The 70,104-nt window shown below is 57.9% G+C and overlaps 1 long non-coding RNA gene across 1 annotated transcript; it reads left to right on the forward strand.

Annotated features, from left to right (window-relative positions):
* The first annotated feature begins 40,144 nt into the window (after positions 1 to 40,144).
* Positions 40,145 to 52,276, forward strand: LOC142825934 (uncharacterized). The gene is made up of 3 exons (XR_012900247.1): positions 40,145 to 40,660; positions 44,578 to 47,596; positions 47,912 to 52,276. It is a non-coding gene; the product is annotated as an uncharacterized LOC142825934 (long non-coding RNA).
* Positions 52,277 to 70,104: the final 17,828 nt, after the last annotated feature.

The raw sequence follows: 70,104 nt of genomic DNA on the forward strand, positions 1-70,104 counted from the left end.
GCAATAAGATATTCTCTGTCTTATTCTCTATCCCTTTTTAATTATTCCTAACATTTGGTTTGCTTTTTTGACTGCTGCAGCACATTGAAAGGATGTGTTTAGAGAACTATCCACGGTGACTCAAAAGCTCTCTCTTGAGTGGTGATAACTAAATGAATCCCCATAATTTCATTTTATTTTTTTCCAATGTACATTACCACCTGCTTTGCTCTTACGGAACTCACAAAATTACTTGATTTGGCAACAAAATGGCATGGAGTAAAGAGCTTCTAAACTCTCTTGAGCAGTTTAGTGTAATCTACAAATTTTGCCACTTCACTGTTTACCACGTTCTCCAGATCACTTATAAATAGGTTGCGTAGTATTTGTAGTAAGATGAGGGTCTGAAACAAAAGTCCACGTAGCATAAGCCTGAGGCTTAGCTAACAATGGACATTGCTTTATATTAGCCAACTTAAGCTAAGCTGTGAGCAAGAGGCAGGCCTCTGCTCACAGAACTTGGCACAAACAGAATCTACACAACAATCTACACTTGTTTACTCATGCCCTGCCAGAAGCACTTCCGGGTGCCTTTTTTTCCCGAAAGAGTGTCTGGCAGTCTGGACACGCTTTCTTGAAAAAGCTGATCGATTTTTTTGATCCGCATCATGCTGTCTAGACGCTCTTTTTCTATAGAGGCTTTTTCAAAAAATACTTTAGAAAAAGCCTCTGTTGAAAAAGGCATGTAGTCTAGACGTGGCCATTTGCTGATAGACGGGCACAAATCTCCAAGGGTGTATCTACACTGGACTGTTTTTCTGGAATAAGGGACGTTATTCTGGCAGAACAACAGTAGCATCCACACAGCAATTGCGTTATTTCAAAAGAAAATTGAAACAACGGAGGGCTTAATCCTCGTGGAATGAGGTTTACCAATATCAGAAAAACGCCTCTTCTGAAAAAGCTTTTTTGGCAGAGGGTGAGCGTGTGGACGCTCCATTGCTGCTATGTCAAAATAGCGCCTCATTCTAAAGTTAGTCCTTTCCAGTGCATCCTGGGGCGCTAAATCGAGAGAGAGCGTCCACACTACCGGGAAGCCTCAAGATTAGTCTGAGATAGCACATCCACATTAGGGGAGCTTATTTCCAAAATCAGCTTTTCCAGAAGATATCTTCCAGAATAGCTTTTTCTGAATGAAATTTGCAGTGTAGACATACCCTTGGGGTAGGTTTACACTGCATGCTTATTTCGAAAAGCACTTAGCCTCAAGCAGCAGCTCCCAGCAGTAATTGCTGACTCGATGCCCTGCCTGAAGTGGTTCTGAGTGGCCTTAAATGCAATTCTGCATCCAATCAGTGTGGACTCTCTATTTTGAAATAGCTATCTGAGACCCTTTCACCTGGCCAGGGCAGGCTGGTGGGCCCAAGTCCCACCCACCCTGGGAGCGGCCAAACAGCCAACATAGACGCCCCAGGGATGGAGCCGGCTCCCACATTAGGAAGGCAGGAGAAGGGACCCACTGAAGGCAGGGAGACAGAGTGGGATCTCCAGTGAACTCAGGGGTAGGGCAGGGATTTGCCTGGGGAGCACAGGATGGTGGGCTTGATCCCACCCCCCTCTGCCCACACAGTCAGTGGCTGGGCAGACAACACCATCTGCCCCAGGGATGGACCTAGGTCCTGTGCTAGGAAAGCAGGATAAGGGACCCTCTGGAGCAGTGTTTCCCAGATGGTGTTCCGCAGAACCCCGGGGTTCCACAAAGTGAAAATAAGGGTTCCGTGAGAAAATTCCATTACAGCAACATTTTATGGTTAAAAAATAGTAAGTAATATTTATTAATGTTATTTTTGTTTTTAAATACGTGCCATTAAACTAAATGTTGATCTCATGATCTTGTTTAGCATGTGTTTATTATGATCCTTACTTATAGATGAAGTTGAAAACATAGACCACAAATAAGACTGTTATTAGGGGTTCTGCAAAATTCTTTCAAATTTAAAAGGGTTCTGTGGCCAAATAAAATTGGAAAACACTGCTGTGAAGGTAGCAAAGTGACCCCCCTCCCCCTCCGTACAGCCATTTCTCGGGCTCTTCTCCTTTCCCTACCTCCTGGAGGGACAGCAAAGCCTTTGCTCTGACTGCTCTGGTTGCCCTTGCAGACACCTTAGCTTGCCAGTCGTGGAGCTAGAGCTGCCTCTGGGCACTCGACGGCCCTTAGCAATCGTGCTGCAGTTTCTGCAGGCTGCCCTCCTGGCCATGCAGGAACCCAACCACCAGCTGATTGTCTGGGAGCGCAGCTCTTCCAGCTGCACCTCGCTGTGCGCCGCCGCTTCTTGCGCTGGAGACTAGTTCTGACTGGTGGGACCGGCTCGACATGGAGCGCCGGGATGACCAACAGCGGCTCCAGAATTTCTGCACGAGGAAGGAGACCTTCCTGGACCTGTGTTCCTGGCTCTCCCCTGCCCTCACACGACGGGACACGCATGCAACCCACATTCCCCTCTGGAGAAGCGGGTCGCCATTGCCCTGTGGAAGGTCACCACGCCGGACAGCTACCGATGTGTCGGGAACCAGTTTGGTGTGGAAAAGTCGACCGTCAGGGCCCACGTCGTCCAGGCGTGGTGCTCTCCAGCTAAGGGGTGTGTGAAGTGCTGGAATGGGGAACCCTAGGGAAAGGGCGGTTGGGGGTGGTGGAGAAACCCCCTTTCCCAGGCAATTTTTCAGTCCCACCCTCACACAGCCCTGCCAGGGATAGGCTACGTAGGGGGTGGGTCCTGGTATGTGTGGGCAGGGAAGGGGTGGGCTGGGGGACCTGCACGGGGCTCAGGCACCCCAGTGATTCTCTGTTTGTTGGTCTCCTGCTACAGGTGGTGCGGTGTGATGGTGAGTCGGGGAGCCCCCGACCCTGGGCCCCCATCCCCAGCCAGATGTGTCTCTTGGCCAGCCAGTAGAGTAAAAGGGTTTATTTCTTCTCAGCGACACAGCATAGCATAGGAGAGATGTTAACACAGGAGCGAGGGCAGACAGCCTTAGTCCTCTCGTGGGGAAGGGGCTTCACCCCCTTTCTTGGTCTAAAACATCCTCACTCCACCTAGCCCAGCCGAGACTAACTCAACTCCCAGACCCTACCCCCCCAGCCTGATGTCCGACCCCGCCTCTTCTTTTGTCTCTCCCTCTAGGAACAGCCTTGTTATCTGCTCAGGCTGAGACGTGGGTGTCTGGGGTACTTAGGTATCTGCCGCTCGGTGGTCATTGAGGGTAATGCAGGTATAATTCTGCAGCGCCTCCACAGTGCCGCTCGGTGGTCATTGTCGGTAATGCACGTGTAATTCCATAGCGCCTCCACAGTGCCGCTCGGTGGTCATTGCGGGTAATGCACGTGTAATTCCGAAGCGCCTCCACAGTGCCGCTCGGTGGTCATTGCGGGTAATGCACGTGTAATTCCGAAGCGCCTCCACAGCGCCGCTCGGTGGTCATTGTCGGTAATGCACGTGTAATTCCGAAGCGCCTCCACAGCGCCGCTCGGTGGTCATTGCGGGTAATGCACGTGTAATTCCGTAGCGCCTCCACAGTGCCGCTCGGTGGTCATTGCGGGTAATGCACGTGTAATTCCGTAGCGCCTCCACAGTGACACTCGGTGGTCATTGTCGGTAATGCACGTGTAATTCCGCAGCGCCTCCACAGTGCCACTCGGTGGTCATTGTCGGTAATGCACGTGTAATTCTGCAGCGCCTCCACAGTGCCGCTCGGTGGTCATTGCCGGTAATGCACGTGTAATTCCGTAGCGCCTCCACAGTGCCGCTCGGTGGTCATTGCCGGTAATGCACGTGTAATTCCGTAGCGCCTCCACAGTGACACTCGGTGGTCATTGTCGGTAATGCACGTGTAATTCCGTAGCGCCTCCACAGTGCCACTCGGTGGTCATTGTCGGTAATGCACGTGTAATTCCGTAGCGCCTCCACAGTGCCACTCGGTGGTCATTGTCGGTAATACACGTGTAATTCCATAGCGCCTCCACAGTGCCACTCGGTGGTCATTGCCGGTAATACACGTGTAATTCCGAAGCGCCTCCACAGTGCCACTCGGTGGTCATTGCCGGTAATGCACGTGTAATTCCGTAGCGCCTCCACAGTGCCGCTCGGTGCTCATTGCCGGTAATGCACGTGTAATTCCGTAGCGCCTCCACAGTGCCGCTCGGTGGTCATTGCCGGTAATGCACGTGTAATTCCGTAGCGCCTCCACAGTGCCACTCGGTGGTCATTGCGGGTAATGCACGTGTGATTCCATAGCGCCTCCACAGTGCCACTCGGTGGTCATTGCAGGTAATGCACGTGTAATTCCTATCGCCTCCACAGTGCTGCTCGGTGGTCATTGCCGGTAATGCACGTGTAATTCCGAAGCGCCTCCACAGCGCCGCTCGGTGGTCATTGCCGGTAATGCACGTGTAATTCCGTAGCGCCTCCACAGTGCCGCTCGGTGGTCATTGCGGGTAATGCACGTGTAATTCCGTAGCGCCTCCACAGCGCCGCTCGGTGGTCATTGCCGGTAATGCACGTGTAATTCCGTAGCGCCTCCACAGTGCCACTCGGTGGTCATTGCGGGTAATGCACGTGTAATTCCGTAGCGCCTCCACAGTGCCACTCGGTGGTCATTGCGGGTAATGCACGTGTAATTCCGTAGCGCCTCCACAGTGCCACTCGGTGGTCATTGCAGGTAATGCACGTGTAATTCCTATCGCCTCCACAGTGCTGCTCGGTGGTCATTGCCGGTAATGCACGTGTAATTCCGAAGCGCCTCCACAGCGCCGCTCGGTGGTCATTGCCGGTAATGCACGTGTAATTCCGTAGCGCCTCCACAGTGCCACTCGGTGGTCATTGCGGGTAATGCACGTGTAATTCCGTAGCGCCTCCACAGTGCCACTCGGTGGTCATTGCGGGTAATGCACGTGTAATTCCGTAGCGCCTCCACAGTGCCACTCGGTGGTCATTGCAGGTAATGCACGTGTAATTCCTATCGCCTCCACAGTGCTGCTCGGTGGTCATTGCCGGTAATGCACGTGTAATTCCGTAGCGCCTCCACAGTGCCGCTCGGTGGTCATTGCCGGTAATGCACGTGTAATTCCATCGCCCCCAGCTGCTGTCCCTGCTCCGCACCCCATGTGGCCCCAGTCTTGCCCTTTGACAGCAGGCAAAGTAAGAAGCTGGTTATTTCCAGGCTCCGCGCAGCCCTCTCCCCTCCTGCCCCCAGCCCCCTCATCCCGCACTCCAGGCTCCGCGCAGCCCTCTCCCCTCCTGCCCACGGCCCCCTCATCCCGCACACCAGGCTCCGCGCAGCCCTCTCCCCTCCTGCCCACGGCCCGCTCATCCCCATGGGGCACCCACACTCCAGGCTCCGCGCAGCCCTCTCCCCTCCTGCCCATGGCCCCCTCATCCCGCACTCCAGGCTCTGCGCAGCCCCCTCCCCTCTTGCCCACGGCCCCCTCATCCCGCACTCCAGGCTCCACGCAGCCCTCTCCCCTCCTGCCCCCGGCCCCCTCATCCCGCACTCCAGGCTCTGCGCAGCCCCCTCCCCTCCTGCCCACGGCCCCCTCATCCCGCACTCCAGGCTCCGCGCAGCCCTCTCCCCTCCTGCCTATGGCCCCCTCATCCCGCACTCCAGGCTCCGCGCAGCCCTCTCCCCTCCTGCTCACGGCCCCCTCATCCCGCACTCCAGGCTCCGTGCAGCCCTCTCCCCTCCTGCCCACGGTCCCCTCATCCCGCACACCAGGCCCTGCACAGCCCTCTCCCCTCCTGCCCCCGGCCCCCTCATCCTGCACTCCAGGCTCTGCGCAGCCCTCTCCCCTCCTGCCCCCGGCCCCCTCATCCCTCACACCAGGCTCCGCGCAGCCCTCTCCCCTCCTGCCCCCGGCCCCCTCATCCCGCACACCAGGCTCCGCGCAGCCCTCTCCCCTGCTGCCCACGGCCCCCTCATCCCGCACACCAGGCTCTGCGCAGCCCTCTCCCCTGCTGCCCACGGCCCCCTCATCCCGCACACCAGGCTCTGCGCAGCCCTCTCCCCTCCTGCCTACGGCCCCCTCATCCCGCACACCAGGCTCCGCGCAGCCCTCTCCCCTCCTGCCCACGGCCCCCTCATCCCGCACACCAGGCTCCGCGCAGCCCTCTCCCCTCCTGCCCACGCCCCCTCATCCCGCACACCAGGCTCTGCGCAGCCCTCTCCCCTCCTGCCTACGGCCCCCTCATCCCGCACACCAGGCTCTGCGCAGCCCTCTCCCCTCCTGCCAACGGCCCCCTCATCCCGCACTCCAGGCTCCGCGCAGCCCTCTCCCCTCCTGCTCATGGCCCCCTCATCCCGCACTCGAGGCTCCGCGCAGCCCCCTCCCCTCCTGCCCCCGGCCCCCTCATCCCGCACTCCAGGCTCCGCGCAGCCCTCTCCCCTCCTGCCCCCGGCCCCCTCAGCCCGCACTCCAGGCTCGGCGCAGCTCCCTCCCCTCCTGCCCCCGGCCCCCTCATCCCGCACTCCAGGCTCCGCGCAGCCCTCTCCCCTCCTGCCCCCGGCCCCCTCATCCCGCACTCCAGGCTCCGCGCAGCCCTCTCCCCTCCTGCCCACGGCCCGCTCATCCCCATGGGGCACCCACACTCCAGGCTCCGCGCAGCCCTCTCCCCTCCTGCCCATGGCCCCCTCATCCCGCACACCAGGCCCTGCGCAGCCCTCTCCCCTCCTGCCCATGGCCCCCTCATCCCGCACTCCAGGCTCTGCGCAGCCCCCTCCCCTCCTGCCCACGGCCCCCTCATCCCGCACACCAGGCTCTGCGCAGCCCTCTCCCCTCCTGCCCACGGCCCCCTCATCCCGCACACCAGACCCTGCGCAGCCCTCTCCCCTCCTGCCCCCGGCCCCCTCATCCCGCACACCAGGCTCCGCGCAGCCCTCTCCCCTAATGCCCACGGCCCCCTAATCCCGCACACCAGGCTCTGCGCAGCCCTCTCCCCTCCTGCCCACGGCCCCCTCATCCCGCACACCAGGCTCCGCGCAGCCCTCTCCCCTAATGCCCACGGCCCCCTAATCCCGCACACCAGGCTCTGCGCAGCCCTCTCCCCTCCTGCCCACGGCCCCCTCATCCCGCACTCCAGGCTCTGCGCAGCCCTCTCCCCTCCTGCCCACGGCCCCCTCATCCCGCACACCAGGCTCCGCGCAGCCCTCTCCCGTCCTGCCCCTGGCCCCGTCATCCCGCACACCAGGCTCCGCGCAGCCCTCTCCCCTCCTGCCCCCTCATCCTGCACTCCAGGCTCTGCGCAGCCTTCTCCCCTCCTGCCCACGGCCTCCTCATCCCGCACACCAGGCTCTGCGCAGCCCTCTCCCCTCCTGCCCCCGGCCCCCTCATCCCGCACTCCAGGCTCCCCTCCTGCCCACGGCGCCCTCATCCCGCACTCCAGGCTCCGCGCAGACCCTCTCCCCTCCTGCCCCCAGCCCCCTCATCCCGCACTCCAGGCTCCGCGCAGCCCTCTCCCCTCCTGCCCACGGCCCCCTCATCCCACACACCAGGCTCCGCGCAGCCCTCTCCCCTCCTGCCCACGGCCCGCTCATCCCCATGGGGCACCCACACTCCAGGCTCCGCGCAGCCCTCTCCCCTCCTGCCCATGGCCCCCTCATCCCGCACTCCAGGCTCTGCGCAGCCCCCTCCCCTCTTGCCCACGGCCCCCTCATCCCGCACTCCAGGCTCCACGCAGCCCTCTCCCCTCCTGCCCCCGGCCCCCTCATCCCGCACTCCAGGCTCCGCGCAGCCCCCTCCCCTCCTGCCCACGGCCCCCTCATCCCGCACACCAGGCTCCGCGCAGCCCTCTCCCCTCCTGCCCCCGGTCCCCTCATCCCGCACTCCAGGCTCCGCGCAGCCCCCTCCCCTCCTGCCCACGGCCCCCTCATCCCGCACTCCAGGCTCCGCGCAGCCCTCTCCCCTCCTGCCTATGGCCCCCTCATCCCGCACTCCAGGCTCTGCGCAGCCACCTCCCCTCCTGCCCACGGCCCCCTCATCCCGCACTCCAGGCTCCGCGCAGCCCTCTCCCCTCCTGCTCACGGCCCCCTCATCCCGCACTCCAGGCTCTGTGCAGCCCTCTCCCCTCCTGCCCATGGTCCCCTCATCCCGCACACCAGGCCCTGCACAGCCCTCTCCCCTCCTGCCCCCGGCCCCCTCATCCCGCACTCCAGGCTCTGCGCAGCCCTCTCCCCTCCTGCCCCCGGCCCCCTCATCCCGCACACCAGGCTCCGCGCAGCCCTCTCCCCTCCTGCCCCCGGCCCCCTCATCCCGCACACCAGGCTCCGCGCAGCCCTCTCCCCTGCTGCCCACGGCCCCCTCATCCCGCACACCAGGCTCTGCGCAGCCCTCTCCCCTCCTGCCTACGGCCCCCTCATCCCGCACACCAGGCTCCGCGCAGCCCTCTCCCCTCCTGCCCACGGCCCCCTCATCCCGCACACCAGGCTCCGCGCAGCCCTCTCCCCTCCTGCCCACGCCCCCTCATCCCGCACACCAGGCTCTGCGCAGCCCTCTCCCTTCCTGCCTACGGCCCCCTCATCCCGCACACCAGGCTCTGCGCAGCCCTCTCCCCTCCTGCCAACGGCCCCCTCATCCCGCACTCCAGGCTCCGCGCAGCCCTCTCCCCTCCTGCTCATGGCCCCCTCATCCCGCACTCGAGGCTCCGCGCAGCCCCCTCCCCTCCTGCCCCCGGCCCCCTCATCCCGCACTCCAGGCTCCGCGCAGCCCTCTCCCCTCCTGCCCCCGGCCCCCTCAGCCCGCACTCCAGGCTCGGCGCAGCTCCCTCCCCTCCTGCCCCCGGCCCCCTCATCCCGCACTCCAGGCTCCGCGCAGCCCTCTCCCCTCCTGCCCCCGGCCCCCTCATCCCGCACTCCAGGCTCCGCGCAGCCCTCTCCCCTCCTGCCCACGGCCCGCTCATCCCCATGGGGCACCCACACTCCAGGCTCCGCGCAGCCCTCTCCCCTCCTGCCCATGGCCCCCTCATCCCGCACACCAGGCCCTGCGCAGCCCTCTCCCCTCCTGCCCATGGCCCCCTCATCCCGCACTCCAGGCTCTGCGCAGCCCCCTCCCCTCCTGCCCACGGCCGCCTCATCCCGCACACCAGGCTCCGCGCAGCCCTCTCCCCTCCTGCCCACGGCCCGCTCATCCCCATGGGGCACCCACACTCCAGGCTCCGCGCAGCCCTCTCCCCTCCTGCCCATGGCCCCCTCATCCCGCACACCAGGCCCTGCGCAGCCCTCTCCCCTCTTGCCCATGGCCCCCTCATCCCGCACACCAGGCCCTGCGCAGCCCTCTCCCCTCCTGCCCCCGGCCCCCTCATCCCGCACACCAGGCTCTGCGCAGCCCTCTCCCCTCCTGCCCACGGCCCCCTCATCCCGCACACCAGGCTCTGCGCAGCCCTCTCCCCTCCTGCCCACGGCCCCCTCATCCCGCACTCCAGGCTCCGCGCAGCCCTCTCCCCTCCTGCCCCCGGCCCCCTCATCCCGCACTCCAGGCTCTGCGCAGCCCTCTCCCCTCCTGCCCACGGCCCCCTCATCCCGCACACCAGGCTCCGCGCAGCCCTCTCCCGTCCTGCCCCTGGCCCCGTCATCCCGCACACCAGGCTCCGCGCAGCCCTCTCCCCTCCTGCCCCCTCATCCTGCACTCCAGGCTCTGCGCAGCCTTCTCCCCTCCTGCCTCCAGCCCCCTCATCCCGCACACCAGGCTCTGCGCAGCCCTCTCCCCTCCTGCCCCCGGCCCCCTCATCCCGCACTCCAGGCTCCCCTCCTGCCCACGGCGCCCTCATCCCGCACTCCAGGCTCCGCGCAGACCCTCTCCCCTCCTGCCCCCAGCCCCCTCATCCCGCACTCCAGGCTCCGCGCAGCCCTCTCCCCTCCTGCCCACGGCCCCCTCATCCCGCACACCAGGCTCCGCGCAGCCCTCTCCCCTCCTGCCCACGGCCCGCTCATCCCCATGGGGCACCCACACTCCAGGCTCCGCGCAGCCCTCTCCCCTCCTGCCCATGGCCCCCTCATCCCGCACACCAGGCTCTGCGCAGCCACCTCCCCTCCTGCCCACGGCCCCCTCATCCCGCACTCCAGGCTCCGCGCAGCCCTCTCCCCTCCTGCCCATGGCCCCCTCATCCCGCACTCCAGGCTCTGCGCAGCCCCCTCCCCTCTTGCCCACGGCCCCCTCATCCCGCACTCCAGGCTCCACGCAGCCCTCTCCCCTCCTGCCCCCGGCCCCCTCATCCCGCACTCCAGGCTCTGCGCAGCCCCCTCCCCTCCTGCCCACGGCCCCCTCATCCCGCACTCCAGGCTCCGCGCAGCCCTCTCCCCTCCTGCCTATGGCCCCCTCATCCCGCACTCCAGGCTCTGCGCAGCCACCTCCCCTCCTGCCCACGGCCCCCTCATCCCGCACTCCAGGCTCCGCGCAGCCCTCTCCCCTCCTGCTCACGGCCCCCTCATCCCGCACTCCAGGCTCTGTGCAGCCCTCTCCCCTCCTGCCCATGGTCCCCTCATCCCGCACACCAGGCCCTGCACAGCCCTCTCCCCTCCTGCCCCCGGCCCCCTCATCCCGCACTCCAGGCTCTGCGCAGCCCTCTCCCCTCCTGCCCCCGGCCCCCTCATCCCTCACACCAGGCTCCGCGCAGCCCTCTCCCCTGCTGCCCCCGGCCCCCTCATCCCGCACACCAGGCTCCGCGCAGCCCTCTCCCCTGCTGCCCACGGCCCCCTCATCCCGCACACCAGGCTCCGCGCAGCCCTCTCCCCTCCTGTCCACGGCCCCCTCATCCCGCACACCAGGCTCCGCGCAGCCCTCTCCCCTCCTGCCCACGGCCCCCTCATCCCGCACACCAGGCTCCGCGCAGCCCTGTCCCCTCCTGCCCACGGCCCCCTCATCCCGCACTCTAGGCTCCGCGCAGCCCTCTCCCCTCCTGCCCCCGACCCCCTCATCCCGCACTCCAGGCTCCGCGCAGCCCTCTCCCCTCCTGCCCCCGGCCTCCTCATCCCGCACACCAGCCTCCGTGCAGCCCTCTCCCCTCCTGCCCCCGGCCTCCTCATCCCGCACTCTAGGGTCTACGCAGCCCCCTCCCCTCCTGCCCACGGCCCCCTCATCCCGCACACCAGCCTCCGCGCAGCCCTCTCCCCTGCTGCCCACGGCCCCCTCATCCCGCACTCCAGGCTCCGCTCAGCCCTCTCCCCTCCTGCTTCCTCCCCCCAGCCTGCACCCCCCATCCATACTCTTATCCCGGGGCCCTTCCTCACCCCAGCCTGCACCCCCCCGTCCATACTCTTATCCCAGGGCCCTTCCTCTCCCCAGCCTGCACCCCCATCCATATTCTTATCCCGGGGCTCTTCCTCACCCCAGTCTGCACCCCCATTCATGGGACACACTGACTGATAAGAATACAGTACTCTCAGATAGACATGGAAAGGGGTAACGGGTTAATGAGCGCTAGAGCAATTCCACCCACAGGATCCTGCTCAACCTTAACTTAGTGATTTCTATGCCTAGAGCTCAGGTGGATCAGACAGAACAGGCTCCAAACCTCTCTGCGGCTCTTACCTTCTGAACAGGTAACATCAACTCCGTGGGTAGGGAAGGAGAAAACTCTGACAGGATTAATTATGGGAGCACGAGGAGGAATCTCAATTCTTTCTCCGCCCTCAACGAGAGACCTTGAGAAGGAGCCTTGCTGCTGCAAAGCCATTAGAATCTCTGAGCTTGTCCCTGCCTTGCACCTCTCTTCTGATTGGCTGATGTCAGGTTAGGGTCTCTCTGTGAGGTCACCACCGACCTATCACTATCTCCCAGTAGGCTGAGATCCTGCAACAGGCCTTTGTGATGTCACTACCCCCCTTCCATCCCCTGCAACGCTGGTTTCCTGGCGCTGGTGAGCCTCTTTGGATGTGTGAGTGGGATGATGTAGGGCAGTGGTCTCCAACCTTTTTACACCCAAGATCACTTTTTAAATGACAGAACAAGCCAAGATCTACCGTCTTGCCCCTTCCTTGAAGCCTTGCCCTCTCTATTCTCCTCCTCTCCATCACTTGCTATCCCCCACCCTTATACTGCTGCTTTTTTTTTTTCAATTCTTCTGTAGGAAGAGGTTTTTCCAACATTTGGCCTGTCTAGACTGGACCAAATGTCAGAAAAAACCCTTCTTTTGGAAGCTCCCTTATTCCTCGTGGAAAGAGGAATATAGGGGTGACCAAAAGAGCATGTTTGCTCTTCCACTAAAAAAAGCAGAAGAACAAATGCATCCCTGGATGCAGAAGAGTTTTTCTGGGATATTTCCAGAATCCTGAAAAACTCCTGGGCTGTGTCTAGACTGGCAAGTTTTTCCGCAAAATCATCTGCTTTTGCGGAAAAACTTGCCAGCTGTCTCCACTGGCTGCTTGAATTTCCGCAAGAACACTGACGATCTCATGTAAGATCGTCGGTGTCCTTGCGGAAATACTGTGCTGCTCCCGTTCGGGCAAACGCCCTCTTGCACAAATCATTTGTGCAAGAGGGCCAGTGTAGACAGCACAGTACTGTTTTGCGCAAAAAAGCCCCGATGGCTAAGATGGCGATTGGGGCTTTTTTGCGCAAAACCACGTCTAGATTGGCCACGGACACTTTTCCGCAAAAAGTGCTTTTCCGGAAAAGCGTCCTGCCAATCTAGACGCGCTTTTCCGAAAATGCTTTTAACGGAAAACTCTTCCGTTAAAAGCATTTCTGGAAAATCATGCCAGTGTAGACATAGCCCTGCAGTCTAGCCGTACACTTGCTGGGTTGAGACAGGATGTGTAGGATTTGAGTGTGGGAAGGGGTGAGAGGTGCATGCTCTGGGAGGAAATCTGGACGCAGGAGGAGGTGGAGAAGGGGACGCTGGCTCGGGGAGGGGGCTCTAGGCCGGGCGGTGTTGGGGTCAGATGGAGGGTTGGGGTACTAAGCAAGCTACAGGCTTGTGGATGTGAGGGTTCAGGAATTTGGTTTGGGGTATATGAGGGGCTCAGGGCAGGGGGTTTCAGTGTATGATCGGCTCAGATCTGGGGTCTGGTGGAAGGGGGAGTGCAGGAGTGTTATGATGCTGTGGCCAAATGGGGGCTTGGCCCCAGTTGGGGGTTTGTTGGCCAGGCTTCATTTTTAAATAAAATACTGTCAAACACAAAAACTTTCTGCGTTGTCTTTATTTCTGAGAAGGGCAGGGAACCTGTTTTGAGTCAGGGGTCACTGACCCAAGAAAAGTCAGTTGGGGCCACACAAGTGAGATGCAAAGAAAACCTCCTCCAACACTCCCCCCCCCCCCCCAAGCTTCACTAATGTGGCCCCAACTGTGTTGGTGGGAGCAGGGGACATAGTACTGGGAAGGGTGGTAGTGGGTGCTTTGGCAGGGGACAGGGTGCCAGTGGGGACAGAGTTCTGTGGCTCGGGACCGGGGAGTGGGGACGGGAATGGGGACAGAGTTCTATAGCAGGAGAGTGGGGACAGAGTTCTGTGGCTGGGGAGAGGGAACTGGCAAGTAGGGGCTGGGGAGAGGGGAGTGGGGACAGGGTGCCAGCGGGGGCAGGGGAGTGGGGACAGGGTGCTGGGAGGACAGAGGACGGTTCTGCAGCAGGGGACAGAGTTCCAGTGGGACAGAGTTCTGTGGCTCGGGACAGAGGAGTGGGGACAGAGTTCTGTGGCTGGGGAGAGGGAACTGGCAAGTAGGGGCTGGGGAGAGGGGAGTGGGGACAGGGTGCCAGCGGGGGCAGGGGAGTGGGGACAGGGTGCTGGGAGGACAGAGGACGGTTCTGCAGCAGGGGACAGAGTTCCAGTGGGACAGAGTTCTGTGGCTCGGGACAGAGGAGTGGGGACAGAGTTCGGGGAGTGGGGATGGGAATGGGGACAGAGTTCTATGGCAGGAGAGTGGGGACAGAGTTCTGTGGCTGGGGAGAGGGGAGTGGGGACAGGGTGCCAGTGGAGACAGAGAGTCCCCTGCATCTGCCTCCTCCCAGGATTCCTCCCCCTGAGGGAAGCCAGCACGTGCCTCCTCCGGGCCCAACTCCCCTTCCCCCCCCTGCGGCGCAGGGAAACCCTCGCGTGCCTGCCCTGGGGCGCAGGGAACCCCCTTGCAGCACAGGGAAACCCCCGCACACGCCTGCCCCGGGGCCGAAACCCCCGCGCGCGCCTGCCCCAGGGCCGACCCCTCCCTCCTGCGCCGGTGCAGGGAAGTCGCTGTGCTCCTCCTCCGGGGCCGACGCCCCCTCCCACAGTGTGCCCGGCAGAGCAGCCAGTGAACTTCCGGAACCCCCGGAAGTGGCGCTAAGCTGCGGGACTTCCGTCCACTTGCGGGGAGCTGGCACTACCTCCATTTTCGCTGGCGGTAGGTAGTGGGGCTCCTCGGGGGTGGGAGGAAAATGGGGGGGCGGTCTGCGTGCTTCATGATCGACTGGTCGAGGCCTCGTGATCGACCTGTTGGTGACCACGGCCCTAACCCTTTGATTGCCAGAATCTGGGATTTGATTGTGGGATGCATCATTGACTGCCTGGATTGTTAATTCCCTCTGAAGTATCGAGCACTAGTCACTGCTGCAAGACAGGATACAAGACTGGAGCAATCATTAGTCTGATCCAGTAGAGCCGTTCTAAGTACCATATGTCTTAAAGCTGCCCCAATGCCAATCTATCCCTGCACACGTCTACCCATGCCTGGGCTTTTTTGTGTGTCGGCTCCTCTTGATGTTGGTGATACTCTGTATGACATCCCCTCCCCCATATAGCCCTTCATCTGGCTGGTGAAGGCCAAAATCTGCATTGACTAAGAGGCTTAAAGGGAACTCTCTCCCTAGAAGCAGCTGATAGGCAGGATGGGAACAATATGGCTGTATCCCCTCTAGCCCACCTGGATGCCATGGCTGGAGCTGAATTGGCTGTCACTTCCACACCCTCCCATGAAGTGGTCTGGTTTCAGACACCAGTGTGTTAGGGGGATACATTTTTAAAAGGATTGCACAACTGAGGGATGGTGCCAAGACTGTTTTAGGACTGAAAAGATGTTTGAACAGATGGCTGCACAGAGGTACGGTGGAGATAATGACCAGTAAGAACCTGATAGAAAATGCAGTGGAGAGAGCCTATTGGGACCAACTGGGGAGAAGTGACTGCCAGGGCGGATGAGCAATAAACTATCTCCAAGAGCCTCTGGACAGAAACTCTCAAGGAGCAGCCAAGCACCCTGGCATGGCCACACCCAACTGCAGAAATGTATAGACCAGGTCTGGCCAAAGTACAGCTAAGGTTCGGACAATCCAGTATTTTTGCCGCCTGTCTGGTAAAAAAATTCAGAAAATACCGGACACCTAAAATGTCCGGTATTTTCTGATTTTTTTCCTGGCCAGAAGGCGAAAATACCGGGTGCTTACCTGGTTCCGCAGGGGAGCTGTCTGGGCTGGAGCAGGAAGACGAGATGGTGGAGGGCGGCCAGTGGCCACCAGCAGCCTGTTAGGGCTAAAAAGCCTCAAAAGCATTTGTTAAAGGGGCCATGCTATTTTAAAAATATATATATTATATATATATTTTTGTTTTGTTTTGTTTTTTGCTTAGTAACTCTCGGGGTCCTTGGTTTTTTTTCCTCAACAACTTTGGTTCCCTCTCTCCCCCTTTTTTTTCCCCTCAACAATATTTTCCCTGGTGTTTTTTTTGGGGGGGTAGAGGGGCGTTCGGTATTTTTAGTTAAACCATCTGGTAACCCTAAATACGGCCCACGGGCTGGATGCAGCTCGCAGGCTGGATGCGGCTTACGAAACCACCAGATCTGGCCTACGGAGGCAGCAGGGAGCCCCAGGAAGGCTCCCCTACTTGCCCCGCAGCCCTGTGCGCTGTGCAGACACATGTCTGCAGGGCTCCATTTCTGTTTTAAAACTGGAGGGGAGGGGGAAGTTTCAGGAGCTGCTCTGCACCCAACACAATCCCACTGGTCAGTTTCTGGCCAGAAACCAGCCAATGGGAGCTGCTTGTTGGAATAACAGACAGCCAAAAAGAACCACGCCCTTTCTCTAGTTATTCAATGAAGCACATGGCCAGGTAAGCAAGCAGTCTGTCTGGGAAAGGTTTTAAACTCTGCAAGCCTTAGCTCTACAGGCTAAGTTTGGCAGCTGGCAGGTAAGTCTCTTGGCCACAGCCTACTTCTGGCACCCCAGCCCTTTCCCACCCCCTCAACATACCCAAACCCTCTGTCCCTCTCTGCCACCCATACCCCCTCTCAATCACAATACCCTCCTACCTTAGGTTACATCCCAAACCCCTGCACTCCAGTCCCTTGCCCTAGTCACAACTGCCTCCTTCACTCAAACTCCCTCCCAGACTCCAGTCTCCCTCCTGCACCCCAGTCTCTCTTTTGCACCCAACCTCCTTCACAGACTCTGCATTTCCTCCATTAATATCATGGAAGAGTGCAGCTCTCGACCACTTTCCAAAACCTTGGAGTTGCCCCCCCCCCCCTATCAAAAATTATTGCCCACCCCTTGTATAGACACTGAGATCAGCTCTAGGAAGACTCATCTTAAGGGACTTGCCCCAGCCCCAGGTGTTCACCTGCCTTGGGTGTGCAAACCTAACATTATATGAAATTTGCCTCTGTGTGTGGAGGAAAGTATGCCAACTTCCTGCCCCCTCTTTCCAGTTAGAAATTATATAAATGGGGTTATATCGCACACCAGAAATAAGTTTGTTAGCTCCAAAGGTGTATTTAAGTGGTTCAAGAAAAAGCAAACAGAACACAGCAGGTTACAACCAAAATAATACAAAGCATGCAAACTAAGCTGGATTCACTACACAAATTGGTTACAAGAAATAATTCCCCACCCTAGATGCTGTTTTAAATAGATTCCTTCACAGGCTCAGGGTATCTTTTCAGTTTGTGTCCAGCAGCCTTTCCCACTACTCCCTCAGTTTGTCTCTTTTGTCTCTCCAGGTGATTTCAAGTATCTCTTTGCGTGGGGAGGTGGGGGAGAAGCAAAGTGAAGACCCTGATTGTTTTGCTCCCCACCCTTCCCTAGGATTTCCAGAAGGCAGTAATCACTTGTTCAATTCCCCCCACCTTCCAGTGGAAGAGGTCAGCAGTCTAAGATGGAGGTTAGTGTCAGGTGACTAGATCACCTGATTGTAGCATTATCCATGAGTCAGTGGCAGTATGGAGTGTCTACAGAAATCCAAACCTTTTCACGATTCATTATCCTTGCTGATGGGCTATCAGCCCCGTCTGGCTTTTCCATTGTTGCACCTGAAAGGTTAGCAGTGGCCATCACCCAAAACAGCATAGCTGAAATAAGAGACATTAGTCAATATTCCTGACTTATGACCTAGTCATGCAACTAGGAAAATTGTACTCAGTAAACTTTGTGGAAGTTATTTTCCATAAAGAATATGGTGTAATGTCACTCCCATGAGATTACTGTCAGAGGATTAATCACTCACCAATACACAGGGGCTGTGTCTAGACTGCATCCCTTTTCCGTAAAAGGGATGCAAATTAGACACATCGCAATTGCAAATGAAGCAGGGATTTAAATCCCCCCTGCTTCATTTGCATAAATATGGCTGCCGCTTTTTTCCGGCTTGGAGCTTTGCCAGAAAAAAGCGCCAGTCTAGACGCGGATCTTTCGGAAAATAAAGCGTTTTCCTCTTAAAAGAAGGAATAAGGGATCTTTCGAAAAAGGCTTTATTTTCCGAAAGATCCCCATCTAGACTGGCGTTTTTTGCTGGCAAAGCTCCGAGCCGGGAAAAAGCGGCAGCCATGTTTATGCAAATGAAGCGGGGGGGCATTTAAATTTGTAATTGCGATGTGTCTAATTTGCATCCCTTTTACGGAAAAGGGATGCAGTCTAGACACAGCCAGGGGCCATTGCTGGGCTACGAGGGGGCTGTGGGTTGAATTTGTCAGGCATAGGAAGAGGTCAGAGGAGCCAGGGCATGGCTAGCAGGGGCTGAGTGTCAGTTTTGCAGGGCACTAGCAGGGCTGATGGTGGGAGGAAGGACCAGATAGTGCACTGCCTTCATGCAGAGTCCAAATGGCACCATGGGAGTTGTAGTGCCGCTGGGCCTGTATCCCGTCAGCCTCTGCAGCCGCACGGCACCATGGGAGTTGTAGTGCCGCTGGGCCTGTATCCCTTCAGCCCCTGCAGCCGCACGGCACCATGGGAGTTGTAGTGCCGCTGGGCCTGTATCCCATCAGCTCCTGCAGCCGCACGGCACCATGGGAGTTGTAGTGCCGCTGGGCCTGTATCCCATCAGCCCCCTGCAGCCGCACGGCACCGTGGGAGTTGTAGTGCCGCTGGGCCTGTATCCCGTCAGCCCCTGCAGCCGCACGGCACCGTGGGAGTTGTAGTGCCGCTGGGCCTGTATCCCGTCAGCCTCTGCAGCCGCACGGCACCGTGGGAGTTGTAGTGCCGCTGGGCCTGTATCCCGTCAGCCCCTGCAGCCGCACGGCACCGTGGGAGTTGTAGTGCCGCTGGGCCTGTATCCCGTCAGCCTCTGCAGCCGCACGGCACCGTGGGAGTTGTAGTGCCGCTGGGCCTGTATCCCGTCAGCCTCTGCAGCCGCACGGCACCATGGGAGTTGTAGTGCCGCTGGGCCTGTATCCCGTCAGCCCCTGCAGCCGCACGGCACCGTGGGAGTTGTAGTGCCGGTGGGCCTGTATCCCGTCAGCCTCTGCAGCCGCACGGCACCGTGGGAGTTGTAGTGCCGCTGGGCCTGTATCCCGTCGGCCTCTGCAGCCACATGGCACCGTGGGAGTTGTAGTGCCGCTGGGCCTGTATCCCGTCAGCCCCTGCAGCCGCATGGCACCGTGGGAGTTGTAGTGCCTCTGGGCCTGTATCCCATCAGCCCCTGCAGCCGCACGGCACCGTGGGAGTTGTAGTGCCGGTGGGCCTGTATCCCGTCAGCCCCTGTAGCCGCACGGCACCGTGGGAGTTGTAGTGCCGCTGGGCCTGTATCCCGTCAGCCCCTGCAGCCGCACGGCACCGTGGGAGTTGTAGTGCCGCTGGGCCTGTATCCCATCAGCCCCTGCAGCCGCACGGCACCGTGGGAGTTGTAGTGCCGCTGGGCCTGTATCCCGTCAGCCTCTGCAGCCGCACGGCACCGTGGGAGTTGTAGTGCCGGTGGGCCTGTATCCCGTCAGCCTCTGCAGCCGCACGGCACCGTGGGAGTTGTAGTGCCGCTGGGCCTGTATCCCGTCAGCCCCTGCAGCCGCACGGCACCGTGGGAGTTGTAGTGCCGCTGGGCCTGTATCCCGTCAGCCCCTGCTGCCGCACGGCACCGTGGGAGTTGTAGTGCCGCTGGGCCTGTATCCCGTCAGCCCCTGCAGCCGCATGGCACTATGGGCGTCGTGGGGCTCCACGCGGCAGGGTGTGGCTGCGCACGCGGCGCTGGGCGGGCGGTGCCGCCATGGGAGGAAGGTCGAAGAAGCGCAAGGCGCAGCCAGGATCAGAGCCTGATGCTGCCAGCGCCGAGCCTGCCCCCTAGCGTGAAGGCTCCGGTTCTGCGCGCCCTGCCCCGCCTGGGTCTCAGCCCTTAGGCGCCCGGGGAGCTCCGCACAGCACGGCCCCACGTCGCGGCAGTGAGGGGGCTGAACATCCTCGGGGGGGCAGTTTGGGGGCCCTCTCCAGTAACCGTCTGCGGGGGGAGGTTTTTGCCATTCCAGGCTATGACAAGGGGGTGGCGGAAGAGGACGTGACATCAGCAGTCTGGATGCCAAGCCTGGGTCGCTAGGGGCTTGGTCTCATTGTGCGTGAGTCACTCCCTGCATGAGCGATGCATGCCGGGAGTTGTAGTTTTGACAATGCTGGTTCCTCGGGTCCGAGCGTCACTAGTGTGTTGCAGCCCCCACCCCACCCAGCATGACAGCCCAGCCCTGCCCACAAACTGCATCACAGGCTGGCTCCATCCGACCCCTCCTTTCCTTAGCCAACCCCAGCCCAGCCTGCATCCCAATCCCCCCCTCTTCTCCAGTCCATTTCTAATAACCCCCAGTCCCGCCTGCACCCACATCAGTGTCCTTCCCTCCAGTTCATACTTTTATCCCAGGGGCCCCTCAGTTTCCCTTCCTCTCCACAACACCCAGCCCCACCTGCACCCCCAGTCCATGCCCCCATCAGCCGTTTTCCTCCCTACGACATCCCCCAGCTCACCTTAACCTGCACCCTAGCTCTGTCCCTACGTTTCCCCTGTTCGTAGGACCCGCTTGGTCTAATTTGCTTCTTTCCCAACCCACAGTCCCTCCTCCCACGCTCCTATCCTACCAGCCATGGGACCTGTCAGCCTCCCTTATTCATTCTGTTCCTAGCACCCTGAACTTCCTCCCTCAGTCCTCTTCTTCTTCCCTGACATCCTCCAGCCTGCCATATCCTTCCCTAATCTGCCTCTAGTGGATCCCTCCATTCATGGGATCCCTTAACCCCCAACACTCCCCAATTCTTGTTCCCCCTTGCCAAGTTCACCTTCCCTGCCAATGTGGGGTCCTCAAACACTCCTCCACCCTGCCCTTCATCATGGGGCCTCTAAATCACCCCAATCCCTCAGTGCCCTTGTGTACTTAGATCCCTCCACGCAACAATATAGCCGCCAATACCATAAATTCAAGATAGACATATTTATGTGGGGAACCTAAATTGCTTATTGAACGTCTCCATTGTTCAGCCCAGCTAAGACTCTCCCCTTTCCTGTCCTGCTGTCTCCCTCCACAGAACAGGGGGGAGTTTGCTTGGCATGCATTCCCTACAGAGGTGGTCTCAGGAACCACAAAAAAGTAGGGCACATCTGGCAGTAGATTTCTTCACAGGCCATGAGCTTCTTTTATGGCATGGGGCCCTGTGGCATTGAGGCTGGGAAAGGGACAGTAGTCTACTCTGTAGAGGCACTGTTTTGGGACAGCTCAATGTAGTCTACTCTAGCGTTACTAATTTGGATACCTTTCTACTCTAGCTGTATTCCTGCAGTGGCCATGAAAGGGCATGGCTGGTGGTAGGAGTCTGTGATATCTTATATGCGAGAAGAAGAGGTTATGCACCATTGCTGACTGAGCTGCTAACTTGTTTGTTCTTTCCCCCTTGTGCTGACTTCAATATCAAGGCATAAGAAGTCAGCCATTCGAGTCTCTTTCCATCACGCGAAGGAAAGACAGCATGAATGAGAGCAGTAAGGTTGGGAGAATGATGAATGGGAGGCAAGAACTGTCCAGTTGAGAGCAGAGCTACCACCGCTGTCACTGAGAGAAGTGTTTAATTTAGAGAAATCTGAGCTTATGGCCCACCTGGATGCAGGTAGTGACGTGCTGTTTGCTTAGGAAGCCAGCCCTAGCTGTGGTTCCCGACTAGCAACTTTGGTTATGAGAGAAACGGGGTTTCCATTTGTAGGTGCTGCTCATTTCTTTGGGGAACAGTGTGTCCACCTTAGCAGAGACCTGGATTGAGGATGATGATGCTCAGTGGTGAGTTGTTTGCCTTCCTCCCATGTGTTTCTCTCTCCTCATTCTGTTGTGTTGGCCAGCAAGTTCTGTCTGTCTGTCTCTGTCTGTGTCTTTGTCCTTCTCTGTTTCTGTCGTCTCCTTCTACAGAACCCTCGCAGGCATTCTAGGTGTGCATCCCCACAGGTTAAGTGTCGGGAGCCAACAGGAATTATGGTGGCACATAAAAGGCGCAAGATAGAGGATGTGGGAGTGGTGCTGTGCCTCAAACACTCCTCGACCCTGCCCTGAGTGTTCATGAAGTGGGACCCATATAGATAGTAGAGGGGGGCAGGGATCAAGGGATATTTGCCTAGCAATAGAGCTTAGTGTAGCGACAGCTCATGCTGGGCTTTTTCTGGTGCGCTTGCAGAGGAATCTATTCAGGGGCCACGGCCAGCGAGGAAATTGGCAGAGATGGACTTGAGCAGGTTGGGCATGGTTCTGAATGATCCTCACCTTTGGCCTTCACATCGCTGTGTGTGAGTAAGCAAGGAGTGCTTTGAATTCCTCTTCTGTACTGGCAGTAGGCTTTTTCACAGACTTCTAGCTTCCTGCTTGGGCATAGAGCCCTGTGGTATTGAGGCTGGAGAAGGGGCCGTATTCGGCTCTACATAGTGACTGTTTTGGATGTAGGTTCAACGGGCTCCTTTCTAGTTGTATTCCTGCAGTGGCAGAGAAAGGGAGTGCCTGATGGTGATAGCCTTAGGGATATATTAACAACCACCTGATCAGGACAGAGATAGTGACTATGAAATGCTAAGGGAGATTAGAGAGGCTATCAAAGTAAAAAACTCAATAATATTAGGGAATTCAACTATCCTCGTGTTGACTCAGTATGAGATGCAGAGATAAAATGTCTTGATACCTTAAATGACTGCTTCTTGGAGCAGTTGGTTCTGGAACCCACAAAGGGAGAGGCAGTTCTTCATTTAGTCCTAAGTGGAGTGCAGGATCTGGTCCAAGAGGTAAATCTAACTGGACTGCTTGGAAATAGTGACCATAATGTAATAAAATTTCACATCCCTGTGGTGGGAAAAACACCTCAGCAGCCCAACACTGTGGCATTTAAGTTCAGGAAGAGGAATTGCACAAATGAGGAGGTTAGTTAAACAGACTTTAAAAGGAACAGCGAGAAAAGTAAAATCTCTGCAAGCTGTATGGAAACTTTTCAAAGACACCATAATAGAGGCCCAGCTTCAATGTATACCCCAAATTAAAAAACACAGTAAGCAAACTAAAAATGTGCCACCCTGGCTTGGCTTAACTAAATAAAATAAGCAGTGGGAGATCAAAAGAAATATTTTAAAAAATGGAAGTCAAATCCTAGTGAGGAAAATAGAAAAGAGCATACACTAAGTGTAAAAATATAATAAGAAAAGCCAAAAAGAAGTTTGAAGAACAGTTAGCCAAAAACTCAAAAATAATTAGCAAAATGTTTAAGTACAACAGAAGCAAGAAGCTGGCTAAACAACCAGTGAGGCCCTTGAACAATTGAGTTGTTAAAGAAGCACTGAAAGATTTAAAAAAAAAATCATTCTGGAGAAGTTAAATGAATTCTTGGCATCAGTCTTTAAATCTGAGGATATTGGGGAGATTCCCAAACCTGAGCCATTCTCTTTAGGTGACAAATCTGAGGAATTGTCCCAGACTGAGGTGTCCTTTCATTAGAGGAGGTTTTGGAACACATTGATAAACTTAACAGTAGCAAGTCACAGGGACAAGGATGACATTAACCCAAGAGTTCTGAAAGAACTCAAATTTGAAATTGTAGAACTATTAACTTTGGATTGTAACCTACTCTTTAAATCAGCTTCCGTACCTAATGACTGGATGATAGCTAACGAGAAGCCATTATTTCTCTTGTTGCTCTCTCATATTGGCCAATACTTTCTGTCTCTGTCTTTGTCCTTGCTCAGCTTCTGCCGTGTCCCGGAGTCCTCCCGTGTGCGGATGGAACGGAAACGAGAACAGCGAGCTGAGGCGCTCGCTCGAAGCGAGGTGCGAGCTGCCAGGCTGGGAGCGGAGCAGCCGTCGCCGTCACGGAGATAAGTGTCGGATTTGGAAATCTCTCGGCTTACGGCCCGCTCGGTTCTAGGAAGGGAAGTCACGTTTGCTTAGACGGCGCGTCCGAGCGGAGGTTCCCGAGGTGCCGCCTTGGTTGTGGGAGAAACAGGGCTCCCGTTTGTCAGGGGCGCTCGTTTCTCTGGCACCCGGTGTCCGCATCGGCAGTCGCAGGGAGCGTGGAAGAAGACGCAAGACGGTAAGGTTTCCTGCTGCCTCTCCTGTGTTTCTCTCTTGTTGCTCTCTCGCATTGGCCAATACGTTCTGTCTGTCTGTGTCTTTGTCCTTGCTCTGCTTCTGCCGTGTCCTTCTACAGGACGCTTGCAGGCATTCCAGGTGAGCATTTCCACGGGCCAAGGGCTTGGCAGCCAACGGGAATTATGCAGGTACGCCAGTCGCGCAAGGTAGAGCGGTGCTGTGTCGTGGCTGACTGACTCAGTGTTCTTGTAGTGGGCCCGATACAGAGGGGAGAGGGGGAAAGGGCTAAAGGATAGAATTCCCACAGCCACAGACCTTAGCGAGTGAGAGCTGACGCTGGTCTTTTTCTGGCGCGATTGCAGAGAACTGAATGCGGGGCCACGGTCAGAGAAGAAACGGTCCGAGATGCACTAGAGCAGCCTGGACGTGATTCTCGGGACACGTGAAGAATCCTCAGCGTACGTCCTTCCCGTGGCTCTGTGTGAGTAAGAGGTGCGTGCTTTGAAATCTTCGACCGTCCTGGCAGTCGGTTTCTTCTGAGGCAGACAGCTTCCTGCTGGGGCACGGAGCCTGGTGGCCTAGGGGCTGGTGAAGGGACAGTAGTCGTTTCAAGGCAGTGTTGATAGAGATTCAAGGCCTCCTTTCTCTCCGTGTTCCTGCAGTGGCAGCGGGAGGGGGTGGCCGATGGTGGGAGGCTCCGGTGTGTTAAAGAGGAGGAGAAGCGGTGCCGCGTCCTTGCGGCCTGAAACGCTAAGTTGTTCGTTTGTTTTGTTTCCCCCTCCCCCCCACTTTGCTGGGTTCGGTAGCAAGCGAGAAGAAGTCAACCATCCCGGAGTCCTCCCGTGTGCGGATGGAACGGAAACGAGAACAGCGAGCTGAGGCGCTCGCTCGAAGCGAGGCGAGAGCCGCCAGGCTGGGAGCGGAGCAGCCGTCGCCGTCACGGAGATAAGTGTCGGGTTTGGAAATCTCTCGGCTTACGGCCCGCTCGGTTCTAGGAAGGGAAGTCACGTTTGCTTGGACGGCGAGTCCGAGCGGAGGTTCCCGAGGTGCCGCCTTGGTTGTGGGAGAAACAGGGCTCCCGTTTGTCAGGGGCGCTCGTTTCCCTGGCACCCGGTGTCCTCCTCGGCAGACGCAGGGAGCGTGGAGGAAGACGCAAGGCGGTAAGGTTTCCTGCTGCCTCTCCTGTGTTTCTCTCTTGTTGCTCTCTCGTATTGGCCAATACGTTCTGTCTGTCTGTGTCTTTGTCCTTGCTCTGCTTCTGCCGTGTCCTTCTACAGGACGCTTGCAGGCATTCCAGGTGAGCATTTCCACGGGCCAAGGGCTCGGCAGCCAACGGGAATTATGCAGGTACGCCAGTCGCGCAAAGTAGAGCGGTGCTGTGTCGTGGCTGACTGACTCAGTGTTCTTGTAGTGGGCCCGATACAGAGGGGAGAGGGGGAAAGGGCTAAAGGATAGAATTCCCGCAGCCACAGACCTTAGCGAGTGAGAGCTGACGCTGGTCTTTTTCTGGCGCGATTGCAGAGAACTGAATGCGGGGCCACGGACAGAGAAGAAACGGTCCGAGATGCACTAGAGCTGCCTGGACGTGATTCTCGGGACACCTGAAGAGTCCTCAGCGTACGTCCTTCCCGTGGCTCTGTGTGAGTAAGAGATGCGTGCTTTGAAATCTTCGACCGTCCTGGCAGTCGGTTTCTTCTGAGGCAGACAGCTTCCTGCTGGGGCACGGAGCCTGGTGGCCTAGGGGCTGGTGAAGGGACAGTAGTCGTTTCAACGGAGTGTTGATAGAGATTCAAGGCCTCCTTTCTCTCCGTGTTCCTGCAGTGGCAGCGGGAGGGGGTGGCCGATGGTGGGAGGCTGCGGTGTGTTAAAAAGGAGGAGAAGCGGTGCCGCGTCCTTGCGGCCTGAAACGCTAAGTTGTTCGTTTGTTTGTTTGTTTTCCCCCCCTTTGCTGGGTTCGGTAGCAAGCGAGAAGAAGAACTTCCTGTTGGGATACGGAGCCTGGTGGTTTGAGGACTGGTGAAAGGATCAAAGTCGGCTCTGCAGGGTGACTATTTTGGAAATTGCCTGGACATCCTTCTAATGTGATAGCTAAGAATTCTTCATATGTGCCTTGCTCTCAGCCACTTAAAAGGAAGATATTAGTTTTTGCAGTGTTCATGGCTGCATCATAACACTCCTGCACACAGACCCCACAGACCTCAACACCTGAGCCCCCTGACCTGAGCTCCTCACATCCCCAAACTCCTGCACCCCCACCTCCCGCGTCTTCTGCCAAAACACTCCTGCACCATCCACACACTGCAAACCTGTGCCCTGAGCCCATCATGTACCTGAGCCCCCTGACCTGAGCCCCTCACATCCCCAAACTCCTGCACCCCCACCTCCCGCGTCTTCTGCCAAAACACTCCTGCACCATCCACACACTGCAAACCTGTGCCCTGAGCCCATCATATTCCCAACACCTCCTGCCCTGAGCCCCTCATACAACCCAGCCCAAACTCCTGCATCCCCCTCCCAAGCCGGGAGCCCCCTCCCTGAGCCAGCAGCCCCTTCTCTGCCTCCTCCTGCACCCAAATTCCCTCCCAGAGCTTGCATCTCTCATTCCTTCCTGCACCCAAGTCCCTCATTCCGGCCCCAGAGCCCACACCTCCTTTCTCACCCAGTGAAAGTGATATAGGGCTGGGGACAGCAAATGATGGAGAAAAGGGGAATGGAGAGGGTGGGGCCTCCAGGAAAGGTGGGGTCTTGGGGAATGGATGGGGCAGATCTTGGCTTACCCTGACATTTAAAAAGTGATCTTGGGTATAAAAAGTTTGGAGACCACTGCTCTATAGGCTTCTGCTTAAAAGCTCCTCAAGGTCTTTTTTGAGACAAGGCAACCACATCTGTATGCAGTGTTCAAAATATGGGCATACCATGGATTTCTATAGAGGCAATAAGATATTCTCTGTCTTATTCTCTATCCCTTTTTAATTATTCCTAACATTTGGTTTGCTTTTTTGACTGCTGCAGCACATTGAAAGGATGTGTTTAGAGAACTATCCACGGTGACTCAAAAGCTCTCTCTTGAGTGGTGATAACTAAATGAATCCCCATAATTTCATTTTATTTTTTTCCAATGTACATTACCACCTGCTTTGCTCTTACGGAACTCACAAAATTACTTGATTTGGCAACAAAATGGCATGGAGTAAAGAGCTTCTAAACTCTCTTGAGCAGTTTAGTGTAATCTACAAATTTTGCCACTTCACTGTTTACCACGTTCTCCAGATCACTTATAAATAGGTTGCGTAGTATTTGTAGTAAGATGAGGGTCTGAAACAAAAGTCCACGTAGCATAAGCCTGAGGCTTAGCTAACAATGGACATTGCTTTATATTAGCCAACTTAAGCTAAGCTGTGAGCAAGAGGCAGGCCTCTGCTCACAGAACTTGGCACAAACAGAATCTACACAACAATCTACACTTGTTTACTCATGCCCTGCCAGAAGCACTTCCGGGTGCCTTTTTTTCCCGAAAGAGTGTCTGGCAGTCTGGACACGCTTTCTTGAAAAAGCTGATCGATTTTTTTGATCCGCATCATGCTGTCTAGACGCTCTTTTTCTATAGAGGCTTTTTCAAAAAATACTTTAGAAAAAGCCTCTGTTGAAAAAGGCATGTAGTCTAGACGTGGCCATTTGCTGATAGACGGGCACAAATCTCCAAGGGTGTATCTACACTGGACTGTTTTTCTGGAATAAGGGACGTTATTCTGGCAGAACAACAGTAGCATCCACACGGCAATTGCGTTATTTCAAAAGAAAATTGAAACAACGGAGGGCTTAATCCTCGTGGAATGAGGTTTACCAATATCAGAAAAACGCCTCTTCTGAAAAAGCTTTTTTGGCAGAGGGTGAGCGTGTGGACGCTCCATTGCTGCTATGTCAAAATAGCGCCTCATTCTAAAGTTAGTCCTTTCCAGTGCATCCTGGGGCGCTAAATCGAGAGAGAGCGTCCACACTACCGGGAAGCCTCAAGATTAGTCTGAGATAGCACATCCACATTAGGGGAGCTTATTTCCAAAATCAGCTTTTCCAGAAGATATCTTCCAGAATAGCTTTTTCTGAATGAAATTTGCAGTGTAGACATACCCTTGGGGTAGGTTTACACTGCATGCTTATTTCGAAAAGCACTTAGCCTCAAGCAGCAGCTCCCAGCAGTAATTGCTGACTCGATGCCCTGCCTGAAGTGGTTCTGAGTGGCCTTAAATGCAATTCTGCATCCAATCAGTGTGGACTCTCTATTTTGAAATAGCTATCTGAGACCCTTTCACCTGGCCAGGGCAGGCTGGTGGGCCCAAGTCCCACCCACCCTGGGAGCGGCCAAACAGCCAACATAGACGCCCCAGGGATGGAGCCGGCTCCCACATTAGGAAGGCAGGAGAAGGGACCCACTGAAGGCAGGGAGACAGAGTGGGATCTCCAGTGAACTCAGGGGTAGGGCAGGGATTTGCCTGGGGAGCACAGGATGGTGGGCTTGATCCCACCCCCCTCTGCCCACACAGTCAGTGGCTGGGCAGACAACACCATCTGCCCCAGGGATGGACCTAGGTCCTGTGCTAGGAAAGCAGGATAAGGGACCCTCTGGAGCAGTGTTTCCCAGATGGTGTTCCGCAGAACCCCGGGGTTCCACAAAGTGAAAATAAGGGTTCCGTGAGAAAATTCCATTACAGCAACATTTTATGGTTAAAAAATAGTAAGTAATATTTATTAATGTTATTTTTGTTTTTAAATACGTGCCATTAAACTAAATGTTGATCTCATGATCTTGTTTAGCATGTGTTTATTATGATCCTTACTTATAGATGAAGTTGAAAACATAGACCACAAATAAGACTGTTATTAGGGGTTCTGCAAAATTCTTTCAAATTTAAAAGGGTTCTGTGGCCAAATAAAATTGGAAAACACTGCTGTGAAGGTAGCAAAGTGACCCCCCTCCCCCTCCGTACAGCCATTTCTCGGGCTCTTCTCCTTTCCCTACCTCCTGGAGGGACAGCAAAGCCTTTGCTCTGACTGCTCTGGTTGCCCTTGCAGACACCTTAGCTTGCCAGTCGTGGAGCTAGAGCTGCCTCTGGGCACTCGACGGCCCTTAGCAATCGTGCTGCAGTTTCTGCAGGCTGCCCTCCTGGCCATGCAGGAACCCAACCACCAGCTGATTGTCTGGGAGCGCAGCTCTTCCAGCTGCACCTCGCTGTGCGCCGCCGCTTCTTGCGCTGGAGACTAGTTCTGACTGGTGGGACCGGCTCGACATGGAGCGCCGGGATGACCAACAGCGGCTCCAGAATTTCTGCAAGAGGAAGGAGACCTTCCTGGACCTGTGTTCCTGGCTCTCCCCTGCCCTCACACGACGGGACACGCATGCAACCCACATTCCCCTCTGGAGAAGCGGGTCGCCATTGCCCTGTGGAAGGTCACCACGCCGGACAGCTACCGATGTGTCGGGAACCAGTTTGGTATGGAAAAGTCGACCGTCAGGGCCCACGTCGTCCAGGCGTGGTGCTCTCCAGCTAAGGGGTGTGTGAAGTGCTGGAATGGGGAACCCTAGGGAAAGGGCGGTTGGGGGTGGTGGAGAAACCCCCTTTCCCAGGCAATTTTTCAGTCCCACCCTCACACAGCCCTGCCAGGGATAGGCTACGTAGGGGGTGGGTCCTGGTATGTGTGGGCAGGGAAGGGGTGGGCTGGGGGACCTGCACGGGGCTCAGGCACCCCAGTGATTCTCTGTTTGTTGGTCTCCTGCTACAGGTGGTGCGGTGTGATGGTGAGTCGGGGAGCCCCCGACCCTGGGCCCCCATCCCCAGCCAGATGTGTCTCTTGGCCAGCCAGTAGAGTAAAAGGGTTTATTTCTTCTCAGCGACACAGCATAGCATAGGAGAGATGTTAACACAGGAGCGAGGGCAGACAGCCTTAGTCCTCTCGTGGGGAAGGGGCTTCACCCCCTTTCTTGGTCTAAAACATCCTCACTCCACCTAGCCCAGCCGAGACTAACTCAACTCCCAGACCCTACCCCCCCAGCCTGATGTCCGACCCCGCCTCTTCTTTTGTCTCTCCCTCTAGGAACAGCCTTGTTATCTGCTCAGGCTGAGACGTGGGTGTCTGGGGTACTTAGGTATCTGCCGCTCGGTGGTCATTGAGGGTAATGCAGGTATAATTCTGCAGCGCCTCCACAGTGCCGCTCGGTGGTCATTGTCGGTAATGCACGTGTAATTCCATAGCGCCTCCACAGTGCCGCTCGGTGGTCATTGCGGGTAATGCACGTGTAATTCCGAAGCGCCTCCACAGCGCCGCTCGGTGGTCATTGCGGGTAATGCACGTGTAATTCCGTAGCGCCTCCACAGTGCCGCTCGGTGGTCATTGCGGGTAATGCACGTGTAATTCCGTAGCGCCTCCACAGTGCCGCTCGGTGGTCATTGCGGGTAATGCACGTGTAATTCCGCAGCGCCTCCACAGTGCCGCTCGGTGGTCATTGCGGGTAATGCACGTGTAATTCCGAAGCGCCTCCACAGCGCCGCTCGGTGGTCATTGCCGGTAATGCACGTGTAATTCCGTAGCGCCTCCACAGTGCCACTCGGTGGTCATTGCAGGTAATGCACGTGTAATTCCGTAGCGCCTCCACAGTGCCGCTCGGTGGTCATTGCGGGTAATGCACGTGTAATTCCTATCGCCTCCACAGTGCTGCTCGGTGGTCATTGCCGGTAATGCACGTGTAATTCCGTAGCGCCTCCACAGTGCCACTCGGTGGTCATTGCGGGTAATGCACGTGTAATTCCGTAGCGCCTCCACAGTGCCACTCGGTGGTCATTGCAGGTAATGCACGTGTAATTCCTATCGCCTCCACAGTGCTGCTCGGTGGTCATTGCCGGTAATGCACGTGTAATTCCTATCGCCTCCACAGTGCCGCTCGGTGGTCATTGCGGGTAATGCACGTGTAATTCCGTAGCGCCTCCACAGTGCCGCTCGGTGGTCATTGCCGGTAATGCACGTGTAATTCCATCGCCCCCAGCTGCTGTCCCTGCTCCGCACCCCATGTGGCCCCAGTCTTGCCCTTTGACAGCAGGCAAAGTAAGAAGCTCGTTATTTCCAGGCTCCGCGCAGCCCTCTCCCCTCCTGCCCACGGCCCCCTCATCCCGCACACCAGGCTCCGCGCAGCCCTCTCCCCTCCTGCCCACGGCCCCCTCATCCCGTACACCAGGCTCCGCGCAGCCCTCTCCCCTCCTGCCCCCGGCTCCCTCACCCCGCACTCCAGGCTCCGCGCAGCCCTCTCCCCTCCTGCCCATGGCCCCCTCATCCCGCACTCCAGGCTCTGCGCAGCCCCCTCCCCTCTTGCCCACGGCCCCCTCATCCCGCACTCCAGGCTCCACGCAGCCCTCTCCCCTCCTGCCCCCGGCCCCCTCATCCCGCACTCCAGGCTCTGCGCAGCCCCCTCCCCTCCTGCCCACGGCCCCCTCATCCCGCACTCCAGGCTCCGCGCAGCCCTCTCCCCTCCTGCCTATGGCCCCCTCATCCCGCACTCCAGGCTCTGCGCAGCCACCTCCCCTCCTGCCCACGGCCCCCTCATCCCGCACTCCAGGCTCCGCGCAGCCCTCTCCCCTCCTGCTCACGGCCCCCTCATCCCGCACTCCAGGCTCTGTGCAGCCCTCTCCCCTCCTGCCCATGGTCCCCTCATCCCGCACACCAGGCCCTGCACAGCCCTCTCCCCTCCTGCCCCCGGCCCCCTCATCCCGCACTCCAGGCTCTGCGCAGCCCTCTCCCCTCCTGCCCCCGGCCCCCTCATCCCTCACACCAGGCTCCGCGCAGCCCTCTCCCCTCCTGCCCCCGGCCCCCTCATCCCGCACACCAGGCTCCGCGCAGCCCTCTCCCCTGCTGCCCACGGCCCCCTCATCCCGCACACCAGGCTCTGCGCAGCCCTCTCCCCTCCTGCCTACGGCCCCCTCATCCCGCACACCAGGCTCCGCGCAGCCCTCTCCCCTCCTGCCCACGGCCCCCTCATCCCGCACACCAGGCTCCGCGCAGCCCTCTCCCCTCCTGCCCACGCCCCCTCATCCCGCACACCAGGCTCTGCGCAGCCCTCTCCCCTCCTGCCCACGCCCCCTCATCCCGCACACCAGGCTCTGCGCAGCCCTCTCCCCTCCTGCCTACGGCCCCCTCATCCCGCACACCAGGCTCTGCGCAGCCCTCTCCCCTCCTGCCAACGGCCCCCTCATCCCGCACTCCAGGCTCCGCGCAGCCCTCTCCCCTCCTGCTCATGGCCCCCTCATCCCGCACTCGAGGCTCCGCGCAGCCCCCTCCCCTCCTGCCCCCGGCCCCCTCATCCCGCACTCCAGGCTCCGCGCAGCCCTCTCCCCTCCTGCCCCCGGCCCCCTCAGCCCGCACTCCAGGCTCGGCGCAGCTCCCTCCCCTCCTGCCCCCGGCCCCCTCATCCCGCACTCCAGGCTCCGCGCAGCCCTCTCCCCTCCTGCCCCCGGCCCCCTCATCCCGCACTCCAGGCTCCGCGCAGCCCTCTCCCCTCCTGCCCACGGCCCGCTCATCCCCATGGGGCACCCACACTCCAGGCTCCGCGCAGCCCTCTCCCCTCCTGCCCATGGCCCCCTCATCCCGCACACCAGGCCCTGCGCAGCCCTCTCCCCTCCTGCCCATGGCCCCCTCATCCCGCACTCCAGGCTCTGCGCAGCCCCCTCCCCTCCTGCCCACGGCCGCCTCATCCCGCACTCCAGGCCCTGCGCAGCCCTCTCCCCTCTTGCCCATGGCCCCCTCATCCCGCACACCAGGCTCCGCGCAGCCCTCTCCCCTCCTGCCCCCGGCCCCCTCATCCCGCACACCAGGCTCTGCGCAGCCCTCTCCCCTCCTGCCCACGGCCCCCTCATCCCGCACTCCAGGCTCCGCGCAGCCCTCTCCCCTCCTGCCCCCGGCCCCCTCATCCCGCACTCCAGGCTCTGCGCAGCCCTCTCCCCTCCTGCCCACGGCCCCCTCATCCCGCACACCAGGCTCTGCGCAGCCCTCTCCCCTCCTGCCCACGGCCCCCTCATCCCGCACACCAGGCTCCGCGCAGCCCTCTCCCCTCCTGCCCCCTCATCCCGCACACCAGGCTCCGCGCAGCCCTCTCCCGTCCTGCCCCTGGCCCCGTCATCCCGCACACCAGGCTCCGCGCAGCCCTCTCCCCTCCTGCCCCCTCATCCTGCACTCCAGGCTCTGCGCAGCCTTCTCCCCTCCTGCCTCCAGCCCCCTCATCCCGCACACCAGGCTCTGCGCAGCCCTCTCCCCTCCTGCCCCCGGCCCCCTCATCCCGCACTCCAGGCTCCCCTCCTGCCCACGGCGCCCTCATCCCGCACTCCAGGCTCCGCGCAGACCCTCTCCCCTCCTGCCCCCAGCCCCCTCATCCCGCACTCCAGGCTCCGCGCAGCCCTCTCCCCTCCTGCCCACGGCCCCCTCATCCCGCACACCAGGCTCCGCGCAGCCCTCTCCCCTCCTGCCCATGGCCCCCTCATCCCGCACTCCAGGCTCTGCGCAGCCCCCTCCCCTCTTGCCCACGGCCCCCTCATCCCGCACTCCAGGCTCCACGCAGCCCTCTCCCCTCCTGCCCCCGGCCCCCTCATCCCGCACTCCAGGCTCTGCGCAGCCCCCTCCCCTCCTGCCCACGGCCCCCTCATCCCGCACTCCAGGCTCCGCGCAGCCCTCTCCCCTCCTGCCTATGGCCCCCTCATCCCGCACTCCAGGCTCTGCGCAGCCACCTCCCCTCCTGCCCACGGCCCCCTCATCCCGCACTCCAGGCTCCGCGCAGCCCTCTCCCCTCCTGCTCACGGCCCCCTCATCCCGCACTCCAGGCTCTGTGCAGCCCTCTCCCCTCCTGCCCATGGTCCCCTCATCCCGCACACCAGGCCCTGCACAGCCCTCTCCCCTCCTGCCCCCGGCCCCCTCATCCCGCACTCCAGGCTCTGCGCAGCCCTCTCCCCTCCTGCCCCCGGCCCCCTCATCCCTCACACCAGGCTCCGCGCAGCCCTCTCCCCTCCTGCCCCCGGCCCCCTCATCCCGCACACCAGGCTCCGCGCAGCCCTCTCCCCTGCTGCCCACGGCCCCCTCATCCCGCACACCAGGCTCTGCGCAGCCCTCTCCCCTCCTGCCTACGGCCCCCTCATCCCGCACACCAGGCTCCGCGCAGCCCTCTCCCCTTCTGCCCACGGCCCCCTCATCCCGCACACCAGGCTCCGCGCAGCCCTCTCCCCTCCTGCCCACGCCCCCTCATCCCGCACACCAGGCTCTGCGCAGCCCTCTCCCCTCCTGCCTACGGCCCCCTCATCCCGCACACCAGGCTCTGCGCAGCCCTCTCCCCTCCTGCCAACGGCCCCCTCATCCCGCACTCCAGGCTCCGCGCAGCCCTCTCCCCTCCTGCTCATGGCCCCCTCATCCCGCACTCGAGGCTCCGCGCAGCCCCCTCCCCTCCTGCCCCCGGCCCCCTCATCCCGCACTCCAGGCTCCGCGCAGCCCTCTCCCCTCCTGCCCCCGGCCCCCTCATCCCGCACTCCAGGCTCCGCGCAGCCCTCTCCCCTCCTGCCCCCGGCCCCCTCATCCCGCACTCCAGGCTCCGCGCAGCCCTCTCCCCTCCTACCCACGGCCCGCTCATCCCCATGGGGCACCCACACTCCAGGCTCCGCGCAGCCCTCTCCCCTCCTGCCCATGGCCCCCTCATCCCGCACTCCAGGCTCTGCGCAGCCCCCTCCCCTCCTGCCCACGGCCGCCTCATCCCGCACACCAGGCTCCGCGCAGCCCTCTCCCCTCCTGCCCACGGCCCGCTCATCCCCATGGGGCACCCACACTCCAGGCTCCGCGCAGCCCTCTCCCCTCCTGCCCATGGCCCCCTCATCCCGCACACCAGGCCCTGCGCAGCCCTCTCACCTCTTGCCCATGGCCCCCTCATCCCGCACACCAGGCCCTGCGCAGCCCTCTCCCCTCCTGCCCCCGGCCCCCTCATCCCGCACACCAGGCTCCGCTCAGCCCTCTCCCCTCCTGCTTCCTCCCCCCAGCCTGCACCCCCCATCCATACTCTTATCCCGGGGCCCTTCCTCACCCCAGCCTGCACCCCCCCGTCCATACTCTTATCCCGGGGCCCTTCCTCACCCCAGCCTGCACCCCCCCGTCCATACTCTTATCCCAGGGCCCTTCCTCTCCCCAGCCTGCACCCCCATCCATATTCTTATCCCGGGGCTCTTCCTCACCCCAGTCTGCACCCCCAATCATGGGACACACTGACTGATAAGAATACAGTACTCTCAGATAGACATGGAAAGGGGTAACGGGTTAATGAGCGCTAGAGCAATTCCACCCACAGGATCCTGCTCAACCTTAACTTAGTGATTTCTATGCCTAGAGCTCAGGTGGATCAGACAGAACAGGCTCCAAACCTCTCTGCGGCTCTTACCTTCTGAACAGGTAACATCAACTCCGTGGGTAGGGAAGGAGAAAACTCTGACAGGATTAATTATGGGAGCACGAGGAGGAATCTCAATTCTTTCTCCGCCCTCAACGAGAGACCTTGAGAAGGAGCCTTGCTGCTGCAAAGCCATTAGAATCTCTGAGCTTGTCCCTGCCTTGCACCTCTCTTCTGATTGGCTGATGTCAGGTTAGGGTCTCTCTGTGAGGTCACCACCGACCTATCACTATCTCCCAGTAGGCTGAGATCCTGCAACAGGCCTTTGTGATGTCACTACCCCCCTTCCATCCCCTGCAACGCTGGTTTCCTGGCGCTGGTGAGCCTCTTTGGATGTGTGAGTGGGATGATGTAGGGCAGTGGTCTCCAACCTTTTTACACCCAAGATCACTTTTTAAATGACAGAACAAGCCAAGATCTACCGTCTTGCCCCTTCCTTGAAGCCTTGCCCTCTCTATTCTCCTCCTCTCCATCACTTGCTATCCCCCACCCTTATACTGCTGCTTTTTTTTTTCAATTCTTCTGTAGGAAGAGGTTTTTCCAACATTTGGCCTGTCTAGACTGGACCAAATGTCAGAAAAAACCCTTCTTTTGGAAGCTCCCTTATTCCTCGTGGAAAGAGGAATATAGGGGTGACCAAAAGAGCATGTTTGCTCTTCCACTAAAAAAAGCAGAAGAACAAATGCATCCCTGGATGCAGAAGAGTTTTTCTGGGATATTTCCAGAATCCTGAAAAACTCCTGGGCTGTGTCTAGACTGGCAAGTTTTTCCGCAAAATCATCTGCTTTTGCGGAAAAACTTGCCAGCTGTCTCCACTGGCTGCTTGAATTTCCGCAAAAACACGGACGATCTCATGTAAGATCGTCGGTGTCCTTGCGGAAATACTGTGCTGCTCCCGTTCGGGCAAACGCCCTCTTGCACAAATCATTTGCGCAGGAGGGCCAGTGTAGACAGCACAGTACTGTTTTGCGCAAAAAAGCCCCGATGGCTAAGATGGCGATTGGGGCTTTTTTGCGCAAAACCACGTCTAGATTGGCCACGGACACTTTTCCGCAAAAAGTGCTTTTCCGGAAAAGCGTCCTGCCAATCTAGACGCGCTTTTCCGAAAATGCTTTTAACGGAAAACTCTTCCGTTAAAAGCATTTCTGGAAAATCATGCCAGTGTAGACGTAGCCCTGCAGTCTAGCCGTACACTTGCTGGGTTGAGACAGGGTGTGTAGGATTTGAGTGTGGGAAGGGGTGAGAGGTGCATGCTCTGGGAGGAAATCTGGACACAGGAGGAGGTGGAGAAGGGGACGCTGGCTCGGGGAGGGGGCTCTAGGCCGGGCGGTGTTGGGGTCAGATGGAGGGTTGGGGTACTAAGCAAGCTACAGGCTTGTGGATGTGAGGGTTCAGGAATTTGGTTTGGGGTATATGAGGGGCTCAGGGCAGGGGGTTTCAGTGTATGATCGGCTCAGATCTGGGGTCTGGTGGAAGGGGGAGTGCAGGAGTGTTATGATGCTGTGGCCAAATGGGGACTTGGCCCCAGTTGGGGGTTTGTTGGCCAGGCTTCATTTTTAAATAAAATACTGTCAAACACAAAAACTTTCTGCATTGTCTTTATTTCTGAGAAGGGCAGGGAACCTGTTTTGAGTCAGGGGTCACTGACCCAAGAAAAGTCAGTTGGGGCCACACAAGTGAGATGCAAAGAAAACCTCCTCCAACACTCCCCCCCCCCCCCCCAGCTTCACTAATGTGGCCCCAACTGTGTTGGTGGGAGCAGGGGACATAGTACTGGGGAAGGGTGGTAGTGGGTGCTTTGGCAGGGGACAGGGTGCCAGTGGGGACAGAGTTCTGTGGCTCGGGACCGGGGAGTGGGGACGGGAATGGGGACAGAGTTCTATAGCAGGAGAGTGGGGACAGAGTTCTGTGGCTGGGGAGAGGGAACTGGCAAGTAGGGGCTGGGGAGAGGGGAGTGGGGACAGGGTGCCAGCGGGGGCAGGGGAGTGGGGACAGGGTGCTGGGAGGACAGAGGACGGTTCTGCAGCAGGGGACAGAGTTCCAGTGGGACAGAGTTCTGTGGCTCGGGACAGAGGAGTGGGGACAGAGTTCTGTGGCTGGGGAGAGGGAACTGGCAAGTAGGGGCTGGGGAGAGGGGAGTGGGGACAGGGTGCCAGCGGGGGCAGGGGAGTGGGGACAGGGTGCTGGGAGGACAGAGGACGGTTCTGCAGCAGGGGACAGAGTTCCAGTGGGACAGAGTTCTGTGGCTCGGGACAGAGGAGTGGGGACAGAGTTCGGGGAGTGGGGATGGGAATGGGGACAGAGTTCTATGGCAGGAGAGTGGGGACAGAGTTCTGTGGCTGGGGAGAGGGGAGTGGGGACAGGGTGCCAGTGGAGACAGAGAGTCCCCTGCATCTGCCTCCTCCCAGGATTCCTCCCCCTGAGGGAAGCCAGCACGTGCCTCCTCCGGGCCCAACTCCCCTTCCCCCCCCTGCGGCGCAGGGAAACCCTCGCGTGCCTGCCCTGGGGCGCAGGGAACCCCCTTGCAGCACAGGGAAACCCCCGCACACGCCTGCCCCGGGGCCGACCCCTCCCTCCTGCGCCGGTGCAGGGAAGTCGCTGTGCTCCTCCTCCGGGGCCGACGCCCCCTCCCACAGTGTGCCCGGCAGAGCAGCCAGTGAACTTCCGGAACCCCCGGAAGTGGCGCTAAGCTGCGGGACTTCCGTCCACTTGCGGGGAGCTGGCACTACCTCCATTTTCGCTGGCGGTAGGTAGTGGGGCTCCTCGGGGGTGGGAGGAAAATGGGGGGGCGGTCTGCGTGCTTCATGATCGACTGGTCGAGGCCTCGTGATCGACCTGTTGGTGACCACAGCCCTAACCCTTTGATTGCCAGAATCTGGGATTTGATTGTGGGATGCATCATTGACTGCCTGGATTGTTAATTCCCTCTGAAGTATCGAGCACTAGTCACTGCTGCAAGACAGGATACAAGACTGGATCAATCATTAGTCTGATCCAGTAGAGCCGTTCTAAGTACCATATGTCTTAAAGCTGCCCCAATGCCAAGCTATCCCTGCACACTTCTACCCATGCCTGGGCTTTTTGGTGTGTCGGCTCCTCTTGATGTTGGTGATACTCTGTATGACATCCCCTCCCCCATATAGCCCTTCATCTGGCTGGTGAAGGCCAAAATCTGCATTGACTAAGAGGCTTAAAGGGAACTCTCTCCCTAGAAGCAGCTGATAGGCAGGATGGGAACAATATGGCTGTATCCCCTCTAGCCCACCTGGATGCCATGGCTGGAGCTGAATTGGCTGTCACTTCCACACCCTCCCATGAAGTGGTCTGGTTTCAGACACCAGTGTGTTAGGGGGATACATTTTTAAAAGGATTGCACAACTGAGGGATGGTGCCAAGACTGTTTTAGGACTGAAAAGATGTTTGAACAGATGGCTGCACCGAGGTACGGTGGAGATAATGACCAGTAAGAACCTGATAGAAAATGCAGTGGAGAGAGCCTATTGGGACCAACTGGGGAGAAGTGACTGCCAGGGCGGATGAGCAATAAACTATCTCCAAGAGCCTCTGGACAGAAACTCTCAAGGAGCAGCCAAGCACCCTGGCATGGCCACACCCAACTGCAGAAATGTATAGACCAGGTCTGGCCAAAGTACAGCTAAGGTTCGGACAATCCAGTATTTTTGCCGCCTGTCTGGTAAAAAAATTCAGAAAATACCGGACACCTAAAATGTCCGGTATTTTCTGATTTTTTTCCTGGCCAGAAGGCGAAAATACCGGGTGCTTACCTGGTTCCGCAGGGGAGCTGTCTGGGCTGGAGCAGGAAGACGAGATGGTGGAGGGCGGCCAGTGGCCACCAGCAGCCTGTTAGGGCTAAAAAGCCTCAAAAGCATTTGTTAAAGGGGCCATGCTATTTTAAAAATATATATATTATATATATATTTTTGTTTTGTTTTGTTTTTTGCTTAGTAACTCTCGGGGTCCTTGGTTTTTTTTCCTCAACAACTTTGGTTCCCTCTCTCCCCCTTTTTTTTCCCCTCAACAATATTTTCCCTGGTGTTTTTTTTGGGGGGGTAGAGGGGCGTTCGGTATTTTTAGTTAAACCATCTGGTAACCCTAAATACGGCCCACGGGCTGGATGCAGCTCGCAGGCTGGATGCGGCTTACGAAACCACCAGATCTGGCCTACGGAGGCAGCAGGGAGCCCCAGGCAGGCTCCCCTACTTGCCCCGCAGCCCTGTGCGCTGTGCAGACACATGTCTGCAGGGCTCCATTTCTGTTTTAAAACTGGAGGGGAGGGGGAAGTTTCAGGAGCTGCTCTGCACCCAACACAATCCCACTGGTCAGTTTCTGGCCAGAAACCAGCCAATGGGAGCTGCTTGTTGGAATAACAGACAGCCAAAAAGAACCACGCCCCTTCTCTAGTTATTCAATGAAGCACATGGCCAGGTAAGCAAGCAGTCTGTCTGGGAAAGGTTTTAAACTCTGCAAGCCTTAGCGCTACAGGCTAAGTTTGGCAGCTGGCAGGTAAGTCTCTTGGCCACAGCCTACTTCTGGCACCCCAGCCCTTTCCCACCCCCCCTCAACATACCCAAACCCTCTGTCCCTCTCTGCCACCCATACCCCCTCTCAATCACAATACCCTCCTACCTTAGGTTACATCCCAAACCCCTGCACTCCAGTCCCTTGCCCTAGTCACAACTGCCTCCTTCACTCAAACTCCCTCCCAGACTCCAGTCTCCCTCCTGCACCCCAGTCTCTCTTTTGCACCCAACCTCCTTCACAGACTCTGCATTTCCTCCATTAATATCATGGAAGAGTGCAGCTCTCGACCTCTTTCCAAAACCTTGGAGTTGCCCCCCCCCATCAAAAATTATTGCCCACCCCTTGTATAGACACTGAGATCAGCTCTAGGAAGACTCATCTTAAGGGACTTGCCCCAGCCCCAGGTGTTCACCTGCCTTGGGTGTGCAAACCTAACATTATATGAAATTTGCCTCTGTGTGTGGAGGAAAGTATGCCAACTTCCTGCCCCCTCTTTCCAGTTAGAAATTATATAAATGGGGTTCTATCGCACACCAGAAATAAGTTTGTTAGCTCCAAAGGTGTATTTAAGTGGTTCAAGAAAAAGCAAACAGAACACAGCAGGTTACAACCAAAATAATACAAAGCATGCAAACTAAGCTGGATTCACTACACAAATTGGTTACAAGAAATAATTCCCCACCCTAGATGCTGTTTTAAATAGATTCCTTCACAGGCTCAGGGTATCTTTTCAGTTTGTGTCCAGCAGCCTTTCCCACTACTCCCTCAGTTTGTCTCTTTTGTCTCTCCAGGTGATTTCAAGTATCTCTTTGCGTGGGGAGGTGGGGGAGAAGCAAAGTGAAGACCCTGATTGTTTTGCTCCCCACCCTTCCATAGGATTTCCAGAAGGCAGTAATCACTTGTTCAATTCCCCCCACCTTCCAGTGGAAGAGGTCAGCAGTCTAAGATGCAGGTTAGTGTCAGGTGACTAGATCACCTGATTGTAGCATTATCCATGAGTCAGTGGCAGTATGGAGTGTCTACAGAAGTCCAAACCTTTTCACGATTCATTATCCTTGCTGATGGGCTATCAGCCCCGTCTGGCTTTTCCATTGTTGCACCTGAAAGGTTAGCAGTGGCCATCACCCAAAACAGCATAGCTGAAATAAGAGACATTAGTCAATATTCCTGACTTATGACCTAGTCATGCAACTAGGAAAATTGTACTCAGTAAACTTTGTGGAAGTTATTTTCCATAAAGAATATGGTGTAATGTCACTCCCATGAGATTACTGTCAGAGGATTAATCACTCACCAATACACAGGGGCTGAGAGTCAATTTTGCAGGGCACTAGCAGGGCTGATGGTGGGAGGAAGGACCAGATAGTGCACTGCCTTCATGCAGAGTCCAAATGGCACCATGGGAGTTGTAGTGCCACTGGGCCTGTATCCCGTCAGCCTCTGCAGCCGCACGGCACCATGGGAGTTGTAGTGCCGCTGGGCCTGTATCCCCGTCAGCCCTTGCAGCCGCACGGCACCATGGGAGTTGTAGTGCCGCTGGGCCTGTATCCCGTCAGCCCCTGTAGCCGCACGGCACCATGGGAGTTGTAGTGCCGCTGGGCCTGTATCCCGTCAGCCCCTGCAGCCGCACAGCACCGTGGGATTTGTAGTGCCGCTGGGCCTGTATCCCGTCAGCCCCTGTAGCCGCACGGCACCGTGGGAGTTGTAGTGCCGCTGGGCCTGTATCCCGTCAGCCCCTGCAGCCGCACGGCACCATGGGAGTTGTAGTGCCGCTGGGCCTGTATCCCGTCAGCTCCTGCAGCCCCCATGGCACCAGGGGAGTTGTAGTGCCGCTGGGCCTGTATCCCGTCAGCCCCTGCAGCCGCACGGCACCATGGGAGTTGTAGTGCCGCTGGGCCTCTATCCCGTCAGCCCCTGCAGCCGCATGGCACCGTGGGAGTTGTAGTGCCGCTGGGCCTGTATCCCGTCAGCCTCTGCAGCCGCACGGCACCATGGGAGTTGTAGTGCCGCTGGGCCTCTATCCCGTCAGCCCCTGCAGCCGCATGGCACCGTGGGAGTTGTAGTGCCGCCGGGCCTGTATCCCGTCAGCCCCTGCAGCCGCACGGCACCGTGGGAGTTGTAGTGCCGCTGGGCCTGTATCCCGTCAGCCCCTGCAGCCGAACAGCACCGTGGGAGTTGTAGTGCCGCTGGGCCTGTATCGCTTCAGCCCCTGCAGCCGCACGGCACCGTGGGAGTTGTAGTGCCGCTGGGCCTGTATCCCGTCAGCCCCTGCAGCCGCACGGCACCGTGGGAGTTGTAGTGCCGCTGGGCCTGTATCCCGTCAGCCTCTGCAGGCGCACGGCACCGTGGGAGTTGTAGTGCCGCTGGGCCTGTATCCCGTCAGCCCCTGCAGCCGAACGGCACCGTGGGAGTTGTAGTGCCGCTGGGCCTGTATCCCGTCAGCCCCTGCAGCCGAACGGCACCGTGGGAGTTGTAGTGCCGCTGGGCCTGTATCCCGTCAGCCCCTGCAGCCGCACGGCACCGTGGGAGTTGTAGTGCCGCTGGGCCTGTATCCCGTCAGCCCCTGCAGCCGCACGGCACCGTGGGAGTTGTAGTGCCGCTGGGCCTGTATCCCGTCAGCCCCTGCAGCCGCACGGCACCGTGGGAGTTGTAGTGCCGCTGGGCCTGTATCCCGTCAGCCCCTGCAGCCGCACGGCACCGTGGGAGTTGTAGTGCCGCTGGGCCTGTATCCCGTCAGCCCTTGCAGCCGCACGGCACCGTGGGAGTTGTAGTGCCGCTGGGCCTGTATCCCGTCAGCCCCTGCAGCCGCACGGCACCGTGGGAGTTGTAGTGCCGCTGGGCCTGTATCCCGTCAGCCCTTGCAGCCGCACGGCACCATGGGAGTTGTAGTGCCGCTGGGCCTGTATCCCGTCAGCCCTTGCAGCCGCACGGCACCATGGGAGTTGTAGTGCCGCTGGGCCTGTATCCCGTCAGCCACTGCGACCCCCACGGCACCGTGGGAGTTGTAGTGCCGCTGGGCCGGTATCCCGTCAGCCCCTGCAGCCGCACGGCACCATGGGAGTTGTAGTGCCTCTGGGCCTGTATCCCGTCAGCCCCTGCAGCCGCATGGCACCATGGGCGTCGTGGGGCTCCGCGCGGCAGGGTGTGGCCGCGCACGCGGCGCTGGGCGGGCAGTGCCGCCATGGGAGGAAGGTCGAAGAAGCGCAAGGCGCAGCCAGGATCAGAGCCTGATGCTGCCAGCGCCGAGCCTGCCCCTAGCGTGAAGGCTCCGGTTCTGCGCGCCCTGCCCCGCCTGGGTCTCAGCCCTTAGGCGCCCGGGGAGCTCCGCACAGCACGGCCCCACGTCGCGGCGGTGAGGGGGCTGAACATCCTCGGGGGGGCAGTTTGGGGGCCCTCTCCAGTAACAGTCTGCGGGGGGAGGTTTTTGCCATTCCAGGCTATGACAAGGGGGTGGCGGAAGAGGACGTGACATCAGCAGTCTGGATGCCAAGCCTGGGTCGCTAGGGGCTTGGTCTCATTGTGCGTGAGTCACTCCCTGCATGAGCGATGCATGCCGGGAGTTGTAGTTTTGACAATGCTGGTTCCTCGGGTCCGACATCACTAGTGTGTTGCAGCCCCCACCCCACCCAGCATGACAGCCCAGCCCTGCCCACAAACTGCATCACAGGCTGGCTCCATCCGACCCCTCCCTTCCTTAGCCAACCCCAGCCCAGCCTGCATCCCAATCCCCCCCTCTTCTCCAGTCCATTTCTAATAACCCCCAGTCCCGCCTGCACCCACATCAGTGTCCTTCCCTCCAGTGCATACTCTTATCCCAGGGGCCCCTCGGTTTCCCTTCCTCTCCACAACACCCAGCCCCACCTGCACCCCCAGTCCATGCACCCATCAGCCCTTTTCCTCCCTACGACATCCCCCAGCTCACCTTAACCTGCACCCTAGCTCTGTCCCTACGTTTCCCCTGTTCGTAGGACCCCCTTGGTCTAATTTGCTTCTTTCCCAACCCACAGTCCCTCCTCCCACGCTCCTATCCTACCAGCCATGGGACCTGTCAGCCTCCTTTATTCATTCTGTTCCTAGCACCCTGAACTTCCCCCGTCAGTCCTCCTCTTCCTCCCGGACATCCTCCAGCCTGCCATATCCTTCCCTAATCTGCCTCTAGTGGATCCCTCCATTCATGGGATCCCTTAACCCCCAACACTCCCCAATTCTTGTTCCCCCTTGCCAAGTTCACCTTCCCTGCCAATGTGGGGTCCTCAAACACTCCTCCACCCTGCCCTTCATCATGGGGCCTCTAAATCACCCCAATCCCTCAGTGCCCTTGTGTACTTAGATCCCTCCACGCAACAATATAGCCGCCAATACCATAAATTCAAGATAGACATATTTATGTGGGGAACCTAAATTGCTTATTGAACGTCTCCATTGTTCAGCCCAGCTAAGACTCTCCCCTTTCCTGTCCTGCTGTCTCCCTCCACAGAACAGGGGGGAGTTTGCTTGGCATGCATTCCCCACAGAGGTGGTCTCAGGAACCACAAAAAAGTAGGGCACATCTGGCAGTAGATTTCTTCACAGGCCATGAGCTTCTTTTATGGCATGGGGCCCTGTGGCATTGAGGCTGGGAAAGGGACAGTAGTCTACTCTGTAGAGGCACTGTTTTGGGACAGCTCAATGTAGTCTACTCTAGCGTTACTAATTTGGATACCTTTCTACTCTAGCTGTATTCCTGCAGTGGCCATGAAAGGGCATGGCTGGTGGTAGGAGTCTGTTATATCTTATATGCGAGAAGAAGAGGTTATGCACCATTGCTGACTGAGCTGCTAACTTGTTTGTTCTTTCCCCCTTGTGCTGACTTCAATATCAAGGCATAAGAAGTCAACCATTCGAGTCTCTTCCCATCACGCGAAGGAAAGACAGCATGAATGAGAGCAGTAAGGTTGGGAGAATGATGAATGGGAGGCAAGAACTGTCCAGTTGAGAGCAGAGCTACCACCGCTGTCACTGAGATAAGTGTTTAATTTAGAGAAATCTGAGCTTATGGCCCACCTGGATGCAGGTAGTGACGTGCTGTTTGCTTAGGAAGCCAGCCCTAGCTGAGGTTCCCGACTAGCAACTTTGGTTATGAGAGAAACGGGGTTTCCATTTGTAGGTGCTGCTCATTTCTTTGGGGAACAGTGTGTCCACCTTAGCAGAGACCTGGATTGAGGATGATGATGCTCAGTGGTGAGTTGTTTGCCTTCCTCCCACGTGTTTCTCTCTCCTCATTCTGTTGTGTTGGCCAGCAAGTTCTGTCTTTCTGTCTCTGTCTGTGTCTTTGTCCTTCTCTGTTTCTGTTGTCTCCTTCTACAGAACCCTCGCAGGCATTCTAGGTGTGCATCCCCACAGGTTAAGTGTCGGGAGCCAACAGGAATTATGGTGGCACATAAAAGGCGCAAGATAGAGGATGTGGGAGTGGTGCTGTGCCTCAAACACTCCTCGACCCTGCCCTGAGTGTTCATGAAGTGGGACCCATATAGATAGTAGAGGGGGGCAGGGATCAAGGGATATTTGCCTAGCAATAGAGCTTAGTGTAGCGACAGCTCATGCTGGGCTTTTTCTGGTGCGCTTGCAGAGGAATCTATTCAGGGGCCACGGCCAGCGAGGAAATTGGCAGAGATGGACTTGAGCAGGTTGGGCATGGTTCTGAATGATCCTCACCTTTGGCCTTCACATCGCTGTGTGTGAGTAAGCAAGGAGTGCTTTGAATTCCTCTTCTGTACTGGCAGTAGGCTTCTTCACAGACTTCTAGCTTCCTGCTTGGGCATAGAGCCCTGTGGTATTGAGGCTGGAGAAGGGGCCGTATTCGGCTCTACATAGTGACTGTTTTGGATGTAGGTTCAACGGGCTCCTTTCTAGTTGTATTCCTGCAGTGGCAGAGAAAGTGCCTGATGCTGATAGCATTAGGGATATATTAACAACCACCTGATCAGGACAGAGATAGTGACTATGAAATGCTAAGGGAGATTAGTCACGGAGATAAGTGTCGGGTCTGGAAATCTCTCGGCTTACGGCCCACTCGGGTCTAGGAAGGGAAGTCACGTTTGATTAGACAGCCAGTCCGAGCGGAGGTTCCCGAGGTGCTTCCTTGGTAGCTCCCGTTTGTCAGGGCTCCCGTTTGTCAGGGATGCTGGTTTCTCTGGAACACGGTGTCCTTCTCAGCAGACGCTTGGCTCGAGGAGGAAGACGCAAGGTGGTAAGGTTTCTGGCTGCCTCTTATGTGTTTCTCTCTTGTTGCTCTCTCGTATTGGCCAATACGTTCTGTATGTCTGTTTCTGTCTGTGTCTTTCTCCTTGCTCTGCTTCTGCCGTGTCCTTCTACAGGACACTTGCAGGCATTCCAGGTGAGCATTTCCACGGGCCAAGGGCTCGGCAGCCAACGGGAATTATGCAGGTACGCCAGTCGCGCAAGGTAGAGCGGTGCTGTGTCGTGGCTGACTGACTCAGTGTACTTGTAGTGGGCCCGATACAGAGGGGAGAGGGGGAAAGGGCTAAAGGATAGAATTCCCGCAGCCACAGACCTTAGCGAGTGAGAGCTGACGCTGGTCTTTTTCTGGCGCGCTTGCAGAGAACTGAATGCGGGGCCACGGACAGAGAAGAAACGGTCCGAGATGCACTAGAGCTGCCTGGACGTGATTCTCGGGAAACGTGAAGGGTCCTCAGCGTACGTCCTTCCCGTGGCTCTGTGTGAGTAAGAGATGCGTGCTTTGAAATCTTCGACCGTCCTGGCAGTCGGTTTCTTCTGAGGCAGACAGCTTCCTGCTGGGGCACGGAGCCTGGTGGCCTAGGGGCTGGTGAAGGGACAGTAGTCGTTTCAACGGAGTGTTGATAGAGATTCAAGGCCTCCTTTCTCTCCGCGTTCCTGGAGTGGCAGCGGGAGGGGGTGACCGATGGTGGGAGGCAGCGGTGCGATGGTGGGAGGAGAAGCGATGCCGCGTCCTTGCGAACTGAAAAGTTAAGTTGTTTGTTTGTTTTTTTCCCCTCTGCTGTGTTCGGTAGCGAGCGATAAGAAGTCAACCCTCCCGGTGTCCTCCCATCTGAGGATGGAACGTAAACGAGAACAGCGAGCTCGGGAGCTTGGTCGAAGCGAGGCGAGAACCGTCCGGCTGGGAGCGGAGCAGCCATCGCTGACAGGGAGATAAGTGTCGGGTCTGGAAATCTCTCAGCTTACGGCCCACTCGGGTTTAGGAAGGGAAGTCACGTTTGCTTAGACAGCGAGTCCGAGCGGAGGTTCCCAAGGTGCTTCCTTGGTAGTGGGAGAAACAGGTCTTCCGTTTCTCAGGGGTGCTGGTTTCTCTGGAACACGGTGTCCTTCTCAGCAGACGCTTGGCTCGAGGAGGAAGACGCAAGGTTGTAAGGTTTCTGGCTGCCTCTTATGTGTTTCTCTCTTGTTGCTCTTTCGTATTGGCCAATACGTTCTGTCTGTCTGTTTCTGTCTGTGTCTTTGTCCTTGCTCTGCTTCTGCCATGTCCTTGTACAGCACACTTGCAGGCATTCCAGGTGAGCATCTCCAAGGGTTAAGGGCTCAGGAGGCAACGAGAATACTGCAGGTACGCCAGTCGCGCAAGGGAGAGCGGTGGTGCGTCATGGCTGACTGACTCAGTGTTCTTGTAGAGGACCCGATACATAGGCGAGAGGAGGGGAAAGGGCTAAAGGATGGAATTCCCACAGCCACAGACCTTAGTGAGTGAGAGCTAACGCTGGGCTTTTTCGGCCACCCTTGCAGAGGAATCAGTGCGGGGCCGTGGGCTGAGAAGATACCGTCCGAGATGGACTTGAGCTGCCTGGACGTGATTCTCGGAACACGTGAAGGGTCCTCAGCGTTCGGCCTTCCCATGGCTCTGTGTGAGTAAGAGGTGTGTGCTTTGAAATCTTCAAGCGTCCTGGCAGTATGTTTCTTCTGAGGCAGAGAGCTTCCTGCTGGGGCACGGAGCCTGGTGGCTTGGGGACTGGTGATGGGGCAGTAGGCGGTTCAACAGAGCGTGGATAAATATTCAAGGCCTCCGTTCTCTCCGCGTTCCTGGAGTGGCAGCGGGAGGGGGTGGCCGATGGTGGGAGGCTGCGGTGTGTTAAAGAGGAGGAGAAGCGGTGCCGCGTCCTTGCGGCCTGAAACGCTAAGTTGTTCGTTTGTTTTGTTTTCCCCCTCCCCCGCCCTTTGCTGGGTTCGGTAGCAAGCGAGAAGAAGAACTCCCTGCTGGGATACGGAGCCTGGTGGTTTGAGGACTGGTGAAAGGATCAAAGTCGGCTCTGCAGGGTGACTGTTTTGGAAATTGCCTGGACATCCTTCTAATGTGATAGCTAAGAATTCTTCATATGTGCCTTCCTTTTAACTGGCTGAGAGCAAGATAGTAGCTTTTGCAGTGTTCGTGGCTGCATCATAACACTGCTGCACACAGACCCCACAGACCTCAACCCTGAGCCCATCATGTACCTGAGCCCCCTGACCTGAGCCCCTCACATCCCCAAACTCCTGCACCCCCACCTCCCGCGTCTTCTGCCAAAACACTCCTGCACCATCCACACACTGCAAACCTGTGCCCTGAGCCCATCATATTCCCAACCCCTCCTGCCCTGAGCCCCTCATACATCGCAACCCAAACTCCTGCATCCCCCTCCCAAGCTGGGAGCCCCCTCCCTGAGCCAGCAGCCCCTTCTCTGCCTCCTCCTGCACCCAAATTCCCTCCCAGAGCTTGCATCTCTCATTCCTTCCTGCACCCAAGTCCCTCATTCCGACCCCAGAGCCCACACCTCCTTTCTCACCCAGTGAAAGTGATATAGGGCTGGGGACAGCAAATGATGGAGAAAAGGGGAATGGAGAGGGAGGGGCCTCCAGGAAAGGTGGGGTCTTGGGGAATGGATGGGGCAGATCTTGGCTTACCCTGACATTTAAAAAGTGATCTTGGGTATAAAAAGTTTGGAGACCACTGCTCTATAGGCTTCTGCTTAAAAGCTCCTCAAGGTCACAGATTCCCTGGCCTTGGGAGGTAGCTGACACCACCAAGTGAAACAAAATAAACCCCTTTCTTCTTGAACCCAGGAAGAAAGCTCTTGGGCTTCTTCCAGAGGGGTACCCCCAAGCTCTTTTACCACAAGAGAGCTTAGAAAAAAACCAACAAACTGCAGTCTCTGGTAGCTGACCTCAGTCGTAGGCATGCACCCGCAGATCTCCTGTTACCTTCCAGGACACAAGAATCAAATTGTCATCGTAAAAAAGGTGGTTTTTATTAACAAAACAAAAAGATATACTTGATCAAGAATACTTGGTTGCTCGGTGTTACAGAGCAACTGAGAAAAGAACAGACCAAAACCACAACGAATCATGGCTCTTTGTAGCTTAAATGCTGAGTGGGAGGTGGGGTGGAGTCATGGATTCACACCAAGAAGTTTAACCAAACAACAAAAAATACCCTGATTGTGAGTAAATACACATTTTCCCTTATTTACTCACGATTCCTTCATGGTTCAAGTCCACTTCCATGCCCCTGAATTCCTTGGAGGCATGGTGGTCCTGTCTAGGTTTAAATCGTTCTGTCTCCCAACTCCTGGCTTAACACACATACAAAGAAAGCAGGCAAGGTGTCTATATACAATTCAGATTTCAGCACTGTATCCCATTGGTTCTTCTGGCTTTTTGCCAGTTAGTCACCAGGTGCTGAGCAGCACTCCTCCTAGCCATCACAGACCCCTAGTTCCTATGTTATGGGAACAAGTACATAACTTTTCCTTCTTCACTTGTTCTACATCAGTCATGATTTTCCCTTCATCCCCTCCCCGAGGTCATGATAGCCTCCTCTTTGCTCATTTGAAAAGTCCCAGTGTAAACTGGTTCACTCCTCGGAGTCCATTAATAGTTAATCTGACCACAGAGGGTTAAGCCTGGGTAGCCACCATCCAGGCCGCTGGCCCTTTTTATTACGCAAGATCGCGTTTACACCCGAGCAGGATCGGCCTGCCGGCGGAGTAGGGGGGTTCGGGCCCGCCCCCTCTCCGAACCCCGGCCCAGGGCCCTAAAGGCAGGGACCCGTGGTCCCTCCCTAGCGGATGGGGGAATGCCCCAAAACACACCCGCTCACGGGCTCCACAACCCTGCCCTGGGCCGCTTCCTACTCCACCAGGCCTCCCGGCCCACTTCCCTCGACCTCTCCTGCCTCACCTCTCCCTCCGTTTCTCCTCCCCTTGCTCCGTCCACCGTCCTCTCTTGTACCGTGCCAGCCCCGAGTTTAAATCCCCCGCCAGCTCCTTTCCCCCTCTGCGTCACTTCCCGAGCGACGCCTCCCGGCCACCCTTCCCCCGTGACGTCATACCCCTGCGCCTCCCCGGCCCCTCCCTCTAGGGCCCTGCTAGGCGGCGCCCGCTGCCTCCCGACGCTCCCCGCGTCGGCTGCCGGCGCGTTCCGGGAGTCCACCGCGGCGGGCTGGGTCGTGTTCTCCGCCCCCCGGTGTGGCTGCTCGGCGCCTCCCGGCGCGCTCTCCGTGCGGGGCGCGAGTGCCCCGTCGCCCCGCCCGGCGCCTCCCGGCAAGCTCCCAGTGCGGGGCACGAGTGCCCCGTCACACCCAGCTTTTTTAATCTCTCTTGATATGGGACCCGTTCCAAACCCTTAATCATGTTTGTTGCCATTTTCTGAACCTTTTCCAATGCCAATGTATCTTTTTTGAGACAAGGCCACCACATCTGTATGCAGTGTTCAAAATATGCGCATACCATGGATTTCTATAGAGGCAATAAGATATTCTCTGTCTTATTCTCTATCCCTTTTTAATTATTCCTAACATTTGGTTTGCTTTTTTGACTGCTGCAGCACATTGAAAGGATGTGTTCAGAGAACTATCCACGGTGACTCAAAAGCTCTCTCTTGAGTGGTGATAACTAAATGAATCCCCATAATTTCATTTTATTTTTTTCCAATGTACATTACTCCATGCCATTTTGTTGCCAAATCAAGTAATTTTGTGAGTTCCGTAAGAGCAAAGCAGGTGGTAAAGAGCTTCTAAACTCTCTTGAGCAGTTTAGTGTAATCTACAAATTTTGCCACTTCACTGTTTACCACGTTCTCCAGATCACTTATAAATAGGTTGCGTAGTATTTGTAGTAAGATGAGGGTCTGAAACAAAAGTCCACGTAGCATAAGCCTGAGGCTTAGCTAACAATGGACATTGCTTTATATTAGCCAACTTAAGCTAAGCTGTGAGCAAGAGGCAGGCCTCTGCTCACAGAACTTGGCACAAACAGAATCTACACAACAATCTACACTTGTTTACTCATGCCCTGCCAGAAGCACTTCCGGGTGCCTTTTTTTTCCGAAAGAGTGTCCGGCAGTCTGGACACGCTTTCTTGAAAAAGCTGATCGATTTTTTTGATCCGCATCATGCTGTCTAGATGCTCTTTTTCTATAGAGGCTTTTTCAAAAAATACTTTAGAAAAAGCCTCTGTTGAAAAAGGCATGTAGTCTAGACGTGGCCATTTGCTGATCGACGGGCACAAATCTCCAAGGGTGTATCTACACTGGACTGTTTTTCTGGAATAAGGGACGTTATTCTGGCAGAACAACAGTAGCATCCACACAGCAATTGCGTTATTTCAAAAGAAAATTGAAACAACGGAGGGCTTAATCCTCGTGGAATGAGGTTTACCAATGTCAGAAAAACGCCTCTTCTGAAAAAGCTTTTTTGGCAGAGGGTGAGCGTGTGGACGCTCCATTGCTGCTATGTCAAAATAGCGCCTCATTCTAAAGTTAGTCCTTTCCAGTGCATCCTGGGGCGCTAAATCGAGATAGAGCGTCCACACTACCGGGAAGCCTCAACATTAGTCTGAGATAGCACATCCACATTAGGGGAGCTTATTTCCAAAATCAGCTTTTCCAGAAGATATCTTCCAGAATAGCTTTTTCTGAATGAAATTTGCAGTGTAGACATACCCTTGGGGTAGGTTTACACTGCATGCTTATTTCGAAAAGCACTTAGCCTCAAGCAGCAGCTCCCAGCAGTAATTGCTGACTCGATGCCCTGCCTGAAGTGGTTCTGAGTGGCCTTAAATGCAATTCTGCATCCAATCAGTGTGGACTCTCTATTTTGAAATAGCTATCTGAGACCCTTTCACCTGGCCAGGGCAGGCTGGTGGGCCCAAGTCCCACCCACCCTGGGAGCGGCCAAACAGCCAACATAGACCCCCCAGGGATGGAGCCGGCTCCCACATTAGGAAGGCAGGAGAAGGGACCCACTGAAGGCAGGGAGACAGAGTGGATCTCCAGTGAACTCAGGGATAGGGCAGGGATTTGCCTGGGGAGCACAGGATGGTGGGCTTGATCCCACCCCCCTCTGCCCACACAGTCAGTGGCTGGGCAGACAACACCATCTGCCCCAGGGATGGACCTAGGTCCTGTGCTAGGAAAGCAGGATAAGGGACCCTCTGGAGCAGTGTTTCCCAGATGGTGTTCCGCAGAACCCCGGGGTTCCACAAAGTGAAAATAAGGGTTCCGTGAGAAAATTCCATTACAACAACATTTTATGGTTAAAAAATATTAATAAATATTACTTACTGTTATTTTTGTTTTTAAATACGTGCAATTAAACTAAATGTTGATCTCATGATCTTGTTTAGCATGTGTTTATTATGATCCTTACTTATATATGAAGTTGAAAACATAGACCACAAATAAGACTGTTATTAGGGGTTCTGCAAAATTCTTTCAAATTTAAAAGGGTTCTGTGGCCAAATAAAATTGGAAAACACTGCTGTGAAGGTAGCAAAGTGACCCCCCTCCCCCTCCGTACAGCCATTTCCCGGGTTCTTCTCCTTTCCCTACCTCCTGGAGGGACAGCAAAGCCTTTGCTCTGACTGCTGCAGTTGCCCTTGCAGACACCTTAGCTTGCCAGTCGTGGAGCTAGAGCTGCCTCTGGGCACTCAACGGCCCTTAGCAATGGTACTGCAGTTTCTGCAGGCTGCCCTCCTGGCCATGCAGGAACGCAACCACCAGCCGATTGTCCGGGCGCGCAGCTCTTCCAGCTGCACCTCGCTGTGCGCCGCCGCTTCTTGCGCTGGAGACTAGATCTGACGGGTGGGACCGGCTCGACATGGAGCGCCGGGATGACCAACAGCGGCTCCAGAATTTCTGCACGAGGAAGGAGACCTTCCTGGACCTGTGTCCCTGGCTCTCCCCTGCCCTCACACGACGGGACACGCATGCGACCCACATTCCCCTCTGGAGAAGAGGGTCACCATTGCCGTGTGGAAGGTCACCATGCCGGACAGCTACCGATGTGTCGGGAACCAGTTTGGTATGGAAAAGTCGACCGTCAGGGCCCACGTCATGCAGGCGTGGTGCTCTCCAGCTAAGGGCTGTGTGAAGTGCTGGAATGGGGAACCCTAGGGAAAGGGCAGTTGGGGGTGGTGGAGAAACCCCCTTTCCCAGGCAATTTTTCAGTCCCACCCTCACAGAGCCCTGCCAGGGATAGGCTACGTAGGGGGTGGGTCCTGGTATGTGTGGGCAGGGAAGGGGTGGGCTGGGGGACCTGCACAGGGCTCAGGCACCCCAGTGATTCTCTGTTTGTTGGTCTCCTGCTACAGGTGGTGCGGTGTGATGGTGTGTCGGGGAGCCCCCGACCCTGGGCCCCCATCCCCAGCCAGATGTGTCTCTCGGCCAGCCAGTAGAGTAAAAGGGTTTATTTCTTCTCAGCGACACAGCATAGCATAGGAGAGATGTTAACACAGGAGCGAGGGCAGACAGCCTTAGTCCTCTCGAGGGGAAGGGGCTTCACCCCCTTTCTTAGTCTCGGCCGGGCTAGGTGGAGTGAGGATGTTTTAGACCAACTCAACTCCCAGGCCCTACCCCCCAGCCTGATGGCTGACCCTGCCTCTCTTCTTTTGTCTCACCCTCTGGGAACAGCCTTGTTATCTGCTCAGGCTGAGACTTAGGTGTCTGGGGCACTTAGGTATCTGCCACTCTGTGGTCATTGCGGGTAATGCACGTGTAATTCCGTAGCGCCTCCACAGTGCCGCTCGGTGGTCATTGCGGGTAATGCACGTGTAATTCCGTAGCGCCTCCACAGTGCCGCTCGGTGGTCATTGCGGGTAATGCACGTGTAATTCCGTAGCGCCTCCACAGTGCCGCTCGGTGGTCATTGCGGGTAATGCACGTGTAATTCCGTAGCGCCTCCACAGTGCCGCTCGGTGGTCATTGCAGGTAATGCACGTGTAATTCCGTAGCGCCTCCACAGTGCCGCTCGGTGGTCATTGCCGGTAATGCACGTGTAATTCCGTAGCGCCTCCACAGTGCCACTCTGTGGTCATTGCGGGTAATGCACGTGTAATTCCGTAGCGCCTCCACAGTGCCACTCTGTGGTCATTGCTGGTAATGCACGTGTAATTCCGTAGCGCCTCCACAGTGCCACTCTGTGGTCATTGCGGGTAATGCACGTATAATTCTGTAGCGCCTCCACAGTGCCACTCGGTGGTCATTGCGGGTAATGCACGTATAATTCTGTAGCGCCTCCACAGTGCCGCTCGGTGGTCATTGCGGGTAATGCACGTGTAATTCCGTAGCGCCTCCACAGTGCCACTCGGTGGTCATTGCGGGTAATGCACGTGTAATTCCGTAGCGCCTCCACAGTGCCACTCGGTGGTCATTGCGGGTAATGCACGTGTAATTCCGTAGCGCCTCCACAGTGACACTCGGTGGTCATTGCCGGTAATGCACGTATAATTCCGAAGCGCCTCCACAGTGCCACTCGGTGGTCATTGTCGGTAATGCACGTGTAATTCCGAAGCGCCTCCACAGTGCCGCTCGGTGGTCATTGCGGGTAATGCACGTGTAATTCCGTAGCGCCTCCACAGTGCCGCTCGGTGGTCATTGCCGGTAATGCACGTGTGATTCCGAAGCGCCTCCACAGTGCCGCTCGGTGGTCATTGTCGGTAATGCACGTGTAATTCCGAAGCGCCTCCACAGTGCCGCTCGGTGGTCATTGTCGGTAATGCACGTGTAATTCCGAAGCGCCTCCACAGTGCCGCTCGGTGGTCATTGCCGGTAATGCACGTGTAATTCCGAAGCGCCTCCACAGTGCCGCTCGGTGGTCATTGTCGGTAATGCACGTGTAATTCCGAAGCGCCTCCACAGTGCCGCTCGGTGGTCATTGTCGGTAATGCACGTGTAATTCCGAAGCGCCTCCACAGTGCCGCTCGGTGGTCATTGCCGGTAATGCACGTGTGATTCCATAGCGCCTCCACAGTGCCACTCTGTGGTCATTGCCGGTAATGCACGTGTAATTCCGAAGCGCCTCCACAGTGCCGCTCGGTGGTCATTGTCGGTAATGCACGTGTAATTCCGAAGCGCCTCCACAGTGCCGCTCGGTGGTCATTGCCGGTAATGCACGTGTGATTCCATAGCGCCTCCACAGTGCCACTCTGTGGTCATTGCCGGTAATGCACGTGTAATTCCGAAGCGCCTCCACAGTGCCGCTCGGTGGTCATTGCCGGTAATGCACGTGTAATTCCGTAGCGCCTCCACAGTGCCGCTCGGTGGTCATTGCCGGTAATGCACGTGTAATTCCGAAGCGCCTCCACAGTGCCGCTCGGTGGTCATTGCCGGTAATGCACGTGTAATTCCGAAGCGCCTCCACAGTGCCGCTCGGTGGTCATTGCGGGTAATGCACGTGTGATTCCATAGCGCCTCCACAGTGCCACTCGGTGGTCATTGCGGGTAATGCACGTGTGATTCCATAGCGCCTCCACAGTGCCGCTCGGTGGTCATTTTGGTAATGCACGTGTAATTCCGTAGCGCCTCCACAGTGCCACTCGGTGGTCATTGCAGGTAATGCACGTGTAATTCCGTAGCGCCTCCACAGTGCCGCTCGGTGGTCATTGCCGGTAATGCACGTGTAATTCCGTAGCGCCTCCACAGTGCCACTCGGTGGTCATTGCCGGTAATGCACGTGTAATTCCGTAGCGCCTCCACAGTGCCGCTCGGTGGTCATTGCAGGTAATGCACGTGTAATTCCGTAGCGCCTCCACAGTGCCACTCGGTGGTCATTGCAGGTAATGCACGTGTAATTCCGTAGCGCCTCCACAGTGCCGCTCGGTGGTCATTGCGGGTAATGCACGTGTAATTCCGTAGCGCCTCCACAGTGCCGCTCGGTGGTCATTGCCGGTAATGCACGTGTAATTCCATCGCCCCCAGCTGCTGTCCCTGCTCCGCACCCCACGTGGCCCCAGTCTTGCCCTTTGACAGTAGGCAAAGTAAGAAGCTCGTTATTTCCAGGCTCTGCGCAGCCCTCTCCCCTCCTGCCCACGGCCCCCTCATCCCGCACTCCAGGCTCTGCGCAGCCCTCTCCCCTCCTGCCCACGGCCCCCTCATCCCGCACTCCAGGCTCTGCGCAGCCCTCTCCCCTGCTGCCCACGGCCCCCTCATCCCGCACACCAGGCTCCGCGCAGCCCTCTCCCCTCCTGCCCACGGCCCCCTTACCCCGCACACCAGGCTCCGCGCAGCCCTCTCCCCTCCTGCCCCCGGCCCCCTCATCCCACACACCAGGCTCCGCGCAGCCCTCTCCCCTCCTGCCCCCGGTCCCCTCATCCCGCACGTCAGGCTCCGTGCAGCACTCTTCCCTCCTGCTCATGGCCCCCTCATCCCGCACTCGAGGCTCTGCGCAGCCCCCTCCCCTCCTGCCCACGGCCCCCTCATCCCGCACTCCAGGCTCTGCGCAGCCCTCTCCCCTCCTGCCCACGGCCCCCTCATCCCGCACTCCAGGCTCCGCGCAGCCCCCTCCCCTCCTGCCCCCGGCCCCCTCATCCCGCACTCCAGGCTCCGCGCAGCCCCCTCCCCTCCTGCCCCCGGCCCCCTCATCCCGCACTCCAGGCTCCGCGCAGCCCCCTCCCCTCCTGCCCCCGGCCCCCTCATCCCGCACTCCAGGCTCCCCTCCTGCCCCCGCACCCTCATCCCGCACTCCAGGCTCTGAACAGCTCTCTCCCCTCCTGCCCACGGCCCCCTCATCCCGCACTCCAGGCTCCGCGCAGCCCTCTCCCCTCCTGCCCCCGGCCCCCTCATCCCGCACACCAGGCTCCGCGCAGCCCTCTCCCCTCCTGCCCCCGGCCCCCTCATCCCGCACTCCAGGCTCTGCGCAGCCCCCTCCCCTCCTGCCTCCGGCCCCCTCATCCCGCACACCAGGCCCTGCGCAGCCCTCTCCCCTCCTGCCCACGGCCCGCTCATCCCCATGGGGCACCCACACTCCAGGCTCCGCACAGCCCTCTCCCCTCCTGCCCATGGCCCCCTCATCCCGCACTCCAGGCTCTGCGCAGCCCCCTCCCCTCCTGCCCCCGGCCCCCTCATCCCGCACACCAGGCCCTGCGCAGCCCCCTCCCCTCCTGCCCCCGGCCCCCTCATCCCGCACACCAGGCCCTGCGCAGCCCTCTCCCCTCCTGCCCACGGCCCCCTCATCCCGCACTCCAGGCCCTGCGCAGCCCCCTCCCCTCCTGCCCCCGGCCCCCTCATCCCGCACACCAGGCCCTGCGCAGCCCTCTCCCCTCCTGCCCCCGGCCCCCTCATCCCGCACACCAGGCTCTGCGCAGCCCTCTCCCCTCCTGCCCACGGCCCCCTCATCCCGCACTCCAGGCTCCGCGCAGCCCTCTCCCCTCCTGCCCCTGGCCCCCTCATCCCGCACTCCAGGCTCTGCGCAGCCCTCTCCCCTCCTGCCCACGGCCCGCTCATCCCGCACAACAGGCTCCGCGCAGCCCTCTCCCCTCCTGCCCACGGCCCCCTCATCCCGCACTCCAGGCTCCGCGCAGCCCTCTCCCCTCCTGCCTCCGGCCCCCTCATCCCACACACCAGGCTTCGCGCAGCCCTCTCCCCTCCTGCCCCCGGCCCCCTCATCCCACACACCAGGCTTCGCGCAGCCCTCTCCCCTCCTGCCCCCGGCCCCCTCATCTCGCACACCAGGCTTCGCGCAGCCCTCTCCCCTCCTGCCCCCGGCCCCCTCATCCCGCACTCCAGGCTCCGCGCAGCCCCCTCCCCTCCTGCCCACGGCCCCCTCATCCCGCACACCAGGCTCTGCGCAGCCCTCTCCCCTCCTGCCCCCGGCCTCCTCATCCCGCACACCAGGCTCCGCGCAGCCCCCTCCCCTCCTGCCCACGGCCCCCTCATCCCGCACACCAGGCTCCGCGCAGCCCCCTCCCCTCCTGCCCACGGCCCCCTCATCCCGCACACCAGGCTCTGCGCAGCCCTCTCCCCTCCTGCCCCCGGCCTCCTCATCCCACACACCAGGCTACGCGCAGCCCTCTCCCCTGCTGCCCACGGCCCCCTCATCCCGCACACCAGGCTCCGCGCAGCCCTCTCCCCTCCTGCCCACGGCCCCCTCATCCCGCACTCCAGGCTCTGCGCAGCCCTCTCCCCTCCTGCCCCCGGCCCCCTCATCCCACACACCAGGCTCCGCGCAGCCCTCTCCCCTTCTGCCCCCGGCCCCCTCATCCCGCACTCCAGGCTCCGCGCAGCCCTCTCCCCTCCTGCCCCCGGCCCCCTCATCCCGCACTCCAGGCTCCTCGCAGCCCTCTCCCCTCCTGCCCACGGCCCCCTCATCCCGCACTCCAGGCTCCGCGCAGCCCTCTCCCCTCCTGCCCCCGGCCTCCTCATCCCGCACACCAGCCTCCGTGCAGCCCTCTCCCCTCCTGCCCCCGGCTCCCTCATCCTGCACTCTAGGCTCTGCGCAGCCCTCTCCCCTCCTGCCCCCTCATCCCGCACACCAGGCTCTGCGCAGCCCTCTCCCCTCCTGCCCCCGGCCCCCTCATCCCGCACACCAGGCTTGGCACAGCCCTCTCCCCTTCTGCCCCCGGTCCCCTCATCCCGCACACCAGGCTCCGCGCAGCCCTCTCCCCTTCTGCCCCCGGCCCCCTCATCCCGCACTCCAGGCTCCTCGCAGCCCTCTCCCCTCCTGCCCACGGCCCCCTCATCCCGCACTCCAGGCTCCGCGCAGCCCTCTTCCCTCCTGCCCCCGGCCTCCTCATCCCGCACACCAGCCTCCGTGCAGCCCTCTCCCCTCCTGCCCCCGGCCCCCTCATCCTGCACTCTAGGCTCTGCGCAGCCCTCTCCCCTCCTGCCCCCTCATCCCGCACACCAGGCTCTGCGCAGCCCTCTCCCCTCCTGCCCCCTCATCCCGCACTCCAGGCTCTACGCAGCCCCCTCCCCTGCTGCCCACGGCCCCCTCATCCCGCACTCCAGGCTCCACGCAGCCCTCTCCCCTCCTGCCCACGGCCCCCTCATCCCGCACTCCAGGCTCCACGCAGCCCTCTCCCCTCCTGCCCACGGCCCCCTCATCCCGCACTCCAGGCTCCGCTCAGCCCTCTCCCCTCCTGCTTCCTCACCCCAGCCTGCACCCCCCGTCCATACTCTTATCCCGGGGCCCTTCCTCTCCCCAGCCTGCACCCCCGTCCATATTCTTATCCCGGGGCCCTTCCTCACCCCAGCCTGCCCCCCCATCCATATTCTTATCCCGGGGCCCTTCCTCTCCCCAGCCTGCACCCCCATCCATATTCTTATCCCGGGGCCCTTCCTCACCCCAGTCTGCACCCCCATTCATGGGAGCCATCAGTCCACCTTTTCCCTGCACCACATTCAGTAAAGTGTCTGATCAGGTATGAGAGCAGCCCTGAGCCTTTGTCTCCACTCAGCAGGTTGCACCACACAGGATATGTGGATGGTCCTGGGCTTTGTACAGCACTCCAGACTGACCCCTGGACACGGCTTCTGGGTCCTAGCCCTTTGCTGTCACTCCTGCCCGAGGGCTTTGCTGGCTCCAGACTGGGTAACAGCTGGGAAACTGGCTGGGCAGGGGGCTAATGACAGGGAGCAGAAGTCTTCCCAATCAGCATTGAGACTTGATGGGAGGCTGAGAGGTCACAGCAGATGTCCTAAAGGATGGGCCAGCTCACCATCTGAGGGGATCAGTCTCCGAGCAATTCCAGCCCTGCCTCTTTGGGAGAGCCTCCCACAAAGCGATAAGGCGGGGTCTCTGAGGTTGCCCCCACCTTGCACCTCTGTCCTGTGTGTCTGATGTCAGGATCTCTCTACGAGGTCACCGCCTCCCCATCGCCTTTCCCCAATAGCCTGAGATTCTACAACAGGCCTTTGAGATGTCATCGCCCCCCCACCCCGACCGTCTCCTGCAAGGATGGCGTTCTGCCCCTAGTCCGCCCCTGCCCCTCGGGACACACTGACTGATAAGAATACAGTACTCTCAGATAGACATGGAAAGGGGTAACGGGTTAATGAGCGCTAGAGCAATTCCACCCACAGGATCCTGCTCAACCTTAACTTAGTGATTTCTATGCCTAGAGCTCAGGTGGATCAGACAGAACAGGCTCCAAACCTCTCTGCGGCTCTTACCTTCTGAACAGGTAACATCAACTCCGTGGGTAGGGAAGGAGAAAACTCTGACAGGATTAATTATGGGAGCACGAGGAGGAATCTCAATTCTTTCTCCGCCCTCAACGAGAGACCTTGAGAAGGAGCCTTGCTGCTGCAAAGCCATTAGAATCTCTGAGCTTGTCCCTGCCTTGCACCTCTCTTCTGATTGGCTGATGTCAGGTTAGGGTCTCTCTGTGAGGTCACCACCGACCTATCACTATCTCCCAGTAGGCTGAGATCCTGCAACAGGCCTTTGTGATGTCACTACCCCCCTTCCATCCCCTGCAACGCTGGTTTCCTGGCCCTGGTGAGCCTCTTTGGATGTGTGAGTGGGATGATGTAGGGCAGTGGTCTCCAACCTTTTTACACCCAAGATCACGTTTTAAATGACAGAACAAGCCAAGATCTACCGTCTTGCCCCTTCCTTGACGCCTTGCCCTCTCTATTCTCCTCCTCTCCATCACTTGCTATCCCCAACCCTTATACTGCTGCTTTTTTTTTTCCAATTCTTCTGTAGGAAGAGGTTTTTCCAACATTTGGCCTGTCTAGACTGGACCAAATGTCAGAAAAAACCCTTCTTTTGGAAGCTCCCTTATTCCTCGTGGAAAGAGGAATATAGGGGTGACCAAAAGAGCATGTTTGCTCTTCCACTAAAAAAAGCAGAAGAACAAATGCATCCCTGGATGCAGAAGAGTTTTTCTGGGATATTTCCAGAATCCTGAAAAACTCCTGGGCTGTGTCTAGACTGGCAAGTTTTTCCGCAAAATCATCTGCTTTTGCGGAAAAACTTGCCAGCTGTCTCCACTGGCTGCTTGAATTTCCGCAAGAACACTGACGATCTCATGTAAGATCGTCGGTGTCCTTGCGGAAATACTGTGCTGCTCCCGTTCGGGCAAACGCCCTCTTGCACAAATCATTTGCGCAAGAGGGCCAGTGTAGACAGCACAGTACTGTTTTGCGCAAAAAAGCCCCGATGGCTAAGATGGCGATTGGGGCTTTTTTGCGCAAAACCACGTCTAGATTGGCCACGGACACTTTTCCGCAAAAAGTGCTTTTTCGGAAAAGCGTCCTGCCAATCTAGACGCGCTTTTCCGAAAATGCTTTTAACGGAAAACTCTTCCGTTAAAAGCATTTCTGGAAAATCATGCCCGTGTAGACGTAGCCCTGCAGTCTAGCCGTACACTTGCTGGGTTGAGACAGGATGTGTAGGATTTGAGTGTGGGAAGGGGTGAGAGGTGCAAGCTCTGGGAGGAAATCTGGACGCAGGAGGAGGTGGAGAAGGGGACGCTGGCTCGGGGAGGGGGCTCTAGGCCGGGCGGTGTTGGGGTCAGATGGAGGGTTGGGGTACTAAGCAAGCTACAGGCTTGTGGATGTGAGGGTTCAGGAATTTAGTTTGGGGTATCTGAGGGGCTCAGGGCAGGGGGTTTCAGTGTATGATCGGCTCAGATCTGGGGTCTGGTGGAAGGGGGAGTGCAGGAGTGTTATGATGCTGTGGCCAAATGGGGGCTTGGCCCCAGTTGGGGGTTTGACAGTATTTTATTTAAAAATGAAGCCTGGCCAACAAACACAAAAACTTTCTGCGTTGTCTTTATTTCTGAGAAGGGCAGGGAACCTGGTTTGAGTCAGGGGTCACTGACCCAAGAAAAGTCAGTTGGGGCCACCCAAGTGAGATGCAAAGAAAACCTCCTCCAACACTCCCCCCCCCCCCAACTTCACTAATGTGGCCCCAACTGTGTTGGTGGGAGCAGGGGACATAGTACTGGGAAGGGTGGTAGTGGGTGCTTTGGCAGGGGACAGGGTGCCAGTGGGGACAGAGCTCTGCGGCTGGGGGTAGGGGAGAGGGAACAGGGTGCTGGGAGGACAGAGGACGGTTCTGCAGCAGGGGACAGAGTTCCAGTGGGACAGAGTTCTGTGGCTCGGGACAGAGGAGTGGGGACAGAGTTCGGGGAGTGGGGATGGGAATGGGGACAGAGTTCTATGGAAGGAGAGTGGGGACAGAGTTCTGTGGCTGGGGAGAGGGGAGTGGGGACAGGGTGCCAGTGGAGACAGAGAGTCCCCTGCATCTGCCTCCTCCCAGGATTCCTCCCCCTGAGGGAAGCCAGCACGTGCCTCCTCCGGGCCCGACTCCCCTTCCCCCCCTGCGGCGCAGGGAAACCCTCGCGTGCCTGCCCTGGGGCGCAGGGAACCCCCTTGCAGCACAGGGAAACCCCCGCACACGCCTGCCCCGGGGCCGAAACCCCCGCGCGCGCCTGCCCCAGGGCCGACTCCTCCCTCCTGCGCCGGTGCAGGGAAGTCGCTGTGCTCCTCCTCCGGGGCCGACGCCCCCTCCCACAGTGTGCCCGGCAGAGCAGCCAGTGAACTTCCGGAACCCCCGGAAGTGGCGTTAAGCTGCGGGACTTCCGTCCACCTGCGGGGAGCTGGCACTACCTCCATTTTCGCTGGCGGTAGGTAGTGGGGCTCCTCGGGGGTGGGAGGAAAATGGGGGGGCGGTCTGCGTGCTTCATGATCGACTGGTCGAGGCCTCGTGATTGACCTGTTGGTGACCACGGCCCTAACCCTTTGATTGCCAGAATCTGGGATTTGATTGTGGGATGCATCATTGACTGCCTGGATTGTTAATTCCCTCTGAAGTATCGAGCACTAGTCACTGCTGCAAGACAGGATACAAGACTGGAGCAATCATTAGTCTGATCCAGTAGAGCCGTTCTAAGTACCATATGTCTTGAAGCTGCCCCAATGCCAATCTATCCCTGCACACTTCTACCCATGCCTGGGCTTTCTTGTGTGTCGGCTCCTCTTGATGTTGGTGATACTCTGTATGACATCCCCTCCCCCATATAGCCCTTCATCTGGCTGGTGAAGGCCAAAATCTGCATTGACTAAGAGGCTTAAAGGGAACTCTCTCCCTAGAAGCAGCTGATAGGCAGGATGGGAACAATATGGCTGTATCCCCTCTAGCCCACCTGGATGCCTCTGGACAGAAACTCTCAAGGAGCAGCCAAGCACCCTGGCATGGCCACACCCAACTGCAGAAATGTATAGACCAGGCCTGGGCAAAGTACAGCTAAGGTTCGGACAATCCAGTATTTTTGCCGCCTGTCTGGTAAAAAAATTCAGAAAATACCGGACACCTAAAATGTCTGGTATTTTCTGATTTTTTGATCTGAGGAAGTGGGTCTGGCCCACGAAAGCTCATCATCTAATAAACTATCTTGTTAGTCTTTAAAGTGCTACATTGTCCTGCATTTTGCTTCTCCAGTAACCGTCTGCGGGGGGAGGTTTTTGCCATTCCAGGCTATGACAAGGAGGTGGCGGAAGAGGAAGTGACATCAGCAGTCTGGATGCCAAGCCTGGGTCGCTAGGGGCTTGGTCTCATTGTGCGTGAGTCACTCCCTGCATGAGCGGTGCATGCCGGGAGTTGTAGTTTTGACAATGCTGGTTCCTCGGGTCCGAGCGTCACTAGTGTGTTGCAGCCCCCACCCCACCCAGCATGACAGCCCAGCCCTGCCCACAAACTGCATCACAGGCTGGCTCCATCCGACCCCTCCCTTCCTTAGCCAACCCCAGCCCAGCCTGCATCCCAATCCCCCCCTCTTCTCCAGTCCATTTCTAATAACCCCCAGTCCCGCCTGCACCACATCAGTGTCCTTCCCTCCAGTCCATACTCTTATCCCAGGGGCCCCTCAGTTTCCCTTCCTCTCCACAACACCCAGCCCCACATGCACCCCCAGTCCATGCCCCCATCAGCCCTTTTCCTCCCTACGACATCCCCCAGCTCACCTTAACCTGCACCCTAGCTCTGTCCCTACGTTTCCCCTGTTCGTAGGACCCCCTTGGTCTAATTTGCTTCTTTCCCAACCCACAGTCCCTCCTCCCACGCTCCTATCCTACCAGCCATGGGACCTGTCAGCCTCCCTTATTCATTCTGTTCCTAGCACCCTGAACTTCCCCCGTCAGTCCTCCTCTTCCTCCCGGACATCCTCCAGCCTGCCATATCCTTCCCTAATCTGCCTCTAGTGGATCCCTCCATTCATGGGATCCCTTAACCCCCAACACTCCCCAATTCGTGTTCCCCCTTGCCAAGTTCACCTTCCCTGCCAATGTGGGGTCCTCAAACACTCCTCCACCCTGCCCTTCATCATGGGGCCTCTAAATCACCCCAATCCCTCAGTGCCCTTGTGTACTTAGATCCCTCCACGCAACGGTATAGCCGCCAATACAGGCAGTCCCCGGGTTACGTACAAGATAAGGACTGTAGGTTTGTTCTTAAGTTGAATCTGTATGTAAGTCGGAACTGGCATCCAGATTCAGCCGCTGAATCTGGACACCAGTTCTGACTTACATACAGATTCAACTTAAGAGCCCCAGGCGTCCCCAAGTCAGCTGCTGCTGAAACTGATCAGCAGCTGATTCCAGGAAGCCCAGGGCAGAGCAACTCTGCCTCGGGCTTCCTGTAGTCAGCCGCTGGTCAGTTTCAGCAGCGGCTAACTTGGGGACGCCTGGGGCAGAGCAGCTCTGGTGCTGCTGGGTTGGTCCAGTAGCGTGGCCGCACCTCGGCGCTACTGGACCAACCCAGCAGCACCCCAGCTGCTCTGCCCCAGGCGTCCTGATTCAGCCGCTGCTGAAACTGATCAGCAGCGGCTGAATCAGGACTCCTGGGGCTGAGCAGCTGGGGTGCTGCCGGGTTGGTCCAGTAGCGCCAAGGAGCGGTGCTGCGGGACCAACCGGCAGCGTCCCACCTGCTCTACCACAGGCCCCGGGCTTTGCTCCACATCTCCCTGGTCTGCTGGGGGGGGGGGGCACTAGCTGCGTCCCCCCCCAGCAGACCAGGGAGACGCGGAGCAAAGCGGCGGAGGACCCGGGCCGGACCGCGGCGCTTCCAGATCAGCTGGGAGCGCCGCGGGTCCGGCCCCGGGTCCTCCGCCGCTTTGCTCCCCGTGAGAAAATCCCCGTTCGACATAAGTCGGATCCGCATAACTCGGGGACTGCCTGTATCATAAATTCAAGATAGACATATTGATGTGGGGAACCTACATTGCTTATTGAACGTCTCCATTGTTCAGCCCAGCTAAGACTCTCCCCTTTTCTGTCCTGCTGTCTCCCTCCACAGAACAGGGGGGAGTTTGCTTGGCATGCATTCCCCACAGAGGTGGTCTCAGGAACCACAAAAAAGTAGGGCACACCTGGCAGTAGATTTCTTCACAGGCCATGAGCTTCTTTTATGGCATGGGGCCCTGTGGCATTGAGGCTGGGAAAGGGACAGTAGTCTACTCTGTAGAGTCACTGTTTTGGATACCGGCTCAATGTAGTCTACTCTAGCGTTACTAATTTGGATATCTTTCTACTCTAGCTGTATTCCTGCAGTGGCCATGAAAGGGCATGGCTGGTGGTAGGAGTCTGTGATATCTTATATGCGAGAAGAAGAGGTTATGCACCATTGCTGACTGAGCTGCTAACTTGTTTGTTCTTTCCCCCTTGTGCTGACTTCAATATCAAGGCATAAGAAGTCAGCCATTCGAGTCTCTTCCCATCACGCGAAGGAAAGACAGCATGAATGAGAGCAGTAAGGTTGGGAGAATGATGAATGGGAGGCAAGAACTGTCCAGTTGAGAGCAGAGCTACCACCGCTGTCACTGAGATAAGTGTTTAATTTAGAGAAATCTGAGCTTCTGGCCCACCTGGATGCAGGTAGTGACGTGCTGTTTGCTTAGGAAGCCAGCCCTAGCTGTGGTTCCCGACTAGCAACTTTGGTTATGAGAGAAACGGGGTTTCCATTTGTAGGTGCTGCTCATTTCTTTGGGGAACAGTGTGTCCACCTTAGCAGAGACTTGGATTGAGGATGATGATGCTCAGTGGTGAGTTGTTTGCCTTCCTCCCACGTGTTTCTCTCTCCTCGTTCTGTTGTGTTGGCCAGCAAGTTCTGTCTGTCTGTCTCTGTCTGTGTCTTTGTCCTTGCTCTGCTTCTGCCGTGTCCTTGTACAGCACACGTGCAGGCATTCCAGGTGAGCATCTCCACGGGTTAAGGGCTCAGGAGCCAACGGGAATTCTGCAGGTACGCCAGTCGCGCAAGGGAGAGCGGTGGTGCGTCATGGCTGACTGACTCAGTGTTCTTGTAGAGGGCCCGATACATAGGCGAGGGGGGGAGGAAGGGCTAAAGGATAGAATTCCCACAGCCACAGACCTTAGTGAGTGAGAGGTCTCTTCAGTCACGCCGCTCTCGGATCTCGCTGCAGGGAGGGATTCTGGCGCCGCTCTCTGGTCGTGCAGCTTGGGGGTGTCTCTAGCGCCGCTCTCGGGTCTCGCTGCTGGGGGGGAGGGGTCTTTGGGGCCACTCTCAGGTCGTGCTTGCAGATGATACCAAACTGGGTGGGGTTGCGACTTCTTTGGAGGATAGGGACATAATTCAAAATGACCTTAGCAAGTTAGAGAAATGGTCAGAGGTAAACAGGATGAGGTTTAATAAAGAGAAATGCAAAGTGCTCCACTTAGGAAGGAACAATCAGTTCCATACATACAAGATGGGAAGCGACTGTCTAGGAAGGAGCATGGTGGAAAGGGATCTAGGGGTCATAGTGGACCACTAGTTGAATATGAGTCAACAGTGTGATACTGTTGCAAAAAAAGCAAATATGGTTCTAGGTTGTATCAACAGGTGTGTTGTAAGCAAAACTCGTGAAGTCATTCTGCCGCTCTACTCTGCACTAGTTAGGCCTCAGCTGGAGTACTGTGTCCAGTTCTGGGCGCCACATTTCAAGAAAGATGTGGAGAAATTGGAAAGGGTACAGAGAAGAGCGACAAGAATGATTAAAGGTTTAGAGAACATGACCTATGAAGCCAGGCTTCATGAACTGGGCTTGTTTAGTTTGGAAAAAAGAAGATTAAGGGGGGACATGATAGCGGTTTTCAAATATCTAAAAGGGTGTCACAAGGAGGAAGGAGAAAATTTGTTCCTCTTGGTTTCTGAGGACAGGACAAGGAGTAATGGGCTTAAAGTGCAGCAGGGGAGGTTTAGATTGGACATTAGGAAAAAATTCCTAACTGTCAGGGTGGTCAAATATTGGAATAAATTGCCAAGGGAGGTGGTGGAATCTCCCTCTCTGGAGATATTTAAGAACAGGTTAGATAGACATCTGTCAGGGATGGTGTAGACGGAGCTTGGTCCTGCCTTGAGGGCGGGGGGCTGGACTCGATGACCTCTCGAGGTCCCTTCCAGTCCTATTATTCTATGATTCTATGAGGGAGTCTGGCGCCTCTCACGGGTCGTGCTGCTGGGGGGGTCTCTGGTGCCGCTCTCGGGTTGCGCTGCTGGGGGGTCTCTGGCGCCTCTCTCGGGTTGCGCTGCTGGGGGGTCTCTGGTGCCGCTCTCGGGTCGCGCTGCTGGGGGGGTCTCTGGTGCCGCTCTCGGGTCATGCTGCTGGGCGCCGTCTCTGGCGCCTCGCTGGGGTGATGCTGCTGGGGATGACTCTGGCGCCTCTATCGAGTCCTGCTGCTGGGGAGGGGGTCTCTGGCTCCGCTATCCGGTCGTGCTGCCGGCGGGGGTCTCCGTCACCACTCTTGGGTCGTGCTGCTGCGGGGAATCTCTGGCGCCGCTCTCGAGTCACGCTGCTGGGGGGGGTCTCCGGCGTCGCTCTCGAGTCGCGGTGCTGGGGGGGTCTCCGGCGCCTCCTTGGGATCATGCTGCTGGGGGGGTCTCTGGCTCCGCTCTCGGGTCGCGCTGCTGGGGGGAGGTCTCTGGCGCCACTCTCGGGTCGCGCTACTGGGGGTGGTCTCTGGAGCCTCTCTCCGGTCGCGCTGCAGAGGGGGGGTGTCACTGGCCCCGCTATCAGGTGATGCTGCTGCGGGGGGTCTCTGGCACCTCTCTCGGGTTTTGATGCTGGGTGGGTGTCTGGGACCACTCTCGGGTCGCGCTGCTGTGGGGGGGGTCTCTGGCGCCGCTCTCGGGTGATGCTGCTCGGGGAGGTTTCTGGCGCCGCTCTCGGGTGATGCTGCTCGGGGAGGTCTCTGGCGCCGCTCTCCGGTAGCGGTGCTGGGGGTGGGGTCTCTGTCTCCATTCTCAGGTAATGCTTCTGGGGGGGTCGCTGGCACCTCTCTCGGGTTTTGCTGCTGGGTGGGTGTCTGGGACCGCTCTCGGGTCGCGCTGCTGTTGGGGGGGTCTCTGGCGCCGCTCTCGGGTGATGCTGCTCGGGGAGGTCTCTGGCGCCGCTCTCCGGTAGCGGTGCTGGGGGTGGGGTTTCTGTCTCCACTCTCAGGTAATGCTTCTGGGGGGGTCTCTGGTGCCGCTCTCGGGTCGCGCTCCTTGGAGGTGGGGTCTCTGTCGCCACTTTCAGCTCATGCTGCTGGGGGGGGCCTCTGGTGCCGCTTTCGGGTGATGCTGCTGGGCGGGGTCTCTGGCACCGTTTTCGGGTCACTCTGCTGGGGGGGGTCTCTGGTGCCACCCTCGGGACTTGCTGCTCGGGGGTCTCTGGCGCCGCCCTCAGGTCGCAATGCTGGGGGGGTTCTTTCGCTTTGCTCTCCGGTCGCGCTGCTGGGGGGGGACTTTGCAAGCGGGGCCGGGTACTAAAGGCACCAAGCAGCTGGCGGAATGACTGAGAACAAGGGTCATGGGGTTGGGGGTTGGTTGAGACTCTTTGGACCAGAGGCAGGGGGTCCAGGCTGCCAAATGTGTCGCGGAGAACCTCCATCTATCGGACGCGGCTTCCTCTCCGCGCTTGCAGAACCGAGCAGCTAAAAGTGTTAGAAGCCAAATCAGAGCGGCTCGTGTGTGTGTTAGAAACGGCTACAGGGAGCCAATTGCGACGGCAGCTGTTTGTGACGTCACACCGGCCCCGGGACTGCGGCGTCATCGAGTAGCCGCTGAGAATTCAGGAGTCCATCGGCTGCTCTGTGAACCGACATGGACCGGCCTCAGCCCCACCAGCTCTGCTTTCCCTGGCTCTCCCCCCCGTGCCTCAGTTTCCTCCTCTGCAATCACCTCATCCCCTCCCCTGGACCTGGCACCTGCCTCTCGCTCCCCAGTGGGGCCCAGGCTGCGCTTCAGCCCGGCCGGCCACTGCCGCCCGTCACCCGCAGGACCAGCTGCGGCCCCGCCCCCTAAACTGCCGGTGCTCCTGCCCAGCTCCAACCAGTCAATCTTAACGGACTGCTCTGTCAGCAAATGGGCTGTGATTAAAGGGCGCGTCCTTTATCTGAGGCGACCAATAAGCTGACCCGGGAATGATCTTAACGGACTGCTCTGTCCGCGAATGGGGTGTGACTAAGGGGCGCGTCCTGACACTGCTGTCGGCCAAAAGGCTGTCTCTGGTGGATCTTAACGGACTGCTCTGTCCGCCAATGGAGCGTGACTCAGGGGCGTGTCCTAATGCAAATGTTGTACCAATAAAAGCAAGCAGGATCTTATGAGGGGGATAAGGCAAAAAGCCACATTTATTGTAAAGATAAAGAATAAAGAAAAGATAGAAGCAAACAACGTTGTTTAGCTACTTAGTCCTATCACTGCTTAACCCTTATACACTGATATAGATAACTATTCAGTCAATCGTTCATCCATTCATTCAAGTTCTGTGTATTTGTTATAGTTCCCAGCCTGGAAGTTGCTTGTGACCGAATACTGGCCAGGTATTCTGTACACAAGTGATGGGAGTGGGGAGCGAAGTCCTGATCGGATGCGCATCTCAAGCTCCTGATGGGCTGGCAGCAGAACCTTGGACTCTGACTCCATAGTGTTTTAGTCCAGTTCTTATAGGAATTTCTTCCTAGGCCAGTCTATGGGAATTGCTACATCATGCTGATGTCCAGGGTGGCTGCCAGGTGCTCGTCAGTGATCTCACCGGGTGGATCTCCAGTACTTGGTTTTCTCCACTTGACACCTTTTGGTTGCACTGGCACCTGACGCCTTCTTCAGCCCTTTGTTGCTGCATTCTCAGGCTGGCACTTCTCAGAACCATTCATTCATCCTCCAAGCACTCTCTCTCTTACGTACATTCC

Source organism: Pelodiscus sinensis, unplaced genomic scaffold (assembly GCF_049634645.1).
Source record: "Pelodiscus sinensis isolate JC-2024 unplaced genomic scaffold, ASM4963464v1 ctg48, whole genome shotgun sequence".
NCBI classification, from domain to species: domain Eukaryota; kingdom Metazoa; phylum Chordata; order Testudines; family Trionychidae; genus Pelodiscus; species Pelodiscus sinensis.